Below are 59,821 nucleotides of genomic sequence, written 5' to 3'. Positions count from 1 at the left end.
GTTTGATTTACTTCTGACAAAGATTGGTTCGATGATCACAAAACACAGCTTCAGTCGTGAGACAATCTCCCCGACACAACGGCTGTGCATCTGAGGTAAATATTCTTCACTATATCAATTTTTAGTTTATCCTTTATTTGTTTAGCACATAATAGACTAGACCTAATTCTCTGTCCTGCCTGTGTCAATCTGAGAAATGTGGGTGTAAAGCAATTCAATATTTCCTTTCATGACACTAATCTGCATGACAACGTCAATAAACGTCAATAAAGCAAAAGCGCATCGATAGTGCATTGATCTACAGATCGATGCACTAAAGCTTTTGGATTTATCATACAGATTATATATACAGGAGCATCTTGTGGGCCACCCATTAGATGCATTAGGTTTACTGCACTCACATACTCATAATATCATTTCCTACACTCCCCATACAAAACATCTTGTAACAGTTTACAGACACAAATTGTAAGTTACTGTTTACTCGCATGCCACATCTAGAAAAAGTCCTATAGGCTAACAGCTAAACGGTACCCTACTATGTCATTTTTTTTAAAACAGACACCAGACTGGCAGAGACCATTGTAAAAGCCACCTGCATCCTACACAACCTTTTGAGGTAGCATTCTGCTGAGGACCAGGCACGTGCATCAGAAGCAGAGCTTAGTTCCGGGGCAGTGGAGCATCTTAGCTGAGTGAGCAGTAACAATGCTTCACGTGAGGCTGTTGCCATCAGGGAGAAATACACAGAGTTTTTCTCCTCTGCTGAAGGTGCAGTGTCCTGGCAGGAACCCGCAGCCTCCGGTCTGCTGACACCAACCTCCTGTCCCCCCCGCATCAGGACCAAGCACCGGACCTGGGGGGACAGGGCCATCTTGATTGCTGCTCCCTCCCTATGGAACTCTCTCCCAAAGGACATCAGAGACTCTTCCTCACTCTCCACATTCAAGAGATCCCTTAAAACACACCTTTTCAAAACTGCTTTTAATCTCTAGCTCTCCTTTGGCCTCCTGGCCTTTTATTTTAACTGTCTTCTCTTTTTCCCACTCGACATGTTCTATTCTCTGTTTTATTCATTGTTATTGTCTGTAAGGGAAGTTGGTCTCAGTGTCTCTAGATTTGATGTGGTCATCCATCCAGGACAGGATTATAGAAATTGCAGGGACATGCTTTCCACCACTGGCATCACCGCTTCTCCCCTTCAGCCTCTTCTTTGCCACACACACACTCATTTGACTGTTAAGACACAAGCCAAGTAACGTTAAACTTCCATGATACAGAATAATCTTCTCGACCACCGAGTGGTTATTGTTTAGCCTACTGTAACATTTTCGTCTGACCAATAAAGATAGCAAGGATAGTAAACATAGCCTTCATGTCCCGTAGATTTTTCCACCAACGTTTGCAGTCCAACATACTGATATTCAGGGTATCGGCAATCTCTTTCCACAACGTTAATGCCATCTGCGCATCTTTGTATTCTTTCATTGAAGAATCATACAGGTGGCAATACTGTCTAACTTGTTCTGCCAGTCTTTCATCTATACCAGGGGTACTCAAATACAAATCTTAAAGGTCCACAAAGAAAATTTTCAATTAGACAAAGGTCCGTTTATTAAGGTCAGTCAAGCTTTTAACGAATTATAATTAAATTATTAAATTAATAATATAAAATTAAGTATAAAATATATATAATATAAAATTAAATTATATAAAATATATAAAATTAAATTAAATAAAACATAAAATTACATATAAAATTAAATTAAATTAAAGCTACAAATCACCATTTCCCCATTATCCCCATCCCCCAAACCAGGTTCACACACCCAGCCACCAAAGGTGAATCAAACCATCCTAAGAATCAAAGTCCAAATAAGTCCAGAACTATTGTACATTGTGTCAAACACTGTTGCTTAATGAGAGAAGTGGCACCTTTGGTCTGCTGCCAAGACTTTGAACTTTGGCACAAAAGGTGTGATGACCAGGCAGAGACACTGATGCAAGTGTTCATTGGTGAGTCAGCTGCGGTACTCGTTCTTCACCATGTTCATTGTTGAGAATGCAGACTCACTGCAGGCTGGCCACCTTTGAACACGCCATTTTAGATTGATTCACGTTCCAAATCTAGGCTAGTAGCTAACAGCTGACGAAACGAGCTGCGCTGTCAACTTGATTACACCGGTCTTTGTTCTCTTCTCTTGTAAAAATAAAGTTTGAAAAAAAAAGTGCGGCTCTACAGTATGACGTCGCGTCCGCGACTCACCGCTGTCATGGAGATGACGGGACGCTGAATGTGATTGGACCAAACCAAAGCAGAGTAGACGTCCTCACACAGACAGTGGAGCAGTCGGGCATTCAGAGCGCTGCTTGCAGTGGAGAAAGCGGATAATTTTGACTCGTTGCGTTGCGGCGAAGTCTCGCAGATAATACAAATAATACATATGAAAAGTATAATTTGCTCAGAGTCCGGAGACAGTTGTGGTTTGGTCCGGATCCGGACTGGAGTCCGGACTTTGAGGATGACTGATCTATACCCTCCATATTTGCTATGAGCTAAGCTAAACTAATTAAACTAATTAAACAAGGACGAAAAAGTTACAGACCAAAATATCAATAAGGACGTTCAGATAAGTGAAAACTACAATCTCCATGGCGACGTTAGTGTGATGCAATGTGACTACCCAATCACATTGCGTGACAAAATGTGACGGTGTCCGCGACATAACAAAATTCTCCAGGTGCGCAACATGAAAGGAAAGTGTTGAGAGACACTTTTTTCTGTTGAAAATATGTCATTTCTGTCGAGCGACACTTATCAAAGGTGTCGAGCGCCCTACCATAAATCAACCTTAGGAAGCTGCTGTCACCTCAGAGTTGACGAGGGCAGCAATGAAGAACTACACTTACCTCTCTTGTCTTGATTTTTCCCCTGTTTTCCTGTAAAATACAGGTTATCAACAACTATTATCTGTTCATGGGATCCCAACCCCTTGGGACCTGTAACATATACAATAAATATGCATAAGGGTCAAGAGGTGAAGGGGTGTGACTGACCTGCCCCGCCCTCCTTCTCTCGCCTTGAACTTGAACTAAAAAAAGAAAATGGACGATACTGCGAGTCACGTTGGCGACAGTGAGCCTCCCGGAGCATTATTCATCATCAGTGGACGTTGATGATAGCGTGGATGACGAAGTGATTTTGCTCAACAAATGCAGCCGTATTTGTTTGAGTCAATGGCAGCAACAGCTGGCCTGGAGAAATCCATCCTGACACGAACTGGCTGTATTGGTTGAGCAAAATCCTCGAACCGAAGATAGGTGAATAATGCTACCTAGCGTTTGTCTGTGTGTTTGAATCGCTCATAGCTTGAATTGGACAAAAATGAGTCCTGGTAACGTTACTCAGTTCTCTAAATTCATAGTACTCTCTAATATAAATAGTGACAGGAATTAAAAAGAAGTGTAGGTACTCAAACATAAAAATGTGAGAACTGCAGAGTCTCAGACATGTCCTGCCCAATTGACCTTTCCACAGGCTGCTTGGTTGCTTGGATACACCTCTGTCAAACATTCTGGAATGTTGTGACACGTTTTCAGTTGGCCTTGTTTCAAAAATCCAGTGGAGTGATGACTACATTTTATGTAACGTTTTTTATATCGTTTGCGTTTGATGCAAAGAGTGGTTAGTGATTATCCACAATGGGTGATGCAACGCATTTTTAAAGATCTGATAAAATGGGTATAGTTCCTCATTTATATTTATCCTAATAATGATCGGTCAAACGGTGTAGGAGGAGATGTTAAAAATGGGTTTTTCAAAACTTTCAAAATATCTCAAAAACTTTCCAGGCGGACCTTGAGGGTCTAAATTACAAAGTTGTAGAGAATAATCACCTGTATATGTGTACCAAGTTTCGTGTAAATCAGACTTACGGTAGAAACTAGCCACCAATATCTGTCATTGGGCCAAATTTCATGTCTCTGCGATGTACCAGCTCACGGCAATTTGCGTTGCGGCAGAAGAACAATAATAACAAACCAGCACAAAAACAATAGGGTTTCAGCCCCTACGGGGCTTGAACCCCTAAATATAGCCGCAAGTGGCCATGAAAGGGGTTCAAGCCTTTTCTGAACGGTACTGACGTCGCGAAAAAGTGTCAGCGGTTCCGAGGACACGGTCCAAATATATCCCTTGATATATCTGCCAAGTTTCGCGATCATTGAACAAACGGGTGCGGAGTTAAGGCTGTTTTTGTGTTAGGCCACGCCCACTTTTGGCGTGTGCGGAGCCCCCTTTTGGTCAAATCGCACAAAATTCGGTACGCATGTTCAAAATGCCATTCCAGACAAGGCTGAGAAGTTTGGGACCGATTATGAGAATGGGCTTTGATTTACCGGCTGTTACATGGTTATTACACCATAGGCCCTGCCCACTTTCAACGATGATGACAAAACTTCTGCTTTTGACTAGTACAGCCTCCCTGAACATGTCTACCAAATTTCACGCAATTTCGTCATCTGGATTAGGAGATACAGTGTTTTAGCATTTGTAGCGCCCCCTACTGTTCAATCTTAACACAGCTTTGTACACATGGTCATTGATGATATCTGAACATGTTCACCAAGTTTCATGATGATTGAACAATTAGTCATGAAGTTATGACAATTTAGCTGACAGGCCACGCCATCTCACAATTTCAAAAATTAATATTTTCAAAACTAAAGTAGATATCAAAAATCCAAAAAGACAACTTGTGATCGGTCAAACAGTGTAGGAGGAGATGAAAATGTGTTTTCCAAAACTTTCAAAATATCTCAAAAACTTTCCAGGCGGACCTTGAGGGTTCTTGAGGCAAATTTGTAGAGTATGCTTACCTGAATATGTGTACCAAGTTTAGTTTAAATCGGACTTATGGTGTAAGAGTTCTGGCCTTTCAACATGTTCAAATTCTGACCTTTAATTATAGCGCCCCCATCAGGCCGATTGGGTAAATATTTCTTGACCTAGTAATGGTTACCAATGTCTGTCATTGGGCCAAATTTCATGTGTCTGCGATGTACCAACTCACGGGAATTTGCGCCAACGTGGATGAACAATAATAATAATAAATATAGCCGCAAGCGGCCATGAAAGGGGTTCAAGCCTTTTCTGAACGGTACTGATGTCACAAAAAAAGCGTCAGCGGTTACGAGGACATGGTCCAAATATATCCCTTGATATATCTGCCGTGGTTATTACACTATAGGCCAGGGGTCGGCAAGTACGTTTGGCCTCGGGCCAAATTTTTTCCAAGCAACTGAATGGTGGGCCAAAACATAATATCTTGGACAGAACCTTTTTTTCTACCAAACAAAACTTTTTTTTCCTAATCTATACTATTATATATTGTACAAAAGAGTAATTTAAGAAAGTTATTTGTTTAAAATAAAGTAACTTGAATTTGCTACAGACTGTTATTAGTGTGTTATTACTGCTTTGTCTCCTGCTCCACTCTGTGGCTGCGTTATAAAACAGCTTATAATAGTAACCTGCTGATAATGTGACTGCTGTCTTTAATCACCGACAGACTGTCTTTTAAGACATGAATGTGTGTAAATCTCATATTTCCCCTCTCCACACAGTTAATAATAAATGTGTATCATTTCCATTTTGAAAATGACTACTTCTTTGAGCCTAACTAACGTATTGTAATAATTATTTTATGGACTCAGGATTGGATATCCGACGTACGTTACTCTCGCGTTACATCGTTACCCGCGTTATTGTGCGGGAGGTTACATTGTGTGCACAGAGACATTAGCAAAACATTGATAGCTAGCAAGACAAAATGTCACTGTCAAAAGCAATGAAAAGAAAAGTTGACAGCGAAGGTAGGACGTACAAAGAAGAATGGAAAGAAAAGTATGCATTCATCTTACCTGATTTTATTAACGCCAAACCAGTCTGTCTAATCTGCAACGAAGTTGTTGCAGTTTGCAAGGAATACAATATACGACGGCACCACGACACAAAGCATGGCAAGATCAGAGATTTTCAGTGTCATCTGGCGGGCCAGATACTATTACAGGCGGGCCAGTTTTGGCCCACGGGCCGCTAGTTGCCGACCACTGCTATAGGCCTTGCCCACTAGCCCAAAACTTCTGATTTTGAGTAGTACAGCTTCCCTGAACTTGTGTACCAAATTTCACGCAATTACGTCATTTGGATATGGAGAAACTGTTTTTAGGCATTTGTAGCGCCCCCTACTGTTCAATCTTATAATAGCTTTGCACACATGGTCATTGATGATGTCGGAACATGTTCACCAAGTTTCATGATGATTGGACAATTGGTCATGAAGTTATGACAATTAGGTGACAGGCCACGCCTTGTCACAATTGTAAAAATTTATATTTTCAAAACTAAAGTTGATATCAAAAATCCGAAAACACAACTTGTAGAGCTTGGTCCATAGATGCTACAGGCCGATTTTGGCAGTGATCAGTTGCTAATGTAACTGTAATATTAAATGAAAACCAACATGTTGACAATTCAATTCAGTTTTCTTGCACTTTGAAGTTAGTATAACTGTACAAACCTAACTGCTATTGATGTGTGTGTCATGAATTCAAACAAAAAACAAAAACTTTGGCTAACACTAACATTAGTAGCTAATATTGGGATCCGTCTGTCTTTTTTTTTGGGATCTGTGTATGTCTATGTCCTGTTGCATTTGTAGGCTACAGTTTGGTTCTCACCATTGCCAGCAATGTAACATTGCTGGCAATGGTTGAATGTATTGAATTGTCAATATGTTGGTTTTCATTTAATATTACGGTTTACAATCAGCATTTTACTCACTTCAGTGACATCACACAAGTCAGTGATGTTGATTGCTTGCATATATATCGACAGCGTCAAGTCAGCAGCAGAATGCAGTTTGGAGTTATGCCTGGTAGATTTCAAAATATAAGTACCAATAAGTACCAAAGTCATAGCTATTTAGATGTATTTTTAAATGTATTTTGACTACCAAAAAGTATTACAGCGAAATTGATGCATAGTGTGTAAACATTCAACAGTGATTTTCAATCTGACAATGCAGACTATTGTTAAAGAGCTGTAAAATATAAACCAAATAAATAATGTCACACAAACTGATTGCATATCTATTGCAAACAGGTTTACCTTTCATGTGAATTTGCATTTGAGTGCATCTCCTTGAAGAATGGAGTGTTGATGAGTTTTTGGGGAATGCAGACATTTAGACAGGCAGTGTGGGCAGTAATAAGTAATAAGTGGGTAGAATTTGTCTCAGCAGTAGCCTAAACACAGAAGGGGGCATGAGGTGAAGTAGTCAAGTTAAGTCAGTTCATGCCAGTATTGTCGGATCAACTTATCATCTATATCAAAATCCAAAATGGTAGCATACATGGACAAGGTAATAAAACACTGACCATAAGACAAATATTGATATTTTGTCTTTGTTTATTTTGTGTTGTTTATATAACTTAATACCTTGTACCAATAGGTTTATCATATTTGATCAATATTAACATAATAATGAATATTCAACACTATAAAAGTATGTTGATTTTGAGTTTCTTGGTTCTTAATGGGCAGATTGAATAAATGTGTGAAATTGCCACTGTCTTTACTTTTGTTCCACAAATGTAAACAGCAGTCCCAGGTTTTGCAGTTTAATTACAAAGGTGTAGTTCTTAGTTTGTAATATGGAAAACATACAAATTCAGGTCTTTTAACATATTTATTTACGTAAAATGTTGAGTTTACAATGGACATTAGAACTGTGGATTGGTGATATTACAATTGACATTAAAAATCAGTTACAGTGATATACGACTTGGAAATGGTATGTTGGTATGTGAATGTTATGTGAAAGTATGTGAAAGTGGTTGTAAGTGTGTCACTGATTGTCTGAGTTGGGTGTGGTGTAGCATTTGTAGGTGTGCACGACTCTGTTGTGTATAGGTATGTCTCAACATTATGATTATAAATATAACAAGAACATTATTAGCCATAAAAGAAAACAATACGTGTGACATTTTGGGAATTTGTCAAACATTTTTATGAAAATAGTCACAATATTCATAAATGGTTTTTTTACTTGTTTAAAAAAAAATCCTATAACAATTTGTCATGAAATAAGTAAATACTCAAGTGTTATTCATGAAAATCTGTAGTTGGATGGGTTTTATGTGTTAGTGTTATGAGTTTATCCTCAGCATAAAATAACTGGAAATGAACTTGAAAAAACAACTTGGAACTCAGTTGAGGTAGAAGTAAATTTTCCATATCGTGTAAAAAAACAAAAGATTGCTTCCTAAATTACAAAACTGAGCCTCTAAATGACTTGTTTGAAGTTTCATTAAGTGTGTTACGTCACAAAGGTTTGCTCATTATCGTTATTTTGTAAGAAACTAACTTTAACAAAATGTTTTTTCAAAGTGGTTGAGTGGTGTCATTGTTTATTACTTGAGAGTTTTTCCTGGGTCTTGCTGTATGTAGTTGCCAGTCTGCTCTTGAAGCAGTTTGCCAATCAGAACAGGGGTCAATAATATTGATTATTCTTAAAGATACAGCGATACAAAGGTAGTTCTTGGTAAGGGTCAGAGAGATGCTGGAGAATTAGTGTAAAAATGGATTGAGAGTGTTTTTGGTACATGACACCACCCAAACAGGTTTGAATGGACTTCAACTCACAAAATAAAACACTGGAGTGTGGAGAATATGGGACATGTAAAAGAGAACTAAAGTGATTTTTGAAACACAACAGGCAACTAATGTCTGGAATTGTTTATATTTGTAGAACAGGAGTGGTTAGGGTTAGCGTGTCACTGGTCGTCCAATTGGAACAGTTCGTCAAGCCCAAGATCCATTGTATCTTCTTTGGAAGTAGCAGTGTCTGATGTGGTTTCTTTGTTGGCACAACTTGCTGCTGATTGTTGTTGCATAGCTTGCGCTGTGTGTTGGGTCAGGGTAGCTGCCACGTTTGAGGTGTTCATTTTGATTTTGAAGGCTTCGACCTCAATGAGGTGTTGCTCCAAATCTTCTGCATCTTGTAGTTTGTCATGGACAAAGGATTGTAGGTAGGTGTGACAGATGTTGCCTGTCACAGTGAGGAGGTGATCTTGTGGTTCGTGTACTGTCAATGCAGCTACACTTGCTGGCACGTTGACAATAATAATAATAATAATTGATTACATTTATATAGCGCTTTTCTAGGTACTCAAAGCACTTCACATATGGGGGGGGGGGGGGGGGGACTCAACTCATCCACCACCGAAGTGTAGCACCCACCTGGGTGATGCACGGCAGCCAGTTTGCGCCAGAACGCTCACCACACATCAGCTGTCTCAGTGGAGAGTAGAGGACTGAAAGAGCCAATTAGGTAACGAGGGATGATTAGGTGGCCATGATGGAAGGAAGGCCTGTTTGGGAATTTTGCCAGGGCACCGGGGTTACACCCCTACTCTTGCGATGAGTGCCGATGGGATCTTTATTGACCACAGAGTCAGGACCTCGGTTTAACGTCTCATCCGAAGGACAGTGCTCACTCACAGGACAGAGTCCCTGTCTCTGCCCTGGGGCATTGGGGATATTATTCATGAGACCAGAGGGAAGAGCACCTCCTACTGGTCCTCCAACACCACCTCCAGCACCAGGTGGTCTCCCATCCAAGGACTGACCACAGCTAAACCTGCTTAGCTTCCCAGGCAAGCTAGCAATGTGATGCAGGAGCTATGGTGCTGGACAGTGCTGATTTGTTTAAAGATTGTGTTTTTTGTGCAGGTTATGTAGACTGTAGCTGTTTTCCGTGTAGACAAGTTACTAATGGAATATGACTGACCAACCTTGACTGAATTGACTTGCTTGTCGTAGAGCACAAGTTTGAGTTTGTTTGTTGCATCTGCAACATAGCATTCCCGGATTTCCATTTCAGTCCCATACACATAATGCATCTCACTGCTGGTGTTAATGCTGATGACCTTCACTTGAATTTCTACAATCTGCAGAAAGAACATATGATTTTTTTTTTAGAATAATATTGATAGTAAGTTTTTTATTACTACTAGCAAGTTAAGCTGTGTTTTACACAAGTAGGGATACACTGATACTACATTTTTAACGCAGACACTGATTACACTGAGTACAGTAACACTAGAAAAGTACATTTGTGGAGAAAGTATGTGTATTAGTTGAAAGCAGTTCTTAATTGTCAGTACTAGAGCAGTTTGTAAGGATAAAGTTGGAGGAACATTTTAGAAAATCTTAAGTGTTTAGAAACTACAACGATAAAAAGTTACATTTTGTACAGAAAGTGTTAGTTTGCGTGTAAAGTTTTAAGAATATGTTGTTAGCTCTTTAGTAGGAGCTGTGATTTGTTGGTCAAGGTGCAAAGACTGAACTGGTCATAATTTTGTTGATGATGACATAAATATCATTTTTATCTGTTTTTTGGGCTATCTATTTAAATACTAGCTTTGGTAGTTGACGTGGTCAAATTTCAAACAGTTTGTAGTTCAAGTCAGCACAAAACACTGCAAATTGAGGGTAGCCTAATAGTCACATGTAATTATATTAATATTACTCGTAAACACTGCAAAATGGATGGATATAATTGTCTAGAGATTGTTTCTAATAATAAATAATACACAGTAATAAATTAACTAACAATCAACTAACAATAACAAATTAACTATTTGATTAATAATTAACATCAAAAGTTCAAACTTTATATAAATCTTTCCAATGGCCTGAATAATTCTGTTGTCAAATTTCAAGAGAATTATGCATTTGCTGTTGGTTTGATTTAGTTGTATACTTATAAAATATATCATAGTACGATAATGCACCATTGGTGAGATGGATGGCAATAGTTATAATAATAGTTATAATAATAATCATAAACACATAAAAATCAATAGTTCTTCCTGTAGGGGTCATCAATGTTCATACCAAATTTGAAAAGATTCTTGTAAAAACTGTTCAAGTTATGGCATGCCAACGAAGGATCTGTGGTGGATGGGGGGAATGTATAATATCCTCAGAAGTGATTACGGGGATTTAACAATAATAATGATTTTGTTTTACAGAACAAATGAACAAACGCAGCATCAAAAAGAGATTGATTGCATCATATCAACTATTAAGAGAGGAAGCTGAGGTAGCGAATAGGTTGCTGAGCACAATAACAGGCAAAATATATTTTCTTTGGAAATGATGATGTTCTTTTTTCAAAATGCAAAACAAATTGAGTGATGATGAAAGTAAACTGAAATGAACTAGACAGGTTGTTGGTTTGACAGGGCAGAACAACATGATTGGAATCAGAATCAGAATCAGAATAAAGTTTATTGCCAAGTAAGTTTTCACAGTACAAGGAATTTGCTTTGGTATGGAGGTGCATACAGTAAACATAAAAATACTAAAATAAAATAAAAATAATAATAATACAATTAAAATATAATAAAAAATATAATAAGAAATAAAAATATGTACAAATATATATGTGCAATATAACAATATAACAATATAACTGTTTTTTGAGAGAATGAAATGTACAGTTGTACAGTTATGTGCAAAATTTTTTCCAGAGAATGTGCAAAGGTATGGGGGGGGGGGATGAGGGACTGTGTCAGTGGGGGTCCCGGGCCTTGTTGATGAGGCCAGCTGCAGATGGGAAGAAACTGTTCTTGTGGCGTGAGGTTTTGGTCCTGATGGACCGCAGCCTCCTGCCAGAGGGGAGTGTTTCAAATAGTTTGTGTCCAGGGTGAGAGGGGTCAGCCACAATCTTTCTTGCTCGCCTCAGGGTCCTGGAGGCGTACAGGTCCTGGAGGGAAGGCAGATTGCAGCCAATCACCTTCTCAGCAGAGCGAATGATACGCTGCAGTCTGCCCTTGTCCTTGGCAGTGGCAGCAGCGTACCAGATGGTGATGGAGGAGGTGAGGATGGACTCAATGATGGAGGTGTAGAAGTGCACCATCATCGTCTTTGGCAGGTTGAACTTCCTCAGCTGCCGCAGGAAGTACATCCTCTGTTGTGCTTTTTTGGTGAGGGAGCTGATGTTCAGCTCCCACTTGAGGTCCTGGGTGATGATGGCAAGCATTGTTTCAATTTTGTGACAAAGATCTGTTTGGTGTGTTGCTTTTATTCATTTGTATACTTGCGTTTTGTTCAGTTAACTGATTATCATGCACTAATGAGTAGGTATGGGACAATATATAATAGTTAAATAATGTGTGATGTAAAATCATGATGATGTACACACTGTGACGTACATTGTCGCTTACTGTAATCTGTTGCCTCTGCCCCTCCTCCTTCTCCACTCATTACACAGTTTGACCACCAGAGGGTGCAAACAGTTAACAATGCAAAATTGCAAATCCAAGTGCCAGACATGTTGGCCAAGGAAGAAGATATAGTAAAACTTGGCTGGGTGAGATGAGTGGCAGTGTTTTTTCACAGGAACTCTACAGCAACTGCACTGTTGGCTCCAAACAGACCCTGAATGAAATCATTTTGATTGAAGTTTTTCTTGCTGTTTACATGCATGTTAAATAAAGATTGCATGGTGTGAGCTAACATGGTCCACAGTATGTAATCAGAATAAAAGTCGACATGTCAAAATAGCCTGCAGAATATAACACAGGCTTATGTTTTTAAAAGACGGACCTGCATTGGGCAATTGATATTGTTTGCTTTACTGTTCTTTGTGATGACGTAACAGCTTTATCCGAACATATGACTCCAAAAGTGTCAGAAACAGACGTTTTGTTTTGCACCTGCAATGATTAGGTACCCTTGTCAGTGTTTCCCCTAGGATGGAGTTGTAGGTGATGCACGTGCGTGCGGAAAAAATTTTTTGCACACATTTTTTTTGTTTCTATGTGTCTGCCGGCACCAGAAGGGCTCTTGAGGCCTAAGTACATACAGTACATTTTTGCACAGTAATGAGCAGGGGAAATGTCTGTCTAGCTTACATATGAACTGTCTCAAGATTTAGGAAAATACACTTTTATTGAACATAATAAAAGTATAATACTTAAAACAATTATTGACATTTATTGTCAATTATTAATTCTTTTTTCTCTTGATCAGCCAGTCTTTTAAACTCATCTGAAAATTCAAACATGTGATTTGACAAATAAGCTATTCGTTTATGTGTGACCCATATCACCCACTGGGTGACCGTTTACATGAGCCGCTAGCCGCTAGCTGTCATTCATTCTTCTAATTATTCATTCTTAACTGTCCTTTTTTCCAGAATTAACTTGCATCACCACACTGTTGTATTATCAGTGTTCATTTACTTTAATGTAATGACATTTTCAATGATAAAATAACTTACATTTATGACATTTCTTTAAGGGAATCCCATCCAAATAATATGTAGGATATCTCTGTGAGGGAATCTGTCAGTTGTCTTTGAGATTGACAGCTTTCGCGCATCACGGTGGCCCTTGCGCATAGTAAGGCCCGCCTCCAGGAAGAAGAAAACAATCGGTGCATGTGGAATAGCTATTATCTTTGTATCAAGATGGATCTTCCAAATGTTGTTTATTTCACAGATATGTGTTTCCTTGCGTATTGCTATCAAATGATTGCTTTTGCTGTAACGTTACTGTGCGATACGTGAAGTTGCAAGACTGTTTTCCCTTTGGCGAATGGTAATCTTGAATCCGTGATCAGCATTGCTTGCTTCAATTAGCTGCGTTTACATGCAGCCTTTTAATCAGAATAGTAGCCCAATCAGAATAAAAATGCCTCATATAAACTCAATCAGAATAAACTGCCGATCCGAATGAAATTTCTTTCTGTTTGAGAGGGGTGGTATAACACTTTCATAATCCGGTCGATGGATAAAATTTTGTCATGTAAACACTCATTCCGATCACTTTCTTTATCTCGCCTCTTCCTGCACATGCTCGGCATTTAACGTAACTAACGTCAATAACGTTTCCCTTTTTTCCGGGAGGATTCGAATGGATATGCTTGTTATTAACCCCGGGGCGCTCAGGCTTGATGTGGACGGTGCAGCCCATTTTTATATCAAGTCCTGACTCCGCCTCTCCGGGCCAGTTTCGGTTTACAGCGGTGAAAATTACAAATGGACCCAATCACTGCGGGGGCAAAACAAAACGTCTTTTTCTGACACTTATGGAATCATATGTTTTGATAAAACTGTTGCTTCATCAGAAAGAACAGCAGGAAAGAAATAACTGACGCAGGTCCATCTTTTAAAAACGTAAGCCCATGTTAGTGCTGATTCAGTGTTTTGCGCATGTCAGAAACTTTTATTCTGATTACATACTATGGAGCATGTAAACCGATGTAAACGCACATCTTAATGCGAGCGTTATATTTAGCGCTCAGGTAAACACTTGCGTGGCAATCTTCCTTCGGAATGATTTCATTCAGAATGACATCTACCCGGTGCTTGTTGTTATAATCGTTGTGCTGACATTATAAGGTAAGCGCAAAGTTTATATGCTTTACTCACAGCTGTGTGAATTGACCTGGATATGAAGCATCTGTAGTGCAAAATAATATAACAAAGAGATAAGAAGTATCTAGTAAGAAGCGTAACGCCGCTGCTAGGTGCATATAGGGGAAACACTGCTTGTAATTATCACCAGCGTATGCAAAAAGTGGCTTGGTTAGGCATTGTAGCACTTGATATAAAAAGTTGCTGCACTGCCTACATCAAGCATGAGCGCTCTGGTGTTAATAACAAGTGTAGCTTATGTTAACAAAAGAAAGTGTTTGGAATGAACATTAAATGACAAAGTTTTATCTATTGCTTGGATTATTAAAAGGTTATACGAGCCCTCTCAAACAAAAAGAAATTTCATTCAGAATGGGTTAATTTATTCTGATTGAGATGGTTATATGAGGCATTTTTTCTTCTGTTTGGGCTACTTTTGTTTTTCATTGCAGGAAAAACATTGCTTCTAACTTTATTTATATCGAATTGTGGTTGAATTGAATCGTGAACCCCACATCATGAATTAAACTGTGAGATTAGTACATCATGTCATCCCTAATAATGACTTTTATATTGTATTACAGTGCACTATTTGGCGTAGTACTATACTAGGTAAAGTATTACAATAAGACTGCTTCATTGGTCAAGTACAGTTTGTGTAGTTAGGTACAAGAACACCAGTGGTAGTATAGATATTGGTGCCTCTGTAGATCAATATCAGTAGTATAAATAACTCAAAAGACTTACACCCTGGAAAGGCTGGAGTGTGGCCACTTCTTTCAGTGTCTTCATGTCATTGTCAGCAGGTTTCTTGTTTGGGAAGCTGAGTTCTGTGACTAGGATTGTTGTTTGTCTGTTCAGCAGCAAGTCATATTGTTGATTAGATGACTGCGGCCCGTTGAAGTCTGAAAAATAGAAACAGATTCATTTCAGTGTAATGAATTAAATAAAAGTCATGTTTTACTTGTGAAATATCCTTGTCAAGTATCCTGTGAAATATGTGGTTAGTGTTTTCAGGACCTACTGTTAGTGTCTATATATGTATTTTGCTGCAATATTTATTCAAAGTAAAGTAGTTAAGATTGCATTTCATTTGACACAGTGCTGTAGGGAAAAGCACATTTAATTTTACCTTCAACGTTATTGGTGCCAAGTTATTGGTGCCAAAAGGATCAAATTAGTCATACATGGTTGGATAGCTATAGTAATGATAAGGCAACTGGGAGACTAGATAGGATTATTTTTCATCTGTGTTTATGTTTCAGTTTTTGTTATGGATTTGGCTACTGACACATCTGAAGTATCCACTGAGAATATAGAGTACATAAAATGGTTAACAAGTTTACTAATAGAAGATTTGTGTCGTTTATAATCTTTCAGTGGATCATATCGTGATGATATGAAGATATTTCAATATCGTGACACACATTTCTGCTGTCTGAATTGATAATAAGCTAATTTTACTTCAAAACTCATTTGGTTCAATGAGATGAACATTAATTTGATTATTTAACGTGATTTAGCATACATGAACCATATCGTGATATATATTGATATCGAGAAAAATCCTTATGATTATCATGATAATGATTTCAACCATATTGCCCAGCCCTAGTGGTGAGTTAGATCTTAAAAGGTGAACTTCTACCAATGCACAACAGTGTGTATTCACTATTCATCAAGATCAATATTGCCATTCACAGTTGGTACATTTTATGCTGTAGTTTTGTATCATCACACAGCCAATATCTAATAATTTTCAATAGTGGATTTTGCATACATGAACCATATCGTGGTATATATTGATATCGTGGTATATATTGATATCGAGAAAAATCCTTATAATTATCGTGAAATTGATTTCAACCATATCGCCCAGCCCTACCCTATAGGCTACTTGCACAATCACTTCCGCGTTCAACTTAGTACTGCTCGGTTGTTTCCGGTTTAGCGCTCGGTTGTTTCCGGTTTAGCAATGGCAACGTTCTACACCCGCTGTCTACAAGAGCTCCCAAAGATAAATATCACTGATGTTCATAGGATTTGCAGGACGACCAAAACCCCAAACAGCAAATTGGATAAAGGCTTTAAATTATATGCCACATCGTATATTCACAACTACGAAGGTAAGAAAACAACTATTAACTGGCTAACTTAGCTAATGCTAACTAACGTCAAATACTAGCCTTCGTTGTACAAGTTCGCTAACATTAACTAATGTTATCTGTCTAACGCTGGGTAACGCTATGTGCTTTATCTGGTGTTAATTCTCTAGCTATAACATTGTAACATGTTTTCTTAACCAGCGTTATATATCAGCCATAGCTATCGTTGGCGTTTTGGGTTAACTAACGTTAGTCTTGTTGTTAGACACTGCTATGCATAACACTAGTAGGTAGCTACCTAACGTTATTTGCTACATGCAAAGTATCATGGATGTGTAAGATGTGTTGACGTGAGTAATACAGATATAACGCTAACGAGACTTTTGATTGCATCTGTTATTTTATTCAGTGTCCAATAAAGACAGACTGTCAGGGGAGGTCGGCGTGAGAGCCTTGTGCTACAGGTCTATGAGGAAGAGTGAGACACCACACAGTTTGAGTGTAGGCAGGAAGCTGAGTAACTCTGTTCATCCCCGTTCAGTGGGGTTAAGTTAGTTAAGTTAAGTTGGTTAAGTTAGTTAAGTTAAGTTGGTTAAGTTAGTTAAGTTAGTTAAGTTAAGTTGGTTAAGTTAGTTAAGTTAAGTTAGTTAAGTTGGTTAAGTTAGTTAAGTTAAGTTGGTTAAGTTAGTTAAGTTAAGCGTTAGCTAAACAAATTTACATTAAGTGACCACTGCTGATATACACCACCTAAGGCATTATAGTTATCAAGGAAGGTTAATCAAGTTTGTGATAGTAGTGAGAGAAGGTAGCACTAAGCATTCAGCAAGGTAGGCTTCTTCTAGGAGCAAGGTTCACTAACAATAACACACTGTTCTACTCTAACCTACTGGCTCTTTTCCACGAAGTAGAGGATATATTTCTAATCAGTATTTTTTTCTTTCTTAGATTAAGCTTCGCGATTCATCGCCAGTGGTGTTGACGCACAACCAATGCTCCTGTGTGGCAGGCACTGTTTTGTGCAATCACACAGTGGCATTGCTGTTCCAAACAGCACATTATTCACAAACTAATGTGCCAGTTGTGCCCCCTGTGCATAGCTGCACAGAATCGGAACAGCAGTGGCATAAACCGCGAACAATGGTAATTTAAATGAGGTTAAAGTTTTTTATTGATCTCTGTGTTTTGATTTAAAGTGACTCCATCCACAGTAAATGTGTTCTCTGTTAGGGTGTGAAGCCAGGACCCATAAACTCCATGGTCTTCACCAAGCCAGTACCAAACAGGATGGTCCAGACTGGAGTAAGGTAATTTGACCTGTAAAAATTTGTTTCCTGTGTTACAAATGCATGTTGCTATTTGTTAATTTGCTGTATCTTTATTATCCCTTATTAATGTGCTGTATTGCCTTAACAATTCTTTGTAGGAGTGGATTCTACAGAGGCATGGTGGGTCCATTACCAGATCCCTGCATGTTCCGAATCACTGAGGCGTATGCAAAATTCAGCATCGAGGACAGGCCACTTCTGACCACTATGAACATGGGACCTGACAAGCCCCTTGTGGAAAGTGCCTTCGGGTTGGTGCAGGAGGGCAGTGTTCTGTCGTATCAGCAGCCTGCTTTGACATCCCAGTACATCATACTACACCATGACACGCCACCAACACCGCACTTGCCTCTGGAGGGGTATGTTATGTTGCCATCTGATTGTGTCTTTGTGTGCTCAGAAGAGGAGCAACTACATCTCAACAGCTTGGCTTTAACTATGGAAATGGCTCACAAAATTGAGGAGGCTACACGTGAGCAAAGTTCTAGCTCGGAGTGGCATCTGCTCTGCAGACCCAGGGTGACCGCCTCTAGGTTTCGAGAGGTGTGTCATGTTCGAGGCCAGAGCTCTGCAGAGTCACTTGCAGAGCGCATGATAAAGGGTACAAGGCAGACGGCAGACATGAGGAGAGGTGCTGAGATGGAGCCTGCAGTAGCAGCCGAGTACAGTAGGCTACTGAATGTAAACTACTCACCCAGTGGTCTTGCCACTCACCCCAAAACCCCCTGGCTTGGTGCCTCCCCCGATGGAGTTGTTTTTGACCCCACTGAATACCCCCAATTTGGCCTTGTTGAATTCAAATGCCCCAATGTGCAAAACTTTGTTGATTGCAATTATGTGAAAATGGAGTGTGGTTCCCCTAAACTTAAGAAGAGTCATGCATATTACTGGCAAGTGCAAGGACAACTGTTTGTTACTGGGATGCAGTGGTGCGACTTCGTAGTGTGGGCGCAGGAGGACTACCTTGTGGAACGAATATACATAGATCCAGAAGTGCAAAGAGCAATCAGAGAAAAAGCTGAGCATTTCTTTTTCTACACATACATGCCAAAATACCTGTCTTTGAAAAATTAACAGTGAAAATGAGACAAGGACATTCAAGACATTCATACCATTGTCTGTGTTACAAATAAAAAGTTTATCATATTTTACTTATTCAAGTCTTTAATTAAAGAATCTAGGTTTAACCATCAGCATAACGGTTAACTTTCTATATTCATTTGTTCTCTTTTACAGTTGATTTTTTGAGGTGGGAAATGCACAGTGCAAGCTTTTCTACTTGTATTTTCTACTGTATACAAGCTATTGAAACAGGCTAATGAACAAACTAGCAGCACTCCTTAACCACAGTTCTTAACAAAAGCACTATAAATATTAAAATATTTTAAAAGTATTTAATGTATTTTATGGAAGACTGCAGTAGAATTGCAAAAGCCTTATTCTTGCATGCATACTGTTTTAACATGTTTCCTATAGACTTGAACCGGTTGTTTGTCTTTTCTCATTTCAACTGTAATGTTTGCCAGAAAGATTCATTATATACTTATTTTATCTTGGTCTGTACTGTGTACTGATGTTAACGCTCCACACGCCAATGTCCTGTAAAATTTTTAGTTTTTTTGGATGAAAATATGATTATTCTGAAGAACCCTGAGGCTTAAATGTGAAGATTGAATTAATTCTTGATTCCCAAGTAAAAAGGAAAAGACTAAATACAATGGAAATTCTCCAGTGCATCATTTATTCTTAACATTCTTCAAGTTGCAATAATGTAAACAAGGTTATTCTCTCAGAGAATATTTCCAGTGCATACACCCCAGCTTGGCTACATTTGATCTATGACAACATGTTTCATTTCATGGAACCGTTATAATAAAACCACAGCATGGTTGAGAACATAAAAAACAAGACTAGGTCACAACCTAGTATATGGCTGGACCGTGTATGAGTGTGCCACGGCCGACCAATGGTGTAACTAACTCCGCTGTAGACTGCTAATACAGAATAATAGTCCATACATCCATACTGATCGTTCCAGCGCGTCCCGTCTCTCTCTCCACCGCTGTCGTCTCCACCGTGCCCACGGCCCGCATCGATCCTGCCGATCCAAGCGCCAGGCGCTCTGTTACCCGTCGGTGCTGAAAACGCTGTTCGCCGGACACCGGGGGCGCATCGTCGTCGGGACCCCGGCCGAAATCTTGGCCGGATCATCGGGAACAAATCGGCGCCCAGCTAGCGGCACCGGCCGGAACCGTGGCCCCGGGAAACTTCGGGAAGGTCGGCAATAAGCCCTCGGCGTGATGAAACCTCCATGCTTGTTTGTGTGTCTCTCTCCCCCGACAGAACGGAGGATTTCAGGTGGACTGAGCTCGCGCATATGCATCGACATAAACGGTGATATGATATAATTGTATAGATTCTACTTTAGCTTCAGCTTACATGCATGATATTGGTCAGCCTGCTTACTGTGTGGGAGAAACGGGCTCCTGATCTCAGCGGAGAAACTAGACGGCGGAGAAAACGAAACTTAAATTTCTGGCTCTGTGACGCTATGATGTGCCACGTGCCACGGCCAACCAATGGTGTAACTTGATCACTCAGTCACTCAGTCAGTCAGGCAGTGACAGACATTCGCGTTTGTAGGGCTGGCCCCGCTGTTGCGGTCCAGCCAAAAAATTAAATCACTATTACTACAAATACAATTTCATTTAATGTAACATCAGATCATGAATCCAGAGAATTGATTGAGGTCATAAATAGTCACGTTCACAGAGGGCCTTTTTCCAAGCCCTCATCAGGTAAGTAGAGCTCAGAGCAGGCTGTCGGGTAAGGGTTGGTGATCGCCTTTCCAGTGCAGGCAGGTATTCTTGGCGTGTTTATACTACAGATGGGAGGACTGGCTGAAGCGTTTGTCACACTTGGGACAGGGATAGGGCTTCTCTCCTCCACGAATATGCTTCTTACAGTCTGTCAGGTTCATTAAGTGATTTTTGTTTTTAGAACATGTTAGAACATTGCACTTTTGTGGGGAAATCATTAAGTATATATGGCAACCCAACCCTTAACTACCCTTAACCCATGTCTTCTAGTCTCACTTAGCCCATTTTTAACTAATGCCTTGTTCTGATAATTTGACAGCATACAAGCTACTGCAAACAGTTGGTTGATGTTGTAGGCATGTGATAGGGCAGTGGTTCTCAACCTTTTTTGGGCCAGCGCCCCCCTATCCTTTATCCAAGTCCCTTAGCGCCCCCCATCAAATAAAATGTAGGCTAATTGTCTTCCCTGAATATTAATGTTGATTATTATCCTGTTTATTATTATTATTATTTATTATATTTATGTTAGGCCTTTATATTTATTCTTTATTTATATTCTTATTATATTATTATTATTATTAGTAGTAGTATTCGTATGATTATTATTCTGTGTTATATCATTAAAAAGCATGTCATTGAATGCCAAATAACAGATTTGCGCGGGTCACATATGTCACATTGCCTATGTCACATATTATGCAGCATGTAACCTTTTGACATTAAATAGGGCAGAATTAATTTAGCAGATTTTTGAATGGAGTTTGGTCTGACATTATTTTGTGCTATTCCAGGCAAATTAAACCTGGTAAATGTCCCATGTTTTGGGATTTCACATTTCCTTTTATTCATAGACTTATTAAAGATGAAGACCCCAGTATTCTAGAATGTTGCTGCAGTTCACTGGGAATTCTCACTTAAATCAGCATTTTCTTGCTCATTCCAAGCAAACAGCTATATCTCAAAAATAAAAAGAAATTGACAATCACAAGTTTTTCCATTTAAAAAAACACAACTTTCCCTTTAATTTGGTACCAAATACATGGCAAGGCGATTCAGGGCGTCTCCTTACTTGAGTGTCAACATTCACAGACAACAAAACAGATCCTTCCTATCTTGGCTAACGATAAGCTTTCAAAATCCATACAAAACCTCCAGCGCCTCAACCCACACAGTAATAAGATCAGACAGTCGCCAAACAAATATGGAAAAAGTTGCCAAACTTAACGTTATATGGATAAAAGTCACCGCAACCCGGTCAGTCCTCCTACCGACTCTTCGGCGTACTGCCTCCCGAAAAACAGCGTCCGTCTCCGGCGGTGAGAGCCAGGTAGGTCCTGCTGTTTAGTGAAGGTGATCTTATGTCTTGTTTTATCGAGCAAGAACAAGCGATTTCCATCAAAAGACTTCAACTCACAATGCCTTCGTAACTTTCCACTACACACGGCGGGTCATGTTCTGTCTCACAGCACAATCTGACAGCTTCCAGAAGGTTTTAAAAGCGTGACGCGTAGCCGGCGAAGACATTTTTAGATCTAACGTTACCGGTGGACGACTAAACCGGGGAAAATCAAACGTCTCAGTGTCACCAGATACATTTTCCGGCTCCGGGTCATCGATGACAACTTGAAACAAAGCTGATAACTTGATTTTCAGTTTTTGGTGCATTTTAAACAATTTAAAAATGACGGGCGCTCTTGGGCGCTATAGTGAAATAAAGCCACTTGAATTGAATAGTGTTATAGTGTGTGTCTGGATGCTAGACGCTAAGATGCTTTCACGGGGAAGTCCGACAGTGGAAAATGCCTCTTGTAAATTTGTAACCACGGCAATAACACAGCGTTATCCTCGGGAGAAATGAATGCTTTCAAGAGGAAGAAACTCTTAATTTCCTCCACGGGGAATACCAAGGAAGAGAGTGTCCATTTTCCTGAAGTGACACAGTAAACTCCATGTTGGTGAAATTTTATAGATAATACGTCCCGTTCCCGTGAAGGCAGCATGAAGCTGCGCTACAGAAAGCTGACAGTAACACTGAAGTAAAAAGTATGGAAACGATACACCGTCGTCTCATTGGTGTAAACTGGCAGGTTTTAGAATGTTGCAGACCACATTCTTTTGCAAGTAGTTTCAACTCGTCTCGTCGTGAATCTTTGGTGTAAACTCGCCTTAAACAAACGCCCCCCAAGAACACCTCAACGCCCCCCTTTCAAATATATTGCTTCCAGCGCCCCCCGACGTTCTCTGAACGCCCCCTGGGGGGCGGTACCGCCCCCGTTGAGAAACACTATGATAGGGGGATGACGCCATCAAAAAGTTTGTTCTGTTTTATCCTCCTAATAACACGCTCCACATGTACCCTCAGCCTGGCTATGGCCTGTGTCTCCCTAACCTGGTATGCTGGCATCTGCTTCTGCTTGGACAGAAAAGGTGGGCAGTACACCTTGCATTTGCAACAATCGCTGATTAGGAAGCCCTTATCTACCATCACTGCCATGTTTTCAGTCAACTTCTCAGCTATTCCAGATTGTTTGAATATCTCCTTATCACTAACCGAACCACCATACAGATTAGAGATGAATGTCACTGCTCCATGTGGGGCAATGCCAACCAGGGCTTTCATGGTGAAGTGGGATTTGTATGCGGAGTACATCTCACTTTGGAGGATGGGTGAGGATGGTGTTTGACACCTCTGTACAATCTAGGATCACCTGGGTGTCTGATAAGTCTTTGAATACCTCAGGGAGGTAAGCTTGCACTTCTGCAGGTGTAAGCCAAATGCATTGTGACCCCAGTGCAGTGGCTAGATAACTTGTCCACGTTGCAATGATGCGGCTCACTGTGGACTGGTGTATGTTTAATCGATTCGCCAGGTCCCTCTCCTTCAAACCAACCGATAGGAAGACGAGGAAAAGAAAGAACTCGTTGATTGGCTCTAACTGCTGTCTCTAGGAGGTAAAAAAAAAAAAAGTGGTTACTCCTTAAGCTAGTTGCACTAGCAACTCCCTGAATGTCCCCACCTCTGGCTCTGTAACTACCAATCAGAATCAGAATTATTTTATTTTGCCAAGTATATTTGCACATACAAGGAAAGTGACTTGGTGAGGTTGGTGCATAAAAGACATAAAGCAACACGATATAAGCAAAATATTAACAAAATATTGAACAAGAAGAATTTAACAAAATATGAATTAACAAATATTTACACAACAAGTTGTTAAGAACTATAAATGAGGTACACTTGTATTGCACATGTTTATTTTATAGGTAAGAGTTGTTACAACAAAACACACTCAAACCATAGCCTACTGTTGACGGACGTGCATGTGTGACTACTTCATCATTCATCTTGGCAGCTGATTTGGCTCTTGAGACCCGGACCATTTTATAAATGGAAGGCTCAATCAAAAACCAAAATGCCATCAGGTGGTCATAGCTTGCAAATCTATTCACAAAAGACACATACATCAGGTCATTAATTAACATTCAATAAAATCATACATGGTCACCGAAATCATGTTAACTGTAACAACTAAGCTAATATGTCATCTGGTATGCTACCCAAATCAACATTCAGATAGGGTGCTGTATTTTATCTGTAGGCTATTTTAACCAACAATGCGTCTGCGTTAAACATATAGAAACATATTGGGAGCACAGGGGGTTTCCCAAATGACAAAGGTAAAAAAACTATTTATTAATTTACACTGACGACAGGATTTTTATAATTTAACTGATGTTGACCTTGGTCGATGTCAAACAGTTAGCTGGACTACATACAACTTAGACCTACCTGGTATAGAATCGGATGTCGGCGTCAGAGCCAGCAAACCGCTGTAACCCAAACTCTCGCTGGACACGCAACTCCTGCAATTCCTTTCTCAGATCCTCAATTTCTTTAGACATGTCTTCTACAGCTGATGAGGACATGTCCAGTGCAGACAGTTCAGGGAGTGAGCAGTAGTCATGATCCCTTGTGCCATCGATGTGCTGTTCAATGGGCCGGGTTGTTCTCTCCCACACACTACGCCGTGGTGTTTCAATGGTATAGCCATTCCATTCAAACAGCGTTGGCACAGCACCTTTAACAAGCCTTCTTCGACCATCAAGGTTGTTGGCTCTATGAGCTGATCAGTGGCGAAGTGTCTGCTGCAGACCTTAGTGTGAAATGAGATGGTGAAATGATCCCGGCGTATGTTTACCAGCCATTGTCTTCTCAGGTCGGGATGGGTCGGAAAGCCATGGAAACTTAGTATGCCGTTAAACTTGGATGACGCCGAACAAAGTGCACTCTAAGAAATGATTCATGGAGTTAGTAGGTACAGCTCAAAATCAACAGCTTTTTCTGTATAAAAAAATAAGTTTGTTATGTTTAGACATTATAATGAGTTGATAACTTAATTTAATAAGTTTGTCTAACTGAAAATAAATAAAAAAGTTTTAACTCAATAATGCATGGATTTTCAACAGATATTTCTGCCTCAATTCAACATGTAGGTGTATTCAGTTTGCACAACTTAAAAATCCATGTCCATGTTACTTAATTAGCTGAGTACAAGGCTGAGCGCGAACAGACCATGCGGCATTGCCAGATGGAAGTGGAGGACACGAGTGAGCACAGCACACATCTGCTAACTTTGCGGTCTGGTGAGTAAAAATTGACTCATATTAGTCACAGCAGCTAATCAGTAGTCAGTATAAGAAATAGTTTTACACAACACTAGGTGATTTTTCTTGGAGCAATAGCCTCATGGCTAGGCCGTTGTAGGTTACTGCACTCATTCGGTTTGTTTTAGTCAGCCATTGCAGCACCAAAATCCACATTGACGACAAGAATATTGATGTCTTAGTTGCTGTTGTTAACAGCGCATGTGTATTTCTCCCTGCCCATTTCGTTGCAGTGGTTTGTGTGAATTTTCTTTTGTTTTCCATCTAGAAAAAACAGTTCAATCAAATGTATTGTTATTAAGTTGCAAGTTGTAGGCATCATAGCTTTCTGATTGACCTTAATTTAAGTTATTTGAACAGAACTGCTAGTTTTCAAAAATGAAGTGGTCCTGTAAATTGTGCAAATTTGAATCACCAAGAAAGACAGATCTGCTAAAGCATTATAGACTTAGACATGGTCATGGTGGAGAATCTCTCCCTTGTCTTTACTGGGAGTGCTATTGCTCATTTAAAACATGGGGCAGCCTGCGAACCCACCTGTCAAGAAGTCACTCCACCCGTGAGACAGTGACAGCGCCCACTGTACTGTCATTTAAATGTCCATGTTGCCCCTTAAACACTATCTCCACAGAAAGAGAATACTTTGAGCATATTGGCCATCATTTAAAGAAACAGGAAACTGTGTGTTGTGTTTTTGAAAATTGTCCTTTCAAAACAAACATTTATGGAACATTTGCTTCTCATAGGAACCGGAAACACACTCCTCACACCATTGATGACTTCAAGCCTGAGCTTTTGAAGAGGTATGTCAATCCCCCAAATGCAGGGGATGATCCTGTGGATGAGGTTGATACTGAGGGTGCAGTGAGTGAAGCTGCTGAAGATGATGAAATGAGAGAATTACCTAATTTAATAGAAAAACATGTAGCCCACCTGCTGCTTAAATTGGAAAGCATATTCAATGTGCCACAACGGTGTATTGATGAGTTAGCTGAAGAACTGCACTTTATTTCTTCAACAGCTTCAGGTCCTATTTTAAAAGACATTTTACAGACATGCTTAAAGAAACATAATTGTGAGGTTGATGATGTGGTCATCTCAGAAATGGTGACAGACCTATGTGAGTGCAACCCAATTACATCAGCCCTAAGGAGGAATGGTCCTCTTTCCACCTCCTACAAAAGAAGAGAGTATTTCAAGGAGCATTTTTCTGTGGTAGAACCCATTGAGTATATACTCAGTGCCAGGGAGCAGAGAAGTTTCCAGTACGTGCCTATTTTGAAGTCCTTGCATGAGGTTTTGAAAAAAAAAGAAATCCTGGATTGGCTCACACACACCGGTGAAACAGATAGCAGTTCTGAAAGTCAATACAAGTCATTTCAGGATGGCACACATTTTAAAAACAATGCATTGCTGTCCGAAAATAATCCAGCTATTTCTCTTATTCTTTATGTGGATGATTTTGAAGTGTGCAATCCACTTGGCACATCAAGAAAAAAACATAAAATAACTGCCGTGTATTGGGTTTTAGCAAATGTTCCACCACTGCTTAGATCATCACTGACATCAATATACCTTGCAGTTCTCTGCAAGGCTGATGATATCAAAAAGTTTGGCTATAGCGCTGTTTTGGAACCTTTGTTAAAAGATCTTGCCAGCCTTGAAGAAGAGGGACTTCACATTCCTTCATTAGGCATTCAGGTTAAAGGTACTGTCTGTTGTGTTGTTGCAGATAACCTTGGTGCCCACTCCCTTGGAGGATTTGTGGAGAGCTTCTCTGGAACACACGTCTGTAGGTTCTGTAAGGGAGAAAGATCCCAGTTCCAGGTAAGTGAAGTCAGAGCTGGTGCATTTCATCCTAGGACAGTACAAGAGCACAGGGATCATGTTCAGACAGCACAGACAAGTGGGTCTCATTGTTATGGAGTAAAGAGACAGTGCCCACTGACTGAAAAGCTAAAATATTTTGATGTTTTATCTGGCTACCCACCTGATTTACTCCATGACCTCTTCGAAGGTATTGTACCTTTAGAATTGGCACTGTGCCTAAATGTCTTGATCAAAAGAAAATATTTCACATTTGACGAACTTAATAAATTGATCAAGGAGTTCCCATACAGATGGGCAGACAAGTCTGATGCACCACAATCAGTTCCATCTACCTTTGCTAAAAGAAAGTCTGTTGGTGGGAATGCCCATGAAAATTGGGCTTTGCTTCGCCTCCTTCCCCTGATAATTGGAGAAAGAATACCAGAGAGTGAACCCTCATGGCAGGTCCTTCTGAACCTTAAGGACATAGTTGAACTTGTCCTCTCTCCTGCTCATACAGAGTCAACTATTTGTTACCTTGAAAGCAAGATCTCTGAGCATAGACATAGATTCATGGAGACGTTCCCACAGGAAAGACTCATTCCGAAGCATCATTTTATAGAACACTACCCACAGCAGATAAAGGCTTTTGGTCCACTTGTGTCGCTGTGGACCATGCGTTTCGAGGCCAAACACAGCTTTTTTAAGCGTGTGGTCAGGCATACCCACAGCTTCCGGAACATTCTGTTGTCTCTTGCAGTAAAGCATCAGTTAATGGTTGCACACCATCTACATGGTGGTGCAGTTGTTCCACCGTCTCTCCAGGCAAAAAAACTGTCAATGGTTGATTTGACTGTGCTGAGAGAAGACATAAAAAAAGCACTGCAAATGAAATTTCCCAGCGTGTCATTCGTCCAGATGGCAACCACGGTGTGTTGCAGTGGCACCAGTTACTCCACTGGAATGATATTGGCACACGGATCAACAGGTTGTCTTCCAGATTTTGTGGAGTTGATTCAGATTGCTGTTGTAAATGGGAAGGTTGGGTTCATTGTTAAATGTTTAAATGCATGGTTTATTGAACACCTTAGAAGCTTTGAACTCGAAAACACAGGAAGTGTTAAGGTGATTGAGCCAAATGAGCTGTCTGACATCTTCCCAATGGCAGCATACACTGTGGCTGGGAAGCGTATGGTTACCCAGAAGCGCTACATTAATGTTGATATACTATAGTGGCCATTAGCACCATATCATTTGTTTGACTTGACCTTCAAGGAAATTTTGGAAAATGCAAAATGAGAAATGGTATTCTGTAGTCCTGGAATTTTTATTACATCATGTTTCAATGGGAATCCTTAGGAGGATGAAAAAAGACCCCTGTTATTTGCCATAGAAATAGAGGATTTAAACATTTAGTCAGACTAAAAGATTCTCAGATTTGCAGGTGTCCGGTTTTGACAAAAAGAAGAAATACAATTTATATACAGTAGTGTGTAATATTAAAGTTAATGATTAGAGACGCAATAACCAGTGTAATTCCTTACTCCACACAAGTTAATATTGCAAAGTTGATGAAAAGTCTATACCATATCACTGGTAATTATCAATGTTGTTCTCCTCTGATACACAATGTTTAGTAGAAAAGAAAAATGTGAATGTATTCTGTAAATCAAACTAAAATGGTGTTTTTTCTCTTACAGTTACTCCCATGTCTCATCCAGCCAAACTAAGGGTCATTCTTCAGGACCACGATATTCGGAAACTTGACTTACCTCATGGCCTCCCTGGAACTGTGGTTGATCTTGAATCTGTTGTTAGAGAAACATTTGGGGTTCAAGGGAACTTTACTTTACATTACAAAGATGCAGACTTTGGAGAGGACTATTTTAGTCTCACCTCAACAAGTGACATAAAGGACAAAGACACAATAAAGGTGGTTGACATTGAACCTCCCACATTCACTCTCAACTTAACTGAAGTGAACACTTCCTTTGAAAGTGAATCAGAAATCTCCACCTATAGTGCAGCAACAGTGCTCTCAGACAGTACTTCGATGACTACCATCCAAAGCAGTTGCTCCTCCAGTTCCCAGGATACACTGATTCTATCATCACCTGAACATGGGATTCAGCGATCAGAACGGTGGCCCACTGCATTTCCTGTACCTCGGTTTGCATATGATACCGAGCTGATGCTCACTGCAGGAAATGAGGCTTACAAGAACAATGCAACTCCACTCAACTTCACCTCAATCCTTTCTGACATCCTCGAAAGGCTGGCAGAAAGCGTCTTTCAGTATGTGGCCTATCCATCAAGCTCACAGTTTGCAGATGTTGCTGAGGCATTGATTCTGAAGTATCCTTGCCTTAAAGAAGCAGGATCATACAACGGATGTTATGGATGGCAACAGCGTCTGAAATATAAGATGGGGAACTATAGGTCTAAACTCAGAGGGCTTGGATGCCCTGAACTTGATGTCAACTCTCTCAGAAAGAAGAGACCACAAGACAAAGCGCCTGCAAAGAACATTAAAAAGCCGAAAAAGTCAGAAGTTAACTATTTACCCCCTATTCCACAAGGAGAAACGGAGGAAAGTTTGGAAGGTGAAAGACTGGAGCTCCTCAATGAAGTGAGGAAGAAGAACAACTCGCAGATCATCGGTGACAAAATGGGAAAGACATTTTCGATTCGCAGGCAGGAGGTTGTGAATCAGGAACCATCCGTCAGTGACCTCAAAGAAAGATGGCCTGCTCTTTTCAGCGCAGCTCAGGTAAATATTTTTCCAAGACAATTCACAGTATATGATATTTTGTTCAAGTAAATTGTATTGATTATCATGTTGTGCCTATTTGTGCCTTTTCTTTCCACTCAGATTAACCAGGAATTCAAACGCATCACGACTGTGAGCCTGGAGACAACATTTATAGCAAAGCTGGACCACTACTCCTCAAAAATTATCTCTTTGCTGTCCTCAAGGGGAGGGGCTTCAAAAATGAAGATTCAGCACTTACAGAACATCCTCCTGAAGGTATGAATAAATGAAATGAAGTTACTTACATAAAGGTGATATTAGATTTTTGAACTTGACTGTACAAGTGACCAAAAATGCAATTTAACATCAATTGTAAGATTGTTTATTGTCTTCTAGATGTAGACAACTCTATTTCATATGAGGGAATATAATGTCAGATAATTGTTTATGCCTTAATCTAAGGAAAAAAATATATAAATAAGAACTAAATTACAGGTGAGATGATATACATTAGGCCTCACAAACCCCATCATTCTGTCTTTATGTAACTACCAAAAACACATCTTCCTGTTCAACATACTTTTTCTTTTTCACAGGACAATTCTGTGGAGGCAAGGAGGGAAGTTGCCATCCGTGGCTTAATGGTGTACCTTAGGGAAAAGGAGGAGGAGCTCTTTAAAGAGGAGGTAAATCAGATACTTTGAGTTCACAGAGACGGAGTGTGTTTTTTACAGAGCTGCGCATGAGCAGAGCAGAGCAGAGCAGCTACTCCCCCCTTGTGGACCCACAGTGGTGCAATAGCACCATCTATGGACATAAATGTGAATTTTTTTGAGAGCTAACTGTGCTTTGTAATGTGTTCTACAACTAAACTAACAAATAGCAGGCGGCGTGTTTACATAAAAGAACTATGTGCATGTGAAATGTTCCCTCTACAAACAAACTTAAAACATTTATGCTGATTCTGACCAACCAGGATGGTGATGGGGATATCACAGGCGAAGTGATGAAGATCGTTCCAACAGGTGGCATACCTGCAACCCATGCAAAGATTGTCCTGGAGGGAACCGAGGTCCTAATGGATGACATGGATATTCCCAGAGCCTGTGCCTTGCTAATGGGGCTAATATATGCACTCAACCTCAGCTACCCAAAAGAACTGAAAAGCACTTTCGAAGTCTTTCAAAAGATCTTTCTTGAGCTGGATGACCTCAAAGCAAGCCCCAAGGTAATGATGCTTAAAAATAAGCTGTTGTGCTGAAAAGGAAAGAGGCATCTAAGATGTCCTCTTATTAAAAAAGAAATGTTGCCATGTTGTTTGGAATGGGTTGATTACTGTGTGTTGTTTAATATTGTATTGTGTATTTAATGTTGAGAGTTTAGACATTTGGGTTGTCCTCAAAGTAAGAGGAAATGTTGCGTAATTTGCAATGTGTTGTTTAAATACTGTATAGTATCTGTACTGTTCAGAGACTGTTTTAGAGTCTAAACTCTAAACTATACAATAGTTTAGAGTCTCAAATTAAGAGGAAGTATTGCATTATTTGCAGTGTGTTGTTTACAGTATGTGTAGTGTTGAAAGTTTAGACATTTATGCTCTCCTCAAATTAAGAGGAAATGTTGCATTACAGTATTTGCAATGTGTTGTTTAATTACTGTACTTTATGTGTAGTGTTGAGAGTTAAGACATGTATGCCATCCTCAAATTTCTGCAAGAGGACATGTTACATTATTTGCAATGTGTATAGGCCTTGTGCATGTAGGTGTACTGTTGAGTTTACACCTAGTTCAAAGCAATGTAGGCTGTAACTTAAAATGTCACACTGCGCAAATGTTCACATCTAAGTGAGATGCTGGCTGTTTGAATAAACAGATCATAAAAGTGGAATTTCAATGTGCGATATTTTCTGACTTAGATAAATAAGTTCTTGTACAAAAAAAATTGTGCTGGCTCAACATAAAAAAAATGAGGTAACAATTTCCATGGACATTTCTGAGTAGAATGAAAGGAAAATAAATAAGTTAGATTAACTAAAAGGAGTAATTTTAACACAATTAAAATTAAGTTGGTTTAACTTAAATAAGCTTGTAGAGGAATAGGCAAATTATGTTCATTGAACTAAAGTAACTGAGTTGGCCTAACTAGAAAAGTCTTGTGGCATGTACTTAATACTAGCTAAGTTGAAATAACTTAAAAAAATCCATGGAAATTGTTACCTCAATTTTTTTGCGTTGAGCCAGCACATCATTTGTTAGAGTGTGGGACACAGCAATGCTCCGAGTATTTCTTCTCCTGTTTTTGAAATTGTTCCATCTTGAACTTTTTTTTCCGTACACTCATGATGCCATAGCCTAAACTTTCACTTTCACTCTAGCTAGCTCGAAGTAAACAAAGGGACCGGAAACGAACTAACCGTATTATTTCGAATCGGAAGTACGTCACGAAGCCTAGTGCATGTAGCCTATTGTATATGCGTCTTACCTGAGCAGCGAGTACCCGACGGTGTTAACGTTTTACAGCTCACAGGTTTAAATTGTATTGCAAATATTTTCACACAATATGTTTTACTCGTGTAACAGAAAAGGCTTTAGGATATCAGAAAGGTTATCAGATTGGCAAATTTCGGTCTGGAAAGCTTGCCCACATGAAGTCAAAGTGCCGGTGTAATGCCAAATTCTGCATGACTGCCGGGAAAGGCATGCATCTCTCTTTTCGTTAGCCTGTAAGTGTTATTTGACTGGGACAGCGGCTTCCGCAGCCATGCAGAATTTGGCATAACATTGGAACGATTTTTTAGGGCAGTTTTAAAATGGAACGCTTCGGGGCTGGTGACAAAAACAAACAGAGGCGACAGAGCTACTGCCATTCAAATGCGCATCAATCAGTGAATGTCAAAGTTCAACTAATTTGATCAGTGTAACACATGAAGCTTCAGCCTACATTTCTGCTGAGGCAGCTAACATGTTGCTAACGCAATTACGTGATAAAATTTGAAATGAAAACGTTGACTAGCTATATACTGTTGTAACCCAGACTGCTAGTTAGCATATTAGTAGAGCCATGCAGGGTTCTTTGATTAATTTTGTGATTTTACGGGAAATTTAAGGTTGAAAGTAAAATTGAACAGACAGGAAATAAAACAATTGGTAATGCCACTTTGTTTTATTGTGATATGTATTTTAAAATGAATGTTTAAATAGTAAGTTACTTACTCAAGGTCTTCCTCACGTTTAGTAGCTTCAGTCCAGTTTTGTGGAGAGCTGCTTGCTCCAAACTCTCATGTTTTTCAGGCGAGAAAACCACTCCTCAGTGGTATTCATCACACGATTGTTGTACAAGACAAGTGAAATACTTGGTGTTCTTCTTCGACAGTTTTATCGGACTGACGTTGTGTATGTATCCAGTGACCACGCTGTCGTTGTCGTTGTCCATTTTAGGAGCTTTCGCGGAAGACGCCATGTTACCGGTGTTTGCCTTCAACATGGGTTGTTTCTGCTGTCAGTTGTCATGAGGAGATGGGTCGCAGTGCATTGTGGGGTACAAAAGGTGCAGTGCAAAACAATGTTTTCAACCTTTTTCATATCACGGACCCTTAATTTAGTATACATTAGAGCTACAGACCCACATTTGATAAGATTTCGTCTCTCAGAGAATATTTTTCACTGTTAGATATGATTTTTTTTCTTCAGAATTCCATGACTGTCTGTATTGTAGCTAGAGAGATAATGTGAAACTATGATCAGAACAATAATTCTTCTACATTCTCTAATTGTGTTAACTTCTTGTAAATTAAATAGTGGTGAAGTTCAACAATTTATCAATTTGCTGGGGACCCCGTTGAGCTTTCTGAAAGACCCCTGGTGGTCCCCGGACCCCGCGTTGAGAACTGCCAGTGTAGAAGATACAGTATATAAAAAAGTGTGTTTTATGTCATCATCATTTTGTTCATTTCATTTTCAAAAATGTGATTGTAATGTGAAGAGGAAATATGATGAAAAAAAAGCAGGTTATGTTTGTTATGTGTATGTGTTTGAGGGGTGGGGAGTAAGGAGATTTTTTTTCATTGAATTAACCACATTGACAGACCTGTATACTATAACATGTTCACACATTTTGTACAAAAAAATTTGTTTGTTAAAATTTATCCTGATAAAAGGTCAGAAGAGCGATATAGGAGAATATTGCTTTGGTTATATGACTGTAATGGTGAACAAAAAATGAGTATAGAGCAGCACATATGAGTGACAGAGGTCATTTTTGAGATCAGTGTGTAAATTTGCAATGACAATTATGTTTGTGTCTGTGTATATTGTGTTATAACATGTATTCACAAAAACTATTCTCAAATATTTGTCTTTTGTGCTGCAGATAATTGGTGCTCCTGTAATGTTCAAATGAAGGTGCTCAATCTACTCACATGACCACCCAAGCACAGAAAATGATAAACCATTATGACACACTCTCTGTCTCCCTATTTCACATTCCTTAGTAGTTTACCCTACAGTATATTATGTTCATAGCCTAGATATTTGTCTACTGTTTCCATTGTAACTATTGTCACATACTTCACAATTACAGTGCATAAATAAATACTTCACCTGTTAGGAAAATGGTGGTATGCTTTTAATTCATTTTCTATAGTTGCTGTGTAAAAACAGCAGCCATGAACAGTGGTTACATCAAGTATGTGTTTAGTTCCAGCTCAAAATGGCAACTACATTGTTTTACGATCATCATCATAAATTAATAACATTGTTAGGATATGACAAAGTAACAACATATGTTAAATTATTTTCATCGTGATCAGGAAACCTGTTGAGGAGTAATTGATATTTTTATGTTTGTGAGAATAGTGTTATGTTGAGGTCAAATGACTAAAATTTTCAGAGGCTTCTTTGCTATTGTAGGCCAAACACATTTGTCAAGTGTGTGAACAAGGTGTTTTTCACACACACATTTTGCATGTTTAATATAAGGTGTAGGAATCAAAGTATCTTTTGCAGTTGTGGCAGTATTAACATTATGACTGTAAATGACTGAAATTGTAATAATGACACTATACATTGAAATTTGTCCATGTCTGTCTGTCATCAAAGCCAATAATTTATTTGTTTACAATGGCAGGAAAAACAGCAACAGATTAGTACACAAAATTAAACCAAAAACCAAAAAACCCAGATAAATAAGTTTAAATAAGCAAAAGAAAAATGATTTTGTTACATGCAGAGTTGAAATACACAAACAACTTTTTGATGTACAATACACAGCTAAAAGTATGTTGACAAATGTAAGTGGATTTGGCTATTTCAGACATATCCATTGTTTACAGGTACTGTATATAAAGTCAAGCACACAGTCATACAATCTCAATTAACAAACAATTGCAGTATAATGGGTTGTACTAAAGATCTCAATGGCTTTCAATGTGGCACCATCATAGAATGCTACCTTTGCAACAAGTCAGTTCATAAAATTTCTGCCATGCTAAAGCCCGCCAACTGCAATACTGTTATTATGAGGTGGAAATGTGTAGGAGCAACAACAGCTTGGGCTGAAGAGGTTAGCCACACAAGTTCATACAATGGGACTGCCAACTGCTGAAAAGTGTAGTGCCAACAACTGTTCTGTGCTTGGTTGCAACACCAAGTTTCAAACTGCCTCTGGAAGCAATGTCAGTACAGAAACTGTTTGGAGCTTCATGAATGGTTTTGATGGTTTCCATGGCTGAGCAGCATTACACAAGGATAAGATCACCATGTGCAATGTTATGCTGTAATTGAAGTCGTGTCCAAGATGGCAGTATTGGAGTTTGTAGCAGTGGAAACATGTTCTCAAGGTTGGCTCCTTAGTTCCAGTGAAGCAAAACGTTCATGCTACAGCATATTGTGACATTCTAGATGATTGTGTATCCCTAAGTTTATGGCAATGGTTTCGATAAGGTGCTGTTTCAGAATGAAAACACCCCCACATACAAAGTAAGGTCCATACAGAAATGGTTTGTCTAGGGGAAACACTTGACCACACTGCGTACTATTCAACACTTTTGGAATGAATTGAATGTTGACTGTGCCTAATGGACTTCATGTTAACCTCAGTGATGCTCTTTTAGTTGAATGGAAGCAAATTTTTGATCTGGTGTTGAGTGTGACGTAGAGTGAAGAGTGATAATGTCTTTTTGTTGTTGTTCACAACACAATAATGTGTTGACATATTACACTAGTGGTTAGTAGGTGCCTAAACAGTTGTCACCACATCCTGAGTTCATTATATAATTGATAAAGTTGTTCAAAATAAATAAATACATGAATAAATGCATAAAAAAGAATAATTAAACAAAAAGCAAAATACACATTCCATGCACATTCCAATTGTCATTCCACATTATATATACAAAAGATATTTTATTGTAATTTTATGTTTTTGAAAAATGAGCATTAATAAACAAAGACGTGCAGATGATGTGAGAACAGTTACTAATTTACTATTAGAAGTAACATACTTTAGATACATGTGAGCCATTTAAAAGATGAATATTGTAAGTACAATATATGTCAAGCAGATAGATGGACAAACAGACGCACAGATGGACACACACATGGAAGGACAGACGGCTAGATAGATCAATACATAGCTAGATCAACACATTGATAGGTTGATAGGTTGATAGATAGATAGATCAATCATTCAATTGTAGCGTTAATGTAGACCAGAACAAATCTAAATCAATGAAATGCGTATCATCTCGTGATAGCTGTAATATATTGGCAGCACATCGACAATGACATTTTCTGCATCTTTAATGTATACATGATCAATTAAAGTATCTTTTTCAGTTGTTGCAGAGTACACATTTTGACTGTAATTGTGTTTTTCCATAAACTTTGGTAAGGTTGATTTTTCCAGTGCATTTTCATTAAAATCTCCCATGATTATTTTCTTACCAGGATGTTGATCAATTATGTTGATGAGTTGTTCCAATTTTTGACGAAAAATAGTAAGTGGATAGCTTGCTGGCCTATAGACAACTGCAGCAGTTAAACTGATACTTTTGACTTGGAATATCAAGCATTCTATATTGTAGCACTTTGGGGTCCACACTGTAACGTCTTTATGTAGTGAGTGGTAAATAAAACATAATAATAAAAACTCCACCATTAGAATCTTGCTTCAGCTTCTGGAATTCAGGTTGACTGTTGTCATAAGTATCTGTACGAGAGATGTGTGTGAATTGGAAGCCAGTAAGACACGGTTCGTGCGGAGGATCGTGAACTGTTAACCATGTTTCTGTAAGACAAATACAATCTGCGTTTGTCATGATACTATTACCTTGGACATCTTGGAAGTGACATTTAAGGCTCTGGGTATTGTGCAGTATAATGGTAAATGTACTGTTTGTTGTAGAAATGGATGATGTGATGGGTGATATGAACTTTCTCATTTTGCTTATTGCTTCATCCACTTTTGAATTGCAATATATGGCAGATTCTTTGAAGTCTTTGATGACTAGGCCACTTAGACTTGTAACACGACTAAGAGCGACATAGGCTTGACCTGCTGCAAATATTTTTTTGAGTGACACATCAATATTTTTTTGCAGCATTACACAAGCTCCAATTCCCACATGGATATATTTTTTCAGAGAATTGTAAATTTTGTTATGATGCCCATTTTTTGGCTCTACTCTACTATTAAAGTCATCGACCTCATTATTTGTAGCAAATATATGTATTGCATCCATTTCTTCACCTGTTTCACAATTTTCCAGCATTCTAATATCTTTGTCATGGAGATTTTCATCCTTTTTATGAGTGCGCAAATGATTCAAGACATGAGCAAAGACTGCATCCTTTTGTCTGACTATTTGAGTGAGTTCAGCTATTTCAAATTCATCTTCCCATAAGTTAATATATTTTAAATCATTGTATAATGCAGTCCCTTTCACTGGTGGCAACTGATAATAGTCTCCAACTGCAATAACACACACTTTTGTAAAAACAGTATCATCACCTGGTTGTTTGATTTGTCTCAGTCTGCCATGTATGTATGCTAAAAGTCTATGGTCAACCATGGATATTTCATCTATGATCAATATTTCTAATTTTCCCAACTTTACACGTAAAGAATTATTTTTTTCTTCAGTCAAATCACAGATTGGTAGTGACAAATCTGTTCCAATTGAAAAAGTACTGTGTATTGTGTTTGCATCTATGTATAAGCCGCTACACCTGTTGGGGCCGTTAGTACAACAGTAATAGCATCTGGATCATCTTGATGAAGTCTTTTCAAAATTCTAGTTGGCTCATAAAAAATTGCTTTTATTACATGAGACTTGCCAACTCCAGCACCACCAGTCACAAACGCTCTTATAGGCTGAGGGTTTTTGCCATTGACCTTTTCTAAACACCAGTTTCGGATTTTATAGAAAATTGCTGACTGTTCCTCATTCAAAGATCTTAACAGTGTTAATGCATCAGGTCTTGCCATCTGTGTTTGTGTAAAGTGTTTGTTTATTTGGCTGAAGGTCTGGGATATTATCATCACTGCAATGTTCATTTAGTTCATCAGCGTCTTGCTTGGAAATTTTACATTCTAGTCGCTGGAAAAAGCTGGAGTATACTGTGATGGTAGGCTTCTGAGTGCTTCATAGGTGACAATCTGGAAAAATAATAATTCCACGAACGAAATACAATAGGGCTTCGGACAAAGTCGTGCTCGGGCCCTAATAATAAACCAGCACAAAACAATAGGGTTTCAGCTCTACGGGGCTTGAACCCCTAAATATAGCCGCAAGCGGCCATGAAAGGGGTTCAAGCCTTTTCTGAACGGTACTGACGTCGTGAAAAAATCATCAGCGGTTCCAAGGACATGGTCCAAATATATCCCTTGATATATCTGCCAAGTTTCGCGATCATTGAACAAACGGGTGCGGAGTTATGGCCATTTTAGTGTTAGGCCATGCCCATTTTTAGCGTTTGTGGTGCCCCCTTTTGGTCGAATCGCACAAAATTCGGTACGCATGTTTGAAATGCCATTACAGACGAGGCTGAGAAGTTTGGGACCGATTATGCGAAAGGTCTTTGATTTAGCAGCTGTTACATGGTTATTATACCATAGGCCCCGCCCACTTTCACCAATGATGACTGATTGTGACTGATTGTCTGATTTTGACTAGTACACCCTCCCTGAACATATGTACTAAATTTCACACAATTTCGTCATCTGGATTAGCAGATACAGTTTTTTGGCATTTGTGGCGCCCCCTACTGTTTAACTGTAAAATAGCTTTGCACACATGGTCATTGATGAAATCTGAACATGTTCACCAAGTTTCATGATGATTGGTCAATCGGTCATGAAGTTATGACAATTTAGCTGACAGGCCACGCCCTCTCACAACTAAAGTCGATATCAAAAATCCGAAAAGACAACTTGTAGAGCTTGGTCCATAGATGCTACAGCCTGATTTTGGTGGTGATCGTTCAAACGGTGTAGGAGGAGATGTTAAAAATGTGTTTTTCAAAACATTCAAAATATCTCAAAAACTTTCCAGGTGGACCTGGAGGGTCCAAATTGCAAAGTTGTAGAGTATGGTCACCTGGATATGTGTACCAAGTTTCGTTTAAATCGGACTTATGGTCTAGAAGTTATGGCCATTAAAGTAAAACCTTTAATTATAGTGGCCCCTTCAGGCCGATTGGGTAAATATTTCTGGACCTAGTAATGGTTACCAATATCTGTCATTGGGCCAAATTTCATGTCTCTGCGATGTACCAACTCACGGGAATTTGTGCCAATGTGGATGAACAATAATAAACCAGCACAAAAACAATAGGGTTTCAGCCCTATGGGCTTGAACCCCTAATAATAATAATAATAAACCAGCACAAAAACAATAGGGTTTCAGCCCCTACGGGGCTTGAACCCGTAAATATAGCCGCAAGCGGCCATGAAAGGGGTTCAAGCCTTTTCTGAACGGTACTGACATCGCGAAAAAAGCATCAGCGGTTCCAAGGACATGGTCCAAATATATCCCTTGATATATCTGCCAAGTTTCGCGATCATTGAACAAACGGGTGCGGAGTTATGGCCATTTTAGTGTTAGGCCATGCCCATTTTTAGCGTTTGTGGTGCCCCCTTTTGGTCGAATCGCACAAAATTCGGTACGCATGTTTGAAATGCCATTCCAGACAAAGCTGAGAAGTTTGGGACCGATTATGCGAAAGGTCTTTGATTTAGCAGCTGTTACATGGTTATTACACCATAGGCCCCGCCCACTTTCACCAATGATGACAAAAGGTCTGATTTTGACTAGTACACCCTCCCTGAACATACTCACCAAAATGATCGGTCAAATGGTGTAGGAGGAGATGTTAAAAATGTGTTTTTCAAAACTTTCAAAATATCTCAAAAACCGGCGGACCTTGAGGGTCTAAATTACAAAGTTTTAGAGAATGGTCACCTGTAGATGTGTACCAAGTTTCGTGTAAATCAGACTTACGGTGTAGGAGTTATGGCCTATAAAGTAAAACCTTTAATTATAGCGCCCCCTTCAGGCCGATTGGGTAAATATTTATTGTGCAGAAACTAGCCACCAATATCTGTCATTGGGCCAAATTTCATGTCTCTGCGATGTAAAAAGGCCCACCTCCTGACCAATCAGCTGTCTGGAAAAATGGCAATTTCGCTACATTATTACCGACAGGTGGGACTAGAGCCCTGCATTGGGATTGGAATCCCGCGGGTCCCGCGGGACCTGAAGCAAATCTTGCGGGAGCGGGCGGTTTAACTTTGCTGCGGGCGGGAGCGGGTGGTCAATAACATACACATTGCGGGAGCGGGCGGAAATGGTCAGAAATCCAATGGGAGCAGGATAAAAAAAACAGTCCGCGCAGGGCTCTACCGCAGACTATGTGCATTGCCTTGCGTTTTTGGCTACCGGGACATATCTGCATACGGTGATGCTGAAAATCTCAGCAAGCACACAGTCTGTCGTACCATACGTAAAGTAGTTTTCGCTCTGAAAGAACTACTCGACTTGTTTGTAGTCTTTCCAGGCGATTTGCCCACTCTGGCTATAAAAGAGGGCTTCTATCACATCGCAGGTACATCACATTAGGAGATTATAGTTATCGATAATGAATAAAGTGTACTGTTGCATATTAAGTGCAATGATATTATTTCATATTCACATAGATTCCAGAGAGTGATTGGGGCTATAGACTGCACCCATATTCCACCCAACGCAGCCCTGGGGGAACACGAGAGAGAGGCCATCACAATGCAATTTTTCTCTTAAAAAAGAGAATAAAAAGGCAGTTTGCACATTTGTTTTAATGATTCTCTCGTTGCTATAGCAAAAGACAAACAAAAAGGTTATGAGTATGCATTCATACAATTCTTTAAAATAATGCCACAAATACTCTAATAGGCCTACCTTCTTTTGGTATTCCAGGTTCTCTATTACCAATTTTATTTCCTTAATTTGTAGAATTTTAAGCTGGCAGTCCAGTCAAGGCTCCGTTTATAAAGGGCAACCTTTATGGAATAAGGCAGCTTCATCACAGAAGAGAAAAATGGTTGTAGATCAAATACATCAACAGCCTCCTGTTGATGTATTTGATCTACAACCATTTTCGGCAAGGTGTGCCAAAACAGAGTCTCAGACAGAGCAGGGCCAGTGGATGAAGTGGGAGAGCGTAGAGAGGAAGAAACTCAGCTGGAGAGAACTATGAGGAAGGGAGGCAAACCCCATTAATTTCATCATAGGTGCTACTTATGATGCGTTACCTTCTCCCTAAAATCTTAGCCAATGGTTAGGTGAGGATCTACGGCCTTGTTGTCTCTGTGAGCCTGACCCAGATAAGCAGCGAAACAATAAAGGGATGGATGGAATATCTCTTCTACATACAGGGACGCAGAACAAGAAATAAACACCGAACACTGAAGAAACCACGAACACAAACAAACAAACTGTCAAGCTAAACCAGCAAAAGTTACAAGATGAGCAGGCATCAAATAAAGCATACAGACCAAATGAAGTCCAATATGTCGATATAGTACTTTTACATACACTATCGTGCAGACAGATAGATCATGTTAAATGAATGTTATCCTTATCCTTTTTCCATATTCATGTTTTTTTGTATTTGTGGAAGACAAAGAACGAAAGAACGAAGGAAAGATAAACTAGTTGCCTCTTGTTGTTGATGAGGTTATTAAGAAAGTGAATGAGGACACAACAGAAACCATCCTTGCCTTCTTTGTTTTTGTAAACAGTCTAATGGTCTAATGAGTGTGTGCTCCAGTACCAGAGGGCATCCTGGTGAGCTGTCCTTAATAGCAGCTGTATTTGTACAACTCAATTTAAAAACAAAGTTTACATAGTGCTTCACCATCAGTTAGGTCTGGAAAACAGAGTCCTGCAAAATTCAAATGAGGACAAAGAGAAAGTGATAGATAGTAGGAAATTAAAAAGCACTTGAAAGTTGCCTGTGAAATTAAAAGTGATAATTAGGAGTGGCCTTTTTTCCATTTTACCCTGACCCCTAAACACAAACAGTTTTGTCTCTGAGCTGTCAAATACTCATATGCTGCTTTTCCACTGCATGGTACCAGCTCAACTCGCCTCGACTCCGCTACTCGCTTTAGGTAGTACCACTTGGTTTTCCACTGCAGATAGTACCCCCTCAATGTGCCCCCCCCCCCCCCCCCCCCCCACACACACACACACACACACAACTGGTCGTCATAGTGACGCCGCATGAAACTGCCGTGACGTCATCTTCAACGCGACACACACAGCAACAACGGAGGATATGGAAAGGATGGTGTTCTTGATTCTCGGTATGTGGCTGTTAGTCACAGCAAGGAGACTGCTGAAAAAAAAAAAGCAAAGCAGAACACAGTCTAATAAAAAAGCCAACATGAGGGTGCAGATGGACCAGCTGGGAAAGAGAGTCTTCTGGAAGGCCTGCTGCCAGTTTCCACGAGTGGGAAAGAAGTTAGTGGTCAAAATTGAGTATTTATTTTGCTAATATGCAATGCTAATAGTTTAATAAAATTGCCCCTAAAGATCTGCCTAGCCTAGAAAAATGCCTAGGTCAAGGACGGTGGAAAAATGCCTACACTTTTAGAAATAGAAGGGCTAACTAGAACCATATAGGGTTCTTTGACTTGTCCTCACAGGAGAACCCTTTTTGGCTCCAGGTGGAACCCTTTTTGAAGGTTAGACTTAGAAGCCTCTCAGAGCGATTCATCTAGAACCCTTACTAAATGGTTCTACTTAGAACTCATTAGAACTCACAGTAGGTAGTTACATCTGGAACCCTCTAAGAAGGGTTCAGTAAAGAACCCTGAGGTTTTAACAGGAACCATCCCTCAGGGTTCATTACAGAACCCTGGGGTACCTAGAATCTATCCAGGTGGTTCTGCACAGAACCCCTGTTTTTAAATAATGTACGCAGCAATTACCAATTATACCCACCTCCACCCTCCCCCCGCCCTGGCCCACCTCCACCCTATCGAATAGCAGCCTACTAGTACAATGCATATTTATCATGGAAATATAGCCTTTAAGTAAAAGAACAGAATAAGCAAAATACCAATGCAAAACTTAAATCATACAGATAAATCATACAAATAAAAGACAAGGATAAAATAGTACAATAAAATTGAGAACTGAGAATTCTCACGCATTTATAGTCGACACTACATTATTTCTCCGTGATTTCCATGCTGTTACTCTGTGTGTACTGACTGCTGGATGATTATAACCCAGGGCCTCCGTGACCTTTGACCTTTTCAGCAGCTCCTGAGCAGCAGCGTGGCCTAACACTCATTTCATCTGTATTGATATAGATTATATCGCCTTTTAAAATATAGCCCGTTATCATGATGCACTAAATGCACAATATAGCAGCCTGTATCTGTTCTGGTCTGCTGGCGACAAACCGTATGTAGCACTATCGACCGATATCAAACTTACCGTTTTTAGGTAAAGTTATTGAAAAAGTTGTTCACCAACAACTTAGTAACTTTTTAATGCTGAACAATTGCTTCGATAACTTTCAATCAGGATTTCGGCCCCATCACAGCACTGAGACTGCACTCATAAAGGTACTAAATGACATTCGCCTGAACAATGACTCAGGTATAGTCTCTGTTTTAGTACTGTTGGATCTTAGTGCTGCCTTTGACACTGTGGACCATACAATTCTATTACAAAGATTAGAAAACTGGGTGGGACTCTCTGGAACTGTCCTTAAGTGGTTCAAGTCATATCTTCATGACAGAAAGTACTTTGTCTCCATTGGAAACTGTGTGTCCGAGCAGATGGCCATGACCTGCGGGGTTCCACAGGGGTCCATTTTGGGAACTCTCCTGTTCAATCTCTATATGCTTCCGTTAGGCCAAATCCTACAAAATAATAAAGTAGCCTACCATAATTATGCAGATGACACACAAATGTACATATCACTTTCACCAGGTGACTATGGACCTGTTGAAACTCTGTGTCACTGCGTCGAACAAATCAATGACTGGATGCGGCAAAATTTTCTCCAACTAAACGGAGATAAGACCGAGATAATTGTCTTTGGAGCACAGAAAGAAAGACAGAATGTCTGCTCTCACCTTGACTCCCTGTCCCTCATAACTAAGAGTCAAGCCAGAAATCTTGGCGTTATCCTGGACTCAGATTTAAATTTCAATAGCCACATCAAATCGGTGACTTCGTCAGCTTACTACCATCTAAAAAATATTGCAAGAGTCAGAGGACTAATGTCCAAACAAGACCTAGAAAGGCTTATCCATGCCTTTATTTCCAGTAGATTGGATTACTGCAATGGTCTGTTCACAGGGCTTTCAAAAAAAGCTCTTCGGCAACTCCAACTTATTCAGAACGCCGCTGCCAGGGTCCTGACGAAAACTAAGAAATACGACCACATTACACCAGTTCTAAAATCCTTACACTGGCTACCAGTCACTCAGAGAATTGATTTCAAAATTTGCTGCTTGTCTACAAATCACTCTGTGGCTCTGGGCCCAAATACATCTCTGACATGCTTGTGCCATATGAACCTTCTAGGACCCTTAGGACATCTGGGGCTGGCCTACTGGCTGTCCCAAGAGTTAGAACAAAACACGGTGAAGCAGCGTTTTGTTATCATGCAACACAGACCTGGAATAACCTCCCAGATGATATTAGACAGGCCCCAACTCTGACCGCTTTTAAGTCAAAGCTAAAAACTTTCTTATTTTACATTGCCTACTCTACCCTGTAATGGCTAAAAACGTATCTTTTCAGCTCAGCTTTTAAATAACCTTAATTTTAACTCTTTCTGTTCAGGATCCCAACAGAGCTGACATGGGCAAGTACGAATTTTCATTCGTCTTGTCCAGGTAATGCTTACTTGCGCATGAGTGAACACTATATGTGGGGGGGACAGAGCTTTACCCTGTATGATTCTCATCCATCTCTGGATGGTGAGGTTTTTGACCAAGAGGAGAATCTATGATTCTCGTCTGCCTTAGGCAGTGAGATCTGACGTAAATATCAGATCAAGAGTAGAATCAGGAAGGACAGGGGAAAAGAAAATTACAGAAAAACATATGGGTTCACTCACAATGTGCATCTAAAAGTGGAAGTATTTGCTGTATTTGTTGTGTTCTTTCATCTTTCTATCTCATTTGATTTGAACTGCACTAGTTTACTTTTAAGTCTTTTATCTTTTGTATCTCTTGTCTGTATTTTTGCACTTTTTACCTTTACTGTATTTTTATCACCCTGTAAAGCACTTTGAATTGCCCCAGTGTATGAAATGTGCTATACAAATAAAGCTGCCTTGCCTTGCCTTGCCACTAATTTTTATAAGTAGTGACACTAAGTCTTGCTGTATTCATGTTTGCGTCAATGGGGTGGGGATGGAGTGGAATATTTGCAGGCTGGATGTGGGCCGGTCTGAGTCAAAAAGTCCAGGGCCATTTTCTTGTCCCAGTCCGTCCCTGGTATAGATACACTTCGGGCCCTATACTGGTCCAGCAGGACTTTTGCAGTTCAGTCATATTTCCAATTGTAGGTTGTATAACTTCTTTGACTGCTAATAATCCAGCAATTTTCATATCAGCGCTTAACAGACTTGTTGCTTTTGCCTTTCTTAACATTTATTTTTTTTAAAAAAAGGTCACCACTCCAAAACAAAGTTAATCCATGCATTGAATTCAATCAGAGACTATATTGTACAATTTGGCTTTAGAGAAAAAGCCAAATTGTCTCCCATTGATGTCATTGGAGGGCAGAATTTACTATAATTTATATATTGTAGTATTCCTAAAAGTCCTCCCCATGCTTTTAAACATTTAGTTTAATTTATAGGAGAAGACCCTGCTAGCCAGCTTACAGTATTTTCTTCAGACTGTTATTCATTGGAGGGACTTGGGAATGCTACTGTGGTGTTATGGCAACACGACATACCCTTCATAGCTTCATATAAAATTAGAATTTTCCACATCAGCCATGTCTTCGTAATAATTTGGGGGGCATCTCTGGACCAACTATGGATCCTGGCCCAGGTTCTGAAAAGTATTGCCTAAAAGTAAGCCCTGGATAGCTCTGTTTGCCTCTGTAGTGGAAATCAGGCCTGTTTGTCTTGAAGTGGAAACTAGGCTAAAAAGCAAGCCCTGGATAGCTCTGTTTGTGTGGAAACTCGGCTAATATGTTAGCCCTGGTTGACCCTGTAGTGGAAACCAGACTTCATTCATTCTGTTGTAGTGCAGTATGTTCTACTGTTAGCTTAGTGATTACACTCAGAAAGACATGTATACACTTTCATAGAGCGTTTATTTCAAACACATCCATCGACTTAAAAAGCCTTGTGATCACCAAACAAACTGACAAGAAGTTGAGTGTTGGAGGAGAAATGGGAGAGGGGGTATATGATGATTGGTTGTGGTAGAGATGATGGAGATGAAGACTGAGAGATGGTCGCTGGTCAGTCGCTGGTCTGTTTTGTTTCCAGGGAATCTGGTTCAAATCATAGATCACACATGGGACTGAGTTAGGCATCTAGGAAAACAAAAATCTTTTAGAAACTTCTTCACTCCTAATAGACATTGGACAAGCTGCTTACAGCCTGTGTGTGTGTGTGTGTGTGTGTGTGTGTGTGTGTGTTCACAATTAAATGTTTTGATCAAGGGCACCTCAACAATAGCTAAGAAAGTAACAAAACTGACTTTTTTCTAGAAAAATTGTGCGGATTATTACTTAACAAAACAGATAGAGAGCATTGTGTTAGTTGTGTTGTGTTTGCATGGCACCTCTGCTATACCTTCAGCATGCCTGCTGGGTGAGCAAGGAGCAGCTTGGTGCAGAGCCATGAACGCCAAACATTTTTAACAACAGATTTAACAGTGTCATCATGAAAAAGGATCTTTACAGACCTTCAGCTGCAGCGCCTTTTTATTTTGCATGTTTCGTGTGTTTGTGCAACCAGGCAGATATGGCTTGTTTGTGTTTGGATGACAGCGAGATCAATGCATGCTGCAGAGGCTCTAGCAGTTCTGGCAGTGCTGTGAGATGAGAGAGAGAGAGAGATAGAGAGAGAGATAGAGAGAGAGAGAGAGAGAATATCTATGCATTACACAAAGTAATTGGCAAAAACATAAATTCAACCCGACAGAAAATATTTGCATGATTTGTTGATTTCAGCAAGGTGTTTGATTCAATTTGTGAATTTGAAAATTGAATTTGTGAGTGAAAAGGCAAGAAGAGCGATGTATGCTATCAAGTCAAGATTCAGACTAATTCATGTTCCAATTAGAATCTGGTTAAAATTATCCATAGAAACAATGTCCATAGAAACATCCAAACAGTGCCTGTCCCCCCTTTACATTGACATCAAAAAACCAACATTAAAATTTTGGAAATATCTGAATCTTATAAATAAAAACTATTTATATGAAACACTTAATTATTTATTTAAAAAAACAGAGTTAACAGTGTCATCATAAAAAAGGATCTATACGCACCTCCAGCTGTAGCACCTTTCCCTTCCGCATGTTTCTTCAACCAGTCAGATATGGCTTTTTTGTCGGCGGGCGACAGTGACTTAAATGCATGGTGGAGCTGCAGATGCTCTGGCAATTCGCCTGCTGTCAGTGTTATGAGACAGGATAGACAGAGAGAGAGAGAGAGAGAGAGAGAGAGAGAGACAGAGACAGAGAGAATATCAGACTATATCTATTCATTATACAATGTAATTGGCAAAAACATAAATTCAACCTAACAGAAAATATTTGCATGTTTTGTTGATTTCAGCAAAGCATTTTATAAAATTTGCACAATGGCTTATTTTAATAACAACAATAATAACATCATAAAAAAGGATCTATACGGACCTCCAGCTGCAGCAGCTTGTCCTTTGTGTTTCTGCAACCAGGCAGATACGGCTTTTTGGTGGGCGGGCGACAGTGACTTCAATGCATCGTGGAACACCAGATGCCCTGGCAAGAGAGAGTGAGCGAGAGAGAAAAATTCAATATTAATGAATTAACATCCAATATTATTAAGTCCATACTATTCAAACAGCATATTTAACATTTACATTAATGACCTAGCAACACCATTAGAACAATCTACTAGCTCTGATCTCACTCTTCATGATAGTGAATCCTGCTCTATGCAGACGACCTGGTTCTGTTGTTACACAGACAGATAGATAGATAAATACTTTATTGATCCTGAAGGAATTCCAACAGAGGCCCCCCCCCCCCCCACACACACACACATAACACTTGCCATGCTCCTCCTTGCCATGCTCCTCCTTGCCATGCTCTTCATCTGGGTTTAAGATTGGGGAAACCATTTAGAAACATCTTTACTTTCATTATATTACATAAATTGCAATTTAACTAGTAAAGTATATTGCACATGCACAAACACACACACACAGCACATTTTTGCTTATCATGAGTATCCTCACCTGGCTTGGCTTTAAGCCCGGCAAACAGAGCGAAGAGCAAGAAAACAATCAGAGTCTTCATCCTGTACCAAAACAAAACAGCAAGTCAGAATACAGACAGACAGCTGCATCACCAGCAATCCCACCAGGTTTTTATTCTCATCATTTTACAGTGTGTTGTGAGTGTGGACAGTAAAATACTTGAAAGCCATAGAAGAGGAGATTTGGCTCACCGTGATTTGAAACAATATGGTTTGGATAGGAATCTATGAGCAATGGTTGAGTGTACTCTGCCGGCATGGTTTTTCCATTTTTTTTGTTTTGCACGTCACAGCATCTCTGAGTTTGTCTCAGTTTGTCTCTATGTGCATCTATTGTGTAAGACTGAATTAACAAATTCAGAAAACTCTGATCCAATCTTCTCATCCTTAAATAAGATTTCTTGTTGAAACTGTCGCCCGACTGCTGTCTTCAAGACTTTTGTTCTGTCTCTAAAACGTACTCAGTTTATGATACAGGAACTAACAGAATGTGTCAGCTAAACATCAGTTTTACATTTTTTAGGGCTGACAGGATGATGTGAGTTTGGAAAGTTTTCTTTTTCCACCTACAAATTCTGGACTGAATATTTGTGACTGAAGTATTCCTGATTTTGCCCGTTTCACATCAGGGGCCACTAGTCTATGACGCCCATCAGACTAGATGCTCTGCATCTTTTCAGTAGCTACAGTTGTGTTAATTCACTGTGAATTTTATTGCAAATATTGTTGCAGATTCACTCCACAATGCCGTCATAGGATTCTAATGAGACAATTTGATTATTATCATTATTATTATTGTTATTATCATGGTCAAATTTACTCCATGAAAATGGTCAAATTTAAATAAAATTTAAAAAAAAAATGCCCCAAATTCTTTACTAGCAATGCAGTCTGCCTGGTAAAGTAACTCTTGCAATGGAGTTTACAACAACCACCTATGTCAAACTTGTACCTGAAAATCCCCAACATGTAGACGGTCAAATACATTCTGGACAGAACCTTTAAGAGTGAGGAAAGAGCGGCAAGAGAAAAGTAGAAATAAAATCACCCTCAGTATTTAAACTCACCTTCAGCTGGTAGTCGCTCCTTTCAGGTGAGATGACCGTCTAGGTGATGGATTTGAGTTGGATCTCTCAGACTCTCCACCTGCAGTATATATCCTAAAATGATTGGCCTCAGGCTTGTGTGGGTGTGTGTGTGTGTGTGTTTGCATTAGAGATCATTTAGGGCCCACAGGCTATGTAATGTAAAAGAAAAACAAAAAAGTGGATATTTTTTGGGACGTGGATATTTAGTTTTGGGGATTTTTTGCCTTTATTTGCTAAAGTAGAGAGACGGGAAACATTGGGAAAGAGAGAGGAGGATGACATGCGACAAAGGTCCTACGCCTTAGACCACTGATCCAGCAGGATGCCCCCGATAAAGTAGATATTAAATAAACTATCAGGAACAAAATGTTACTGATGTGTTTTTATCAGAGATCATTACATTGCAATTCTGCGTTATTATAGTGTTATTCAAGTATTTTTATGATTGACAAAAAGAGAAAGACAGGATGGCATACTGACTTGAGTCTCACTTGTATCTATCCATTTTTTATTAGTATTATTATATTTTTTTTTTGTGTGTGATCCATGTAACGTGGATGATTGATGCCTTGTGATATAGTGTTGCGCTCACCAAATGAGCTGGACACAAAAAGTCCATCTTCTATTTGTTAGTATTTAGAAAGTTTTTATTTTTTTTTTTTATTTTTATTTTTTTATACACATGCAGCTTTATTACAGGTTTGCAAACTCTTAAAACAGCTTAACAGGGTTAGAGTTAAAAATAGAATTGAACTACAGTACATCTGCATTTCTAGTAATGATGCAATAAGAAACCTTTTCCATCTGTAAGTGACACTTTTTTTTTTTTTTTTTTTTTTTTTTTTTTTTTTTAATTTATGCACACATTAAACAAACATTAAACAAGTACAGGACAGTATGGGACATGGTAGTTTGACAATTACAGAACTGTATGCAATAAGGGGCAGTTACAAAGCAAACAACCTTAAGACAAGACAGGACAACGGACAGGGGGTGTCATTGTAATACGGGGTATTGAGCAGGCATGTTGAAGGATATTGAATTTGTTGAGGGGAAAGAAAAGAAAATAGATAAATAAATAAAAAATTAAAAAATAATGGAGGGATCAGCTCTGGATAAATTGCAAGAATGGGGACCAGATGTTATTGTAATAGTTGATATTATCTTTCATGGTAAATGTAAGTTTCTCCAAATTTGAGTGTTCAGTTAGTAAGTTGTACCAGTGTTTTATTGATAATTTTGTTCTGTCTTTCCAATTAAGCAAAATGATTTTTTTGGCCACTGTTGTAGAGATGCGGATGAATGTTTGCAGATGTTTTGGGGCTGATAAGGAGGAGAGGTCACCAAGCAGGGCTATGGTGGGGGATAGTGGGATGCTGAGGTTGAGGATCTTGGACAGCTCTCTCATGACCTCCAACCAAAACTGTCTGACTGGGGGGCAGTTCCAGAGTGCATGGGGGTGGTTATCTGTTATGGTAGGACAGAGTGTACAGGTGTTGGTGTCAGTGAGGCCCATTAGGTGCATTTTATGGGTGGTGATATGTGTTCTGTGTAATATTTTGTATTGGATTAGCTGTATGTTAGAATTGGATGACATAGTGAATGTGTTATTACAGATTATTTGCCAGTTGATTTCTGTATGAGCCTGAAAGTCTGAAGTCCATTTGTCTGTTGGTAGTGAAGTGGTGTTGTCATGATGTGAGAAGATTTTATAGATTTGGGAGAGTAGTTTCTTGGGTTTGAGTGAGTTTATTTTCAATAGTAAAGGGGGAGTCGGTTTATGAAAGTTGTGGATGTCAATAACTTTTTTTATAGTCTCTTTGAGCTGTAGATATTGAAATTGACAGTTTTGTGGTAAGTTGTATTCAATTCTGGCATGAGGGATTATTTTATATACTCTTAAAAAGTGGGACAGGAGGGAAAGTACATGATTAAATTCAAAATATGTATATCAAAAGTAAAAATGCAGTTAAAGTTGCCAAGCAGAGGACAGATTTATTTCCCCAAGGATGTGGTGTCAAACAATGTTACAGCCTAAGTCCAACTTTATTCAATATTTACTTCAACTTATCAACTGGCAGAAGCGCTTGATGAGTCCACAACCCCAGGACTTACACTTCTTGACACAGAGGCGACACATCTTCTCTATGCAAATGATTTGGTACTATTGTCGAGAGCCAAGGAGGGTCTCCGACAAAGTCTTAATATATTGGAGGAATACTGTAAAAAAAATTGGGCATTGACGATGAACTTAAGAAAAAAAAACATTTTATTTGAACAATACACAATGAAACATATACCAACAGGCCAGAAGGACAGCAGCCTCAGCTGTGGCGGACAATGAAACATACCCAGAGCTTTACTTACAATGTTTGCAATAAAAATTGAAATTATACAAAATCGATATACCGGCAAGAATGGTACAGGTACAAAGGAAAACACCCAATAACCTGTGCAGGGCAGAACTTGGAATATTTCTCCTTAATATTTGTATTGAAAAGAGACTGACATTTTTGAACCGTTTGAATTTAAGCCCAAGTGATACTCTTCAATACTACAGACTACTACTACAATACTACACACTGCAGACCCAAGAGCTGAATCCAGGGAAGAGTCCCTTCAGTTAGCTGGTGTGCAGATTTACTACCCATAGTCACACCAACTACCAGCTCTGAATACATACAGTCTATCTACTGATACTCATACTGAAGTGGAGGTTTTGGGCGGAATGTGCAGCAACCCAGCTCCACCACTAAAGAGATACCGACACACACACACTGATACAAGGGAGTATACAGTATATATATACATACCTTTAAATATTTAAAAAGATGGAAAGACACATAACAGTGTCAAATCTTTAATCTTCAATATCTCAGAACTGCACTCCAGATAGAACCTTATAATTCCAAGCTCACAATATGATGGCAAGTATCACTGAAGCAGATCAGAACATTAGTGGCTTGATGAAAATATCTCTCAGAGAGGAAGATGAATGAACATGAGAGAACATTTACTATTCTCACTGAAGAAATCAAGAACACAGTGCTATCCAAAAACATGACTGTAACAACACTGAGCTTTTTAACTGGTAATTATTAGGGCATCAAAGTGGGTGGTAGGGAGGACTGCGCCCCCCACCCTTTAGGGCATATATGGATGATATCACTACCATAACGACTACAGCTCCTTGTACAAAAAGGTTGCTGAATAAATTGAATGACAACCTAAACTGGGCTAGGATGAAAGTTAAACTGAGTAAATCAAGGAGCATATCCATTGTTAAGGGGAGCTGGCAGGCAAAAGGTGTTACATAGATGAGGCAGCTATACCATCAGTTATAGAGAAGGTTGTCAAAAGCCTAGGAAGGTGGTATGATACAAATCTGAGTGCCAGGGAGCAGGTTCAGGAGATAAGGCAGCAGCTAGTTGGAGGTATTCAGGACATAGGACCAGGCAAACTAAAGTTGTGCTGTTTGCAGTTTGACCAATGACAGTATATGAGATACCATTATCAAAGGTGGAGAAGTTAGAGAGACTGGTCAGTTCATATGTCAGGAAGCGGCTTGGAGTTCCACGTTGTCCTGGTAGTGGAAAGAAATTCTGGAACTAGGCCTGGGAATAGAGCAACTTTTATGGAGTAAGGCAAGAGACAAATGGTTGTAGATGAAATACATCAACAGGAGGAGGTGAAACTGTTAGTCCTAATAAACACGACGTTTATTCACGTTATAGTCTTTATTTGGTTCACAGCCACAACACTCAAGTAACCGCCATGGCTTCCACAACAACGAAAAGCACCTCCCTGCGCATGCGTCTCCACGATCAAGGGAAACCACATTTTACCGTAAAGAACAGAATAAAGGGGAAATACATGTTAACAATCTCCCTATACTTTTTAAGTAAAACAAAAAAAACAAAAATTTTAAAGCTTCCAAAACAAAAGCATACAGTGACCGTAAACAAAACAGTTCTTGAGTTACATCCTGTGAGTATTCAGAATGAGTTTGATAAAAGCTGAACATATTAACTATGCAAACAAAGTTTTCAGTGCTTTCAATAGTCCATGTAAACAAAGTTATTAGTACAGATTCCATAGTCCTTCACTGAGTGCTTTCAAAAGCACTAGAGCCGATGCTCCCTTTTTGGTTAGACAGTCAGCGAGTTGGGTTTTTGTGTCTGACCAGAGCACCGTCTTGATTTTCTTGCTTTGTATGAGCTCTTTAATGCTGCTTATTTCCGGAGTCTTACGTCTTACGGAGTCTTTTCTCTGTGACCTGTTTTGTTGACTTAAGAGCATCGAACAGAGAGTGATTGTCGGTCACACAGACCAACGAAGGAGCATTCAGTTCAGCATTCCCAGTAGTGAGCTCAGAAAAGAGAGTGGCTAGAAAAATGGCATTGTCTATTCCATCTGACATAGCAAGGGTTTCCCCTGCAAGAGTGCTCCGTACCACACGTCTAATTCTCTTGGATTGCCAACAGAGAGGAGAAAACTTCCCTCTTTCTCCCATGAGAGCAATCAAAGTTCCCCCCTGCGTACCTCCATCTGGAAGATTTCCAAGGGAAGCGTCACTGAAAACAATCAAGTTCAGAGCATCATTGTTTCCCAAATACTGAAACCCGAGGGTCACCTTTTCAGACTTGAGCTTTCGGATGACTTTATTTGCTTCATGAATAGACTGCACTGTAGCATTTTTTGTATTAGATGCCAAACTACAAGCGTCAAACATAACATCAGGTCTGGTCTGCTTAGCAACCCATAGGATCTGTCCTATTTTTGACCTAAGCTGCTCTTTTTCAGGTTCATTAAGGGGGGCATCCCTCTGCTGCACGTGCTGCTTGCATGTGAAGAGGTTGTAGATTTTCAATGTAACTGTGCTGATGCACCCGTACTACACCATCAACAGTAACAAAATCCATACCTACATAGCAGAAGTTTTCATGCTCTTCGCGTCCAACAAGGAACGCAGACTTCAGTAGGGGAATCACATCTGTTGAAAAGTTTTGTGAGCCTGCCCAAAGAAAATCATCTACATGACATGCAAGTAAACTGCTCATCTAACCAATAAAAGACTGCTGGATCCACCTGCGACATTTTACCACCTGTGCTCAGCATGATTTCCTTCACTTTGTTATACCAGTACAGTGATGCATCTGCAAGACCATATACACATTTCTTTAATTTCCATAGAACACTTTCACTGCCTGCCTCAGGAGGGGGGCGAATATAAATATCCCTGGACAGCTCCATGCCCTGCAAGAATGCAGATTTGATGTCCATAGAATGGACTTGCCACTGATTTTGACAGATTACTGCTAACAATAGCCTAAGAGATTCTGAAGCACAGGTTGGGGAATCTTTCTGCAACTCTTGGATATCAAGCTCTTCAAAACCTCTGGCTACGAGTCGTGCCTTAGGCACAATACCCTTGGAAGTTTCTTTGAGACTACAGACCCATCTGGTGGAAACACACTTTTGACCTGCATCTTCAACTTCCTCAAAAACATTATTATTGTGCCAATTCTTTATTTCTTCCTGTTTAGCTGCATCAAATGAAATGTTTTTGGTGATAAGTACATCGGCATCCCTGTCTTCTGATTCAATGTTAAGACTATCAACACGTGACATATCAACTGACTCCTTTTGTCCATCACTGCCATCAGGTTCAAGATGTTGCAGGTTATACCAATTTTTGTTCTGTCCTGTAGCTTTACCTGCTCTGCCTAAAACTCTGGCTCTGTGTAGAACACACTCATCTCTGTTCATAAATGTTACAGTCTGTCCCGTTCTTAACTTTACACCTGCAAAAGAGACAGGGTTAACACAAACATTGTGCTCTTGTTCAGTTTGTGTCACATTATTTTGTGTCATAGGTGGATGTACCACTTCTCCTGTATTCAATTCCCTGTCACTGATGTTGTCCTGTTCATTGTCTGTATTCTGTTCACTATCTGAGTTATCTGCCGCATTGTTTACGATGCCATTCTCACTTTTTGTCTCTCTGTTAGCATCATCTTGTACAGTTTGCTTATCCTGATCCTGTGTGTTCACCTTACAAAGCCTAGAGTGATGCACTCTAACAAGAATTCCACCATGTCTTACAAATACAACAGCTCCATCCTGACCAATAACTACTCCAGGTCCCTTCCACTCTGTACAGTCTGCTCGTTTGTAATATACTTTGTCTCCTGTCTCATATTTGTCATCTGTGGATCTGAGCTGCTTACGCAGTGCCCTCCTTATCCTCTCTGAACATTCAGCTTCAGTGAATGCTTTCCTAGAAGCATGTAAAGCTGAGATGTGTTCTCCTACCCTAGTACTTACAGTAGTACCCTCTAGAGCAGGTAGCTTATCCACTAATACAGAGGGGAGGCTAGGATTCTGTCCGAATACTAGTTGATGTGGACTGTAGCCATGAACATTGAGCATACTGTTCTTAGCCATAAGTGCCCAGTCTAGAGCAGTGTGCCAGTCGCATCCATTTTCTCGTTTCACCTTCTGGATGATCTCGGTGAGTGTTTGATTGTGTCTTTCCAGTAGCCCGTTGCTCCAGGGACTGTATCCTGCTGTTGTTCTTGTCTCTATGTTGAAGTTTTCTGCCATGTCTCTGATCTCTTCATTATTAAATTCTCCACCATTGTCACTGTATAGTCTCTGGGGGGGGCCATGGACACTTATCCATGTGTGAATGAAGGAGTTGACTATTTCAGAGGACTTCTTTGTTTTCACAATGTTTCCTGCACTGAAACGTGTGAAATGGTCGATAATATGGAGATACCATACACCTGGTTCCAACTCGTGCAGGTCCACTGCTACCGTTTCATTATACTCCGAAGCTAAAGGCAAACCCACAGCAGGCTTTGGCTTTGCCTTGCTGTACCTCCGGCATATGTCGCAGTCATGTACTATTTGTTGCAAAATAGTAATACATTCTTTGTCTTTATTTCCCGAGCTGTGAATGAGCCTCTGTAGTCTGTCTGCGGATGCATGACCAAACTGTTTATGAAGCTTCAGAAGAACTTTGCGTTTCTCATCTGGAGACATGTTTTCTGTCACTGTAAGGACCTCATCTTCAGTTTGACCCTTTTCGTCTGAGGACATGTTTTCTGTCACTGTAAGGACCTCATCTTCAGTTTGACCCTTTTCGTCTGAGGACATGTTTTCTGTCACTGTAAGGACCTCATCTTCAGTTTGACTCTTTTCGTCATCTTTGTCTCTGATGTCTACACAGTAGTGCCCGGAACTAGTGAATTCAAGAGGTACAGGTTGCTTGAACATCACAGCTCTGTCATTTTCCATGTCCAAAACAGTTCCTGCCTTTTTCAAGGATGTTTTACTCAACAGTAGTGGGATATCAACGTGGACTACTTCAGTTTCAACATGACATTTTGTCTGTCCTATTTTAGCAGGTAGTTTCACTTTTCTGGTGGAATATACTAAATTTCCATCTCCAAACCGAAAAGATGGGGATTTCTGTTGCAAACAGAAATCCCCAGTTGTAGAACTGGGGATTTCTGTTTGCAACAACTGATCCACTTGGTCTTGGCTGAGGTCATTAGCGTAGCTTTCTAGCCATTTCTCTCCACATACTGTGTGGGTACAAGCAGTGTCAATAATTGCTGATCCCAAGGATTCAGCCAACAAAATTTCTGAGTCAGACATGGAGGCTTTTGTAAACAGCGTGATGTTACATTCTTCTACATCTTCAGTTAGTCTTACTTGTTCACTCTTCTTGTGGGGGCAGTCTTTGGCCCAATGAAATGTGCTCTGACAAATGGCGCATCTTGATCTCTTACCGAATTTGTCTAATGGATTAGTACCCGGTAATGGTTGCCTTTGTTGTCCACTTTGTAACGTTGCATTCCGTTTACCTCTTCCTGTCAGTCTTTGTTCAGTGAAGAACGCTACGTCCTGGTTCACTTGTATTCCGTTTGACGAGCCTGTCATTTTTCCTCCAAAGATTCTTTTCAGTGCTGATTTCATAGAGGAGAACGTTAATTCCGTGCACGCTGTCAATGCTAGTTGCCTGTTTTTTTCGTCTAGACAAGCAGTGTCCAACAGCTTAAAGGCTAACACGGCATCAGGAAGTGTCATGTTATACTTTTTCATCTGGTTGTATCGCTGTTCAAAGTCGATAATATAGTCCGCCATAGAAATAGAACTGTCTTTTGTAATGCCATCAAAATGAGAATACGCTTCGTATGCGCGATCTTTTTCCTCCTTCAGGAACACGCCGTCCAATTTTGCTAACAAAGTTGCCATACCGTTATCACTGTCCAATTCTTCTGCAGGTATTTCCATGGCTGTTTCCCTGGCTCTTCCTTCAAGCCCCAAAGCAACAGCAAGGGCCTGTTTCTTTTTGTCGAGTTCTGTAACCCGCGTCCAGATATTGACTTCATTTTTCCAACATTCATATGGCCTGGCTTCGTCAAACTTTGGCGGAACTTTATAACTAGCAGCCATCCTCTGCTACCAATGTTAGTCCTAATAAACACGACGTTTATTCACGTTATAGTCTTTATTTGGTTCACAGCCACAACACTCAAGTAACCGCCATGGCTTGCACAACAACGAAAAGCACCTCCCTGCGCATGCGTCTCCACGATCAAGGGAAACCACATTTTACCGTAAAGAACAGAATAAAGGGGAAATACATGTTAACAGAAACAGAGTCTCAGGCAATGCAGGGCCAGTGGGAGAGTGACGAGAGAAAGAAACTCATCTGGAGAGAACTATGCGGGATGGAGGCAAACCCCATTAAATGAATCAGGTGCTACTTATGATTTGTTACCTTCTCCCTAAAATCTTAGCCAATCGTTAGGTGAGGATCTCCTGCCGTATTGCCTCTGCGACCCTGACCCAGATAAGCAGCAAGACAATAAATTGGATGGATGCATGGAATATCTCTTCTACATACTGGGACGCAGAACAATAAGTAAACACCAAACAACAGAACTGAAGAAATAACAAACAGTGAAAGTTACTAGATGAGCAGGCATAAAGTAGAACATACAGACAAAATGGAGACCAATATGTTGATATAGCACTTTTACATACACTATGGTGCTGTCTGCATGAAAAAAAGGATGAGGATAACATGATCTATTTGTCTATTAGATCATGGTATCCTCATCTTTTTTTTCATATTCATGTTGTTTTTTTTATTTGTGGAAGACAAAGAAAAAAAGAAAGAAAGAAAGAAAGAAAGAAAGAAAGAAAGAAAGAAAGAAAGAAAGAAAGAAAGAGAAAGAATGAAGGAAAGAAAGAAAAGAAAAAAGTTGCCTCTTGTTGGCTGTTGATGAGGTTATTAAGAAAGTGAATGAGGACACAACAGAAACCCTCCTTGCCTTGGAGGTTGACCGTCTTCTTTGTTTTTGTAAACAGTCTAATGGTCTAATGAGTGTGTGCTCCAGTACCAGAGGGCATCCTGGTGAGCTGTCCTTAATAGCAGCTGTATTTATACAACTCATTTTAAAAACAAAGTTTACATAGTGCTTCACCATCAGTTAGGTCTGGAAAACAGAGTCCTGCAAAATTCAAATGAGGACAAAGAGAAAGAGATAGATAGTAGGGTCAGAAATTAAAAAGCACTTGAAAGTTGCCTGTGAAATTAAAAGTGATAATTAGGAGTGGCCTTTTTTCCATTTTACCCTGACCCCTAAAGACAAACAGTTTTGTCTCTGAGCTGTCAAATACTCATATGCTGCTTTTCCACTGCATGGTACCAGCTCAACTCGCCTCGACTCCGCTACTCGCTTTAGGTAG

At 39.7% G+C, this 59,821-nt stretch overlaps 1 protein-coding gene and 2 long non-coding RNA genes across 3 annotated transcripts; 2 read left to right on the top strand and 1 right to left on the bottom strand.

Annotated features, from left to right (window-relative positions):
• The first annotated feature begins 25,335 nt into the window (after positions 1–25,335).
• LOC139661177 (uncharacterized) lies at positions 25,336–27,195 on the top strand. Its single transcript, XR_011696583.1, has 3 exons — positions 25,336–25,385; positions 26,153–26,209; positions 27,139–27,195. It is a non-coding gene; the product is annotated as an uncharacterized lncRNA (long non-coding RNA).
• Positions 27,196–29,640: 2,445 nt separating this feature from the next.
• LOC139661176 (uncharacterized) lies at positions 29,641–34,366 on the top strand. Its single transcript, XM_071539565.1, has 5 exons — positions 29,641–29,985; positions 30,088–30,243; positions 30,564–30,653; positions 30,944–31,195; positions 34,337–34,366. Exons 1-5 carry the CDS (start codon positions 29,641–29,643, stop codon positions 34,364–34,366), a joined length of 873 nt encoding a protein of 290 aa, XP_071395666.1.
• A 12,576-nt stretch (positions 34,367–46,942) lies between these two features.
• Positions 46,943–48,444, bottom strand: LOC139661175 (uncharacterized). Its single transcript, XR_011696582.1, has 4 exons — positions 48,362–48,444; positions 47,993–48,115; positions 47,405–47,533; positions 46,943–46,988 (listed from the first exon to the last, which is right to left on the bottom strand). It is a non-coding gene; the product is annotated as an uncharacterized lncRNA (long non-coding RNA).
• Between the last annotated feature and the right edge of the window lie 11,377 nt (positions 48,445–59,821).

This window comes from Centroberyx affinis, unplaced genomic scaffold (assembly GCF_046629955.1).
Source record: "Centroberyx affinis isolate AG114_WGS23_722 - 3 ecotype Tasmania unplaced genomic scaffold, CSIRO-AGI_Caff_v1 ptg003469l_1, whole genome shotgun sequence".
In the NCBI taxonomy this organism is placed as follows: domain Eukaryota; kingdom Metazoa; phylum Chordata; class Actinopteri; order Beryciformes; family Berycidae; genus Centroberyx; species Centroberyx affinis.
The sequence above is the reverse complement of the archived record's forward strand: the minus strand, read 5'-3'. Positions and strand labels throughout refer to the sequence as shown.

Bases quoted from the DNA above. Each gene is read 5' to 3' on its own strand.
- LOC139661176 (XM_071539565.1), top strand. From the start codon at position 29,641: ATGGGGAACTATAGGTCTAAACTCAGAGGGCTTGGATGCCCTGAACTT. The intron at 30,244-30,563 runs GTATGAATAAAT...TCTTTTTCACAG, and splicing joins TACAGAACATCCTCCTGAAG to GACAATTCTGTGGAGGCAAG. The intron at 31,196-34,336 runs GTAATGATGCTT...TTTGTGCTGCAG, and splicing joins ACCTCAAAGCAAGCCCCAAG to ATAATTGGTGCTCCTGTAAT.